Here is a 72,089-nt window from a genome sequence, read left to right on the forward strand (position 1 = left end):
GTTCAAGAACGAGTAATTATAAATATTTAAAACCTATCACGAAATCACGCGATCACTTATGACTTACTAAGCTTAAATAGCTTATTGTGTGTGTTCTTGTTTACCTCTGTTTTATAGATTTTGGATTCAAGTTACGAGCTCGGGGATTGTCAGCAAAGTCTATCACACTATCGACTATTTTCGGTATTTTTATAAGTGAACTTTCGAATCTATGGCATGTATAGGCTGGATTATATTTTGAAATGTTTGATATTGGTTAATGAAATCATGAGCCATGCGAAAATGGCTTAATACTTTGTTATGTTCAGATTTAATGCTTCGTTTTGATGATGGTTATGTTTGGTTGTGACTGTGGTGTTTCGGCCATTATATATTTTCATGTGAATTATGGTTGATTATAATGCTAATGGTTGTATATACATTTGGACTTGGTTTGATCTTATATTGAAAGTGTATCCAAAGTATATAATGTTGTGGAGTTTGTTTATGTGTTTCAGCCATAAGATAAATAATTGTTGTTAAAATATTACATGTTTTGATAAGCTAAAAAATGACTTTGCTATATTATGAATTTGATTATTTGGAGTGGTTTATTGTTGATATAAAATTTGATATATAATTTGTTGTATAAACTTTGCTTAGAACTGGTAAATGATATATATGCATATTCGGCTAATGATAGATACCTTAGATATGTATTCATATGTTATATATGTTGGTAGTTTGGTATTTATGTGACAAGTTGATACATGTATTCGGATGTTATATGGTTAGTTCAACTTAAAAGTAATGGTGGAATTGGTATGACTAAATTGGTTGATTTTGATAATCGAATAGATGAACAAGTGAATAGGTTGTGTATTTGTAATTTGGTCATTATGCTAACATATACATTTTGATATGTTTTGATTTGGTAATTATGTTTTAAAATGGTTAAAATATTGTTTGAATAAATAATGGTTATACATGTTATTAGCTTGAGAATTTAGGTGTGATTATCATGTTTAAATTCGGCTTTTATATCTTATATCATTAGTTAAGTGTTTGTTATGTTTTATATTTATATAAACACAAATTTGTGATGTGTTTAATGTGAAATGCAAATGAATATTGACATATTGGTTCAGTTATGTGAATTTAATAAAATTGTTTATGTTATGTGTATTAATAATTCCAGAATTGTTAAATTAAAGTTACAAATGTAAGCCTTTGATTATGATCTGAGTCATTGTACGAATGAATGAAAGTTGTATCTTTTTTGGTAATGCGTCGTAACCCCATTTCGGTGACGGATACGGGTTAGGCGTGTTACAACATATGTAGCTAATGCTACCTAAATCTCATATTACATAGTTGCTTGCTCTCAAGCTATCAACGGGCCTGCTTACACAAGTTGTCAGTCAAGACGTAACTACATGGTGCTGCTCACATAAGCTGTCAAGGACCAGCACCGGATCACATAATCACATAACACATGGTAACCCTAGTGACATGTCACTTGTATCCTAATCTATTCCGTAGGTTCAAATGAGATTTGTCGAATCATGGTCGATCTCGTTTGTAGAATTAAACTTGTTCACTTAGTCAATCATACGTTCATGAATATTAAAGCATTTAAATGCAATTATATTAAAACTTATTTAACATACGAACTTACCTCGGTTACAAAAACGACAATTAGTTCGATTTAGTCCACAACCTTGTTCTTTCCCCAGTCTAAACTCGAACTTCGTTTTTCTTAATCTATAATATCAAATTTAACTTATTTAATCATCACATTATTCAATTCAGCCCAAAAACATACTATGAAAAAATTACATTTTTTCCCTTAAACTTTTGACATTTTACATTTTAGTCCTTAGGCTCATACAATGAATTTCATTCAATTTCATCACAACCCAAGCCTAGTTGAACCTTACTAGTACTCATAACAACCCAAAATTTTCATTTATTCACACTTTTGTATACATTTATAGACTTTTACAAATAAGTCCCTACTTGATGTTTTTATCGAAAATCACTTTGTAAAAGTTGTTTAACACACAATAAACATGCATAATTTTATCATTAAACATCAAAATACAAGCATATTCAACATGGGTAAAATTTTAGACTTTAATCCTTCTTCAAATTAGTCCTTGGAAAGGGTAGATTAGATTGAAACAACTTCAAAAACATAAAAATCATGAAAAACGGGGCAAGAACGGACTTACTATTGAGCTTGGAAGTGTCCAAAACCCTAGCTATGGACTCCTTGTGTAATTCGGCTATCGGAGGATGAATTGTGAATATGGACATCTTTTTATTAGTTAATTTTGTATTTATTTACCAAATGACTAAAATGCCCTTCACTTAAAACTTTGAAATTTTATCTAAGCATGTCTATTTTTGTCCATATTAAAATATAATGGTCTAATTTCCATTTAAGGACCGCTAATTTAAGAATTCATAGTAATTAGACACCTTTAATATTGCAATTTAGTCCTTCTAGTCAAATTGGACATTCAATCGATAAAATTTCTTAACAAAATTTTCACACAATCATTCAATCATTTAAAGAAATAATAAAATAAATATTTCTACTTCAGATTTGTAGTCCCGAAACCACTATTCTGATTTGACTAAAAAATGAGTTGTTACAACTCTTCCCCTTTAAGGATTTTCGTCCCCAAAAATCTTACAAGAAAAGAGGTTAGGGTACTATTTTGTCATAGCTTTCTTGGGTTCCCACGTAGCCTCTTCGATCCCATGTCTTTGGCACAAGACTTTCACTAGGGTTATGCTTTTATTTCTCAACTATTTAACTTCCCGAGCTAACACTTTAATCGGTTCTTCACCATATGTCATATTAGGTCGAATCTCAACCTCTGTCGGTGAAATTATATGCGAAGGATCTGATCGATAATGACGCAACATCGATACATGAAACACATTATGGATCCTTTCTAATTTTTTTAGTAAAGCTAACCAATATGCCACCGACCCTATTCTTTCAATAATTTCATACGACCTAATGAAACGTGGATTCAACTTGCTTTTGCGACCAAATCTAAGAATTTTCTTCCACGGAGACACTTTCAAAAATACCTTATCACCGATTTGAAATTCAATCCCCTTTCATTTTAGATCTATATACAATTTTTGTCTATCCAAAGCTACTTTCAAACAATAACGAATTGCTTTTAATTTTTCTTCGGTTTCTCTAACCAAATCAACCCTGTGAATCCGTCTCTCACTGAGCTTGGCCCAGTACAACGGAGTTCGACACTTGCGGCCATACAATGCCTCATACGGTGCCATCTTTATACTCAACTGAAAACTATTGTTATAAGCAAATTCGACTAAAGGTAGATATTTTTCCCAGCTACCTTCGAACTCTAGAACACAACAACGAAGCATATCTTCAAGAACCTGAATCGTTCTTTTAGATTGACCATCAGTTTACGGATGAAATGCGGTACTAAAGTCAACTTTGTGCTCAAATCCTCTTGCAAATTTTTCCAAAGTCGAGACTAAACCTCGGATCTCTATCCAAAATAATAGAAATAGGCACCCCGTGCAATCTAACAATCTCAGCAATGTACAATTCAGCTACCTTATCAAGTGAATAGTCGGTATGTACTGGAATAAAATGAGCCGATTTCGTCAATCTATCAACAACGACCCAAACAACATCTTTCTTCTTCGGAGTCAGAGGTAATCTAGTTACGAAATCCATCATAATTCTGTCTCATTTCCACTCGGGAATCATCACAGGCTGAAGTAAGCTCGAAGATACTTAATGTTCGGCCTTTACTTGTTGACAAATCACACATCTCGATATGAATTCAAAAATATCTCGTTTCATACCCGACCACCAATACAATTTCTTCAAATCATTATACATCTACATACTTCCTAGATGAATAGACAGACAACCACTGTGTGCTTCGTGAAGAATTTTTTGAATAAGCATAGTGTCTCTCAGTACACAAATCCTACATTGGAACATCAAACAATCATCGGTCCCAGTCTGATAGTCTAAATCACTAGTAGATTCGCACTGAACTCTTTTAGCTTGAAGTTCCTTGTTACATTTCTAAGCTTCGCAAATTTGCTGAAGAAATACTGGTCTAGCTCTTAACTCAGCCAAAATCGATCCATCATCGGATAAGGTTAACTAGTGTATTCATTGTCCTCATAGCAAACAAAGATTTCCTACTTAAAGTATCGACGACTACATTCGCCATCCCAGGATGATAATCCAATACCAACTCATAGTCTTTCAACAACTCGAGCCATCTCCGTTGTCGTAAATTCAAATCTTTTTGAGTTATCAAACACTTGAAACTCTTTTGATCAGTAAAGATGTGGCACTTCTCACTGAATAAATGGTGTCGCCAAAATTTTAAAGCAAACACAATGGCAACCAATTCCAAGTCATGCATCGGATAATTCCTTTCGTGCAGTTTCAACTGTCTCAAGGCATAAGCTATCACTTTACCCTCTTGCATTAGCACACAACCAAGACCGTGTAATGACACATTGTTGTAAATCACAAACTCTTTTCCCGACTCAGGTTGCAGCAATACCAGTGCCTCAATCAGCGATGCTTTCAACTGTTCAAAACTCTTTTGACATTTCTAGAGCATTCAAACTTAACATCTTTATGTAACAATCTTGTCATAGATGTAGAAATCATCAAGAATCACTTAAAAAAACGTCGATAATAACTAGCCAAACCCAAAAAGCTTCTAACTTCAGATACATTTCTCGGTGTTTTCCAATTAACAACTGCTGAAATCTTACTAGGTCAACCCATATACCTTCTGCTGAAACAATGTGTCCTAAAAATTTGACCTCTCGGAGCCAAAACTCACTTTTGGTAAATTTATAAAACAATTTCTCATCTTTCAAAGTCTGTAGTACAATTCTTAAATGTTCGACATACTCAGACTCATCTCGAGAATAGACCAGGATGTCATCAATAAACATGACTACAAAATTGTCCAAATACAGTTGGAAGATTCGATTCATCAAATCCATAAAAATGGCAGGAGCATTAGTTAATCCAAAAGGCATAACAAGAAATTCATAATGCCCATACCTCATTCTAAACACGGTTTTTGGCACATCTGAGTCTTTAAATCTTAGTTGATAATAGCCGGATCTCAAATCTATCTTCGAGAACATTGTTGCCCCTTTCAACTGGTCAAACAAATTGTCAATCTTTGGTAAAGGATACTTGTTATTTATCATAACCTTGTTAAGTTGACGGTAATCAATACAAAGTCTCATGGATCCATCTTTCTTTTTAACGAATAACATTGGTGCACCTTAGGGAGAAAAACTCGGTCTCACAAAACCCTTATCTGTCAACTCTTGCAATTAAGTTTTCAATTCTTTTAATTTGGTCGGAGCCATTCTATAGGGAGCTATCGATATCGGTGAGGTTCCCGGTATTAAATCAATAGCAAACTCAACCTCTCTGATTGGTGGTAATCCAGACAACTCTTCTGAAAACACATCTAGGTATTCACAAACTACCAGTATAGATTCGATTTTCAATTCAAACTCTTTCATATTTAGCACATGCGCAAGATAAGCTTGACAACCTTTCCTTATATACCTCTAAGTAGACATTGATGAAATCAGCATAGGAAACTCACCTAACTCATTCGATTCTATCCGAAGAATTTCACTGTCTTGACGTTTCAATTCAATAATCTTACGTCTATAATTCACTACGACATCATGTAGATTCAACAAATCCATTCCAAGTATTACATCAAACTCATCAAACAGTAAAAGCATTAAGTTGGCCGGAAAACTGTGACCCGAATCATTAAAGGACAACTCTTGTAAAGTTTATCAACTAGAACATATTTGCCTAAGGGGTTCGAGACTTTAATCACATACTCAGTAGACTCAACAATCAAATTCCTACTAGATACCAAATTCATGCAAATATAAGAATGAGTCGATCCAGGATCAATCAATGAAACTACATTAGTATCATAGATAGAATGTACTAGTGATAACATCAGAGGATGACGCATCTTCGCAAGCGAGAATAGCATAGGTTCTAGCAAGTGCTCTGACCTCTGATCTCCTAGTCAAATCTTTCGTTGCACCTTTGCTACTAGTCCCACTTCCCGCATTTCTCGGGGGTCTCCCTCTAATGGTAGTGTTGCTCAGTCTTAGACTCTGAAAACTATCTTTCTCAGTCATCTCAGGCAATCTCGAATGTAGTGATTTGGGGAGCCACATTTAAAGCAAGCTTGGTTATTCATCCTACATTCACCGAGATGTCTTCTACCATAATGTTGACATTCAGGTCTATTAGACCTAACATTACCAATGCTCGCTATTGAAGTAGTTTGGGCCTTAAAATCCGAATGTTGCTTCCCACGATCCCTATGGGGATACCCAATTGAAACATTAGATCAAGTATACAAATCCCTCGATTTCTTTGACAGGGACTAAAATGACTTATTCAGTGGCCTCTTTCTCGAATCTCTAGTTTCAAATTCAGCTTTTCTTTTTTCTTTGCTTAACTCTTCGGCTTTGCAAGCCTGGTCAACTAGCACAACAAATTCTTTCAGCTCTAAAATCCCAACTAACGATCTAATGTCTTCATTCAATCCATCCTCAAATCTCTTGCACATGATAGCCTCTGTGGAAACACATTCCCGAGCATACTTACTGAGCCTAACAAATTCTCGCTCATATTCAGTTACTATCATACTGCCTTGTTTCAACTCTAGAAACTCCTTTCATTTCTGATCAATGAACCACTGGCTGATGTATTTCTTTCTGAACTTTTCTTGTAAGAAATCTCAAGTAACTCTTTCTTTCGTGTAACACCCCTAACCCAAATACGTCACCGAATTAGGGTTACGAGGCATTATCAGACAAAAGCACATTTCTTATAATTCTTAAGCTCAAATAACATCTCGCCACTCATTCATAAATGTCAAGTCATTATATAAATATATATACCACATATCCAATTAAATAAATCATGAATCATTTATGAACCAAGTAGCCTTAATTCAATTAATCACATAAATCAAATTTAACAATAAAAACCATGCTCTGAAACTCAACCAAGTCATTATCATTTACTTATTCAAATATTTGAATCAAATAAGTAATATCCATATCCTATTTCTTATACTTCTTAAATTCAATGTTCAAAGAATATATCCGTCAAGTCATGGCATTTGAATACCAACTTGAATAGAAACCATTTTTCAATCCATAAATATCAAATGCGCACATATGGACCATTTAATAAATGAAAATTAAACATGCTTTACTACTATAATACATATACTTTATTACTCTAATAGTCGAACCATATATTCAGCATATAAGACATTTGAACTTCTATTTAATAATCAAACATGTCAATTCATAACATTATACATATGCATGTTAAACCAATTTGACCATATCATCACGGCTTAATATTCATTTGCACATATAATCTTAAATAACTTTATATCGTAACTAACTAAACTTTTAACATTGTCATACCATACGCATAACACCTTAAAATCAAAAGCCATTTCTGAATACAAATACCAAAACGTAGCATATTAACCTTATAACCTTTTTGCACGTTTTACCAAATCAAATTTAACCATTTTTTAACATAATTGTCCAGTCATACCATACCTAATTCACAAACTCAATAACATATTTATCCATGTCCTATTCAACCACATATGGACCACATACCAAAGCTGAATTTATTACCACATATATATCACACATTTTTTTAATCAAATATTATATAAGCAATTTGACCATTACTTGTCAAATCACCCAAAATTCGTGACACAAGCATAAATTTAATTTAATTATCATCAGCCGAATATAATAGATCATCAATTGTCATTTCCAAACCAATACATAAACAAATTTTGCATCAAAATATAGATTAATAATAAACCACACTAAATACCCAAATTCACATAGCTTAGCATAGTCATTACATAGTGAATATAAACACATACCAACATTATCAAATAACCGAATCATTAACCACATTACCATCACCCAATCTTTTAAGCTAAATATGCAACCACATAACCTAACATCAAAATAATATATCAATTATAGTTATTCAAATGACCATTACACATACCCAAAATATAATCGCCATTTTACCATATTACTAAGCCAAATTATACCATTTTCCATGCCTCCAAAATGAGCTACTGATAAGCCAATATACATCCTACTTATCATTCCTCATTGTTGAACCATATAACCAACATCAAGACCAAATATAAATACCAACTTGGCATCATGATCAAGCCATTTTCGCATGCCTATACATGCCACATAACCAAATTTCAATCATTTATTTACCAAAACAAATACTGGATAGTGTGATGAGGTCTCCCATGACTTCCAACCCGAGCAAGTCTCTGAAAATCTAAGCATAGAAAAAAATACACAGAGTAAACTTTGATAGCTTAGTAAGCCATAAGCAAATAATTCATCACTAGAACATATATAATTCAACCCAAATAGGCCAAATTTAGTTAATTTCATACAAAAATGCAATCACTTTTCTCATATAATACATAGCACTATCTTAAGAAATTTCACTTATCTTATTTATCCATGAACATATAAACCATGCTTTCAAATTCAAGTAATAACCATTAGATCAATTATATAAATCAAGTTTGCACATATTCATTATGCAACCAACCAAAACATGTCATGCTTCACTTGCCAATTTACATATATACAAACCATACATCATAACACCACTGTCTCGCTATGTATTTCATATCCAATTTTCAAATCAAAACAGTATATCTTAAAACCATGTTTCTTGTTTCATATTTCTCATCTTCGAATCATAAAACCACAAGGTCATATAACGAGCACATATAACACACATTCATTTGTATACATTTCTTTCATTCATGATAATATATTTCACATATCGTCATTAGAAACATATTCACCTTCCATTTCTGAATTTCATATACAATTCACACGTACCAGAATCATATATGGAAAAACACAATTACCATTTCACATTTCTCATATAATTAATTTGATTATAATTCACTTGCTATTAACCACATCTCATTTTCACAGAGATCATAATCATACTCACTTTCATTGCTCAATTTCATATACATTGCAACATACCTAAATCGGTTGCACATTCATATACTAATTTATTTCTTAGAATGCCCGTTGAAACTTTCGGAATTAATAAGGATACTCAAATAGCTTTGGAAACTCATACAATGCCAACATCCCAGACGTGGTCTTACATGTAATATTGATGCCATTGTCCTAGATCCCAGACATGGTCTTACACGTAAATCTAAAATTGATGCCAACGTCCCAGACGTGGTCTTACACGAAATCATATATCGATGCCACTGTCCCAAATAGGGTCTTACATGATATCTCACATCTCGAAAGCTCACATGTTATAACGCCAATATTCTGTACAATTCTTAAAGTTTGATTAGGACTTTTAACTGCATAATTAAATCAACTCATGCTCAAAATAAGTCATCAAATGCTTAATTCCATTTAGCCATATACATATAAATTCAAATTAATTCGGCACATATCATTTACATTTCAATTTAATAACATTTATTTACTTATGAACTTACCTCGTACGGACACGAACGGACTAGACGATTATTCAACAATTTTCTATTTTTCCCCAATCCAAATCGGATTTCCTCTTTTCTTGATCTGATTCAATACAAATGTGGCTTGTTTAATAATTTCATTTAATTTCATCCAAAAATACATAATTTGGGCTTTTTGCATTTTAGCCTCTAACATTTCATATTTTCACAATTTAATCCCTATTTCAAAACAACACAAAATACTCAAAATTTCACTATGCCCATGTTAGGCCGAATTCACCTTGGGTCCTTAGCAGCCCATTAATTTAATTTATTTCACATTTTGACCCCTCAATTTATAAATTTCTCAATTTAGTACTTAATACACATTTTTATCAAAAATGACTTAATTAAACATAATAATCTATCAACAAAGATTTATTTTTCATCATCAAACAACAAATTCATCAAATTATCAACCATGGAAAATCTCAAATTCATCATCAATTCCAAAAATTGAAACATGGGCTAGGTAATAGAGAAACAACGATCTCAAAAATGTAAAAATTATCAAAAACCGACTAAAATCCATACCTTAATTTAGCTTGGAACAAGGCCGAACCTTAAAAACCTTCAAATGTTTTCTTTCATTCTTCCATTTGGCCACAAAAAAGATGAATGATAATGGCCATATTGTTTTACTTTTTTTATTATATATTAATACACCATTTACAAAAATAACCTTTGAAATTTAATTAGAAAGCCATATAATTAATGTCCATTATTTTCTATGCTTTAGTTCAATGGTCAAATTCCATTTTAAGGACTTCATATTTAACTAATCAAAGCATATAGACACTTTAACTTATAGCATGCTACTTTTACATTTTACACAATTAAGTCCTTTTTTTGCAAATTAACCGTTCAAACGGTAAAATTAATTCACGAAATTTTCTCACATATCAAATAATATACTGTAAATACTAAAAATAATATTAAAATAACTTTACGGTCTCGGATTTGTGGTTCTAAAACCACTATTTTGATTAGGGTCTAAACCGGCTATTACATTCCGACACCATGAATACTAGAGTATTCCACCACTGATAGGCTGTGTCCCTCAATAGTGATATCACACATTTCAAGCACTCATCCAGTGTAGAAGAAAGTTCATTAAATACGCTTATAGAGTTCTCAAGCCAACACTCTGCTCTTTTGGGATCATCATCAACATTAGCCCTAAACTCTTCAGCCCCTTGTTTTTGAATCTTATCAACTGAAGGCTTATTCAGTCTTACCAATTCCACACTTTGGGGAGCTACGAGAACCGGTTGAGGGTTAGGTGGGGTAGAGGATGTTGAGCAGCCAAATTTGTTAGAACAAACTTTGCAAACCATTCGTTCATAATTTGGAAGAAGGCTTTCTTAGCCTCTCCTCCCTAGCTCACAGTTACCGGTCTACTTTCGGATGGCACAGTCCCTTGAGTGGGGGCCGGCACATTACTTTCTACATCATCTGCTACATCTTGGTCAGGATCCATTTACTATATAAAATCAACATTTAAATTGTCAAGAGTCGTCACACTATTACAATTTATATATGGCATGTATAGCTAAACTCTTACACAAGCTATGGTAGTCCGAGAATCTACTAAACCATAACTCTAATACCACTAAATGTAACACCCCTTACCCGTATTCAACGCCAAAATAAGATACGAGGCATTACCGAACATACAAAGTGAGCAAACATACAATTTCGGGTCATAAATTTTGCGTCCAAATTAAAACCATTTACATTCAATTATAAAGTCCCTGATACGAGCCTACGAGGCCCAAAACATGCATTGGAAGTAGTTCGGGACAAAACTAAGCACCTAGGAAATTTTTACAAAACATAGAGAATTTTTGCTATGTACAGGTGTCACATGCTCGTGTCGTTTGGGACACGCCTATGTGGGCAGGCCGTGTGGTCACACATGCCCATGTCCCTAACCTGTGTAACTCTCTGACTTGCAAGTTATGAACAAGTTGAGGTCACATGGCCAAGTCACATGTCCGTTTGCTAGGCCGTGTGGATAATTAAATTTTCATAAAATAGGTGCAGATTCTACCCGTGTGGATAAAATAAAAGCTATTTACCAAGCCATTTGTCACTCTCATTTTCATAAACACATACACAATTTCAATGACATAAATCATGGAATGTTTAAGCAACCAAACATTCATAATCAGGGCTAAATCATATTATTTATTACCAACACTTAACATATTTACTATAGCATATTTTACCAAATCAATTCATACCAACCCAAATTCACAAGTGTCAACATGAATACCTTCATCATGCATAATTCTACTTAGATTTCCTAGCACACTAAAGGACCAATCTCACCCATTTCACAACAAATCATTTAACCATAATAAACATATAGCAACCTATTACAAAACACATAGACAAAAAGGCAGTAGCACATATACTTATATAAATGGGCTTACAACCATTTTAACCAAAATAAGCCAATTACATGGCTAAATACCAAATCACCTTAAACAAATATAAGCCAATACATTTGGCCAAATCAAATGACACATATAACAAAATGACCAAGTCCCGATACATGCCATATACCCAAAATGCTAAATTTCATCAATACCCAAAATGATAGTTTTGATAGTGTGAGGCGAATCACTGACAATCCCTAATTCGAGCTAGCTTTGTGACACTATAAAACATGGAAAAATAAACGGAGTAAGCTATATAGCTTAGTAAGTCCGTATGCAAGAAATAAGTAAGTCATATCATACAATCAGCGAACAAGAGATAAAATATGATATGATATAATTTACCATAAGTTTCACAATCATAATTCATCTCTTCACAAACTTACCTTGAATTCATCATTTCTCGAAATTTAATAAACATAAGCTTTATGTACATACTTGTACCATCTCAAAATGAATTTACACATATTCTCATCTTTGACATACTCGTGAACCATTCCGAATAATAATATCGGATACTTGGGAATCTTGCTCACTAAGTGCCACATATGTAGCTAATGCTACCTAAATCTCATATTACATAGTTGCTCGCTCTCGAGCTATCAAAGGGGTTGCCCACACAAGCTGTCAGTCAAGACATAACTACACGGTGTTGCTCACATAAGCTGTCAAGTACCCGCAAAATATGTCGGTATACTCAGCCACCGGTAGGATACAGGACTAGCACCGGATCACATAATCACATAACACATGGTAACCCTAGTGACATGTCACTTTGTATCCTAATAAATTCTTAAGATTCAAACGGGATTTCTTACTTGTCGAATTGTGGTCGATCTCGTTTGTAGAATTAAACTCATTCACTTAGTCAATCATATAGTTCATGCAATATTAAAGCATTTAAATACAATTATATTAAAACTTATTTAACATACGAACTTACCTTGGTTACAAAAATGGCTATTTGTTCGTTTTAGTCCACAACCTTGTTCTTTTTGGTCTAAACTCGAACTTCGTTTTTCTTAATCTATAATATCAAATTTAACTTATTTAATCATCACATTATTCAATCCAGCCCAAAAAATACTATGAAGAAAATTATATTTTTGCCCTTAAACTTTTGACATTTTACATTTTAGTCCCTAAGCTCATAAAATGAATTTCATTCAATTTCATCACAACCCAAGCTAGCCGAACCTTACTAGTACTAATAACAGCCACATTTTTCATTTATTCACACTTTTCTATAAATTTTATAAACTTTTACAAATAAATTCTATTTGATGTTTTTATCGAAAATCACTTTGTAAAAGTCGTTTAACACATAATAAACATTCATATTCTACCATTAAACATTAAAATACACACATATTCAACATGGGTAAAATTTTAAACTTTAATCCTTCTTCAAATTAGTCATTGTAAAGGCTAGATTAGGTTGAGACAACTTCAAAAACATAAAAATCATGAAAAAGGGGCAATAACGACTTACAATCGAGCTTGGAAGTGGCCAAAACCCTAGCTATGGACTCATTCTGAAATTTGGCTATGGGAGGATGAAATTGGGAAGATCGACATCTTTTTATTATTTAATTTCATCTTTATTTACCAAATGACTAAAATGCCCTTCACTTAAAACTTTTAAATTTTATCTAACCATGTCCATTTTTGACAAAAATATAATGGTCTAATTACCATTTAAGGACCCCTAATTTAAGAATTCATAGCAATTAGGCACCTTTAGCATAGAGAACTCAAGTTTTGCACCTATTGCAATTTAGTCCTTCTAGTCAAATTGGACACTATATCGATAAAATTTCTCAATGAAATTTTCACACAATCATTCATTCATATTGTAGACCTTAAAGAAATAATAAAATAAATATTTCTACTTTGAATTTGTAGTCCCAAAATCACTGTTCTAATTTGACCCAAAAACGGGCTGTTACAACTTGTCTGGAAATAATTATACTATAGGAAGCACTTAAATTATACTACAGGAAGACCTTAAAGAGATGGGTGATTAGCTCACTTCAGTAATCCCAATCAACTATCGTCTCAGGTTCCCTGTCAACCAACTAGTTGCTACCCTAGCAGGATATTCTAATCTTTCACTAACATAACGAGTCAGAAAGTACTACTTATCTTCCAACCTCACAGTCCAGATTGGTTTGGGGTAAAGGTGCTCACGAATGGGTAATACTAATTTTGGGTTAATTCCTATCTTTATAACTTCCTGGGGTTGTCAGCCTAGGGTTTGTTTCACGTTCTTCCTTTCCCAAACAATTGATTCATTGAGTAACCCTACAAAATAGTTAAGAGATCATGCTTCCACTCGTTAATCCCCCATAGCAGATTAGTTCCTCATGGCTTTTATAATCAACATGGAATAGATGGAAGAATTAATTATAGGCAATAGATTGAAATAAAGAGTTTAAGAAAAGCCTGATTAATATCGATAATAAGCACAAATCCATAACAGTTGATATTCTTTTTAAATCTGAACTCTTGAAAGAGACAAAGAAGAAATAAACTAAAACTATGAAAACCTAAAGAAAGCAAGAAAACAAAACTTAAACCTAAAGAGAGAATCTAAGCTAATTGAATGTCCTATATTGTGTGCCAAAGGAGCCTATTTATAGCCTTCAGGTAGTCGTCGTCCTTAACCCTAGGTTAGCTGATGTTCTTAAGCTTTAAGTTTAATTGTGCAGACCAAAAAGCCCATGATTTGTGTTTTATTCTTATCACAAAGTCGATGTCGCGACACACCAGGACCTGTGTCATGACATAGCAGCCTTTTTACTCCTCTACAGTTGTCTTCAGGGATATGTCATGACACCCTCAGCCTATGTCGCAACATTGAAGGTAGTTTCTCACTTTCTCTATTATGCTCTCTATGTTGATACATCGGATCTCCCATGTTGTGACATAGCATCTAGTATTGACCAGAAATGCCTTCTAATGGTTTCTTACACACTCACAAAGTACGTTAGCTCTCCCTTAGGCCTCATTCAGCCCTTAAAGTCAATAAAAGACTTAATGTGCACATTTTGTTAAATGTAAATAAAACTAAAGAAACTTAATTAAAACATAATGGAAATACTTGTATTCAAGCTCCTTAAATATGAAAACTAGTTTAATCTGTTACACTGAATCACGACAGATCACTTAGGTTATGTGATGGGTTCACAGGACAAAGCGATAGAGCTTCGCGATATTCGCACTGTAGAGGATTTTCCTAATGTATTTCTAGACGAGCTACCTGATTTACCCCTAGATCATGAAGTAGAGTTTGACATTGTGTTATTCCCAAGTCGTTCTCCAGTGTCTATTACACCTATCATATGGCACCAAAAGAGCTTAAGGGACTAAAGATACAACTACAAGAGTTATGTGATAGAGGTTTCGTTCATCCAAGTGTATCACCTTGGGGATCGCCAATTTTGTTTGTGAAAAAGAAGGATGGTAGCATAAGGATATGTATCAACTATAGGCAGTTGAACAAATTGACCATAAAAAATAAGTACCCACTACCACGGATTAATGATCTGTTCGACCAACTGTGAGGTGCCATAGTATTCTCAAAAATAGACTTGCAGTTAGGATATTAACTACTTAGGGAGAAGGAGTCAGATGTTTTAAAAACAACATTTAGAACAAGGTTTTGGCATTATAAATTCTTGGTCTTGCCCTTAGGTTTAACAAATGCACCTATTGTGTTCGTAAAATTGATGAATTGAGTGTTCCATGAGTATTTAGATTAGTTCTTGGTGGTCTTCATAGGTGATATTTTGGTGTACTCGCGAACTAAAAATGAGCATGATGCTCACCTGTGAACTATGTTACAAATTCTACGAGAAATGCAACTGTTCGCAAAGCTAAGCAAGTGTGAGTTTTAGCTAATTGAGGTAGCAATCCTTGGTTATGCAGTTTTGACAGAAGGAGTTCACATAAATCTAAAAAGATCGAGGCAATTTTGGAGTGGAGATTACCAAACAGTGTTACTGAAGTATGAAGCTTTTGGAGGTTAGCAGGATATTATCTCAGATTTCTTGAAGGGTTCACCACCATTGCGACACTGTTAACAAAGTTGTTGTAGAATGATGTGGAGTGTAACACCCCTAACCCGTATCTGTCACTGAAATAGGGTTACGAGGCATTATCAGATAACACACCTCATTCACATACATTTAAGTATTCATAATCGAAATGCATTAAAAACATTCACAATGTCCCTTATAAGGCTCTACGAGACCATTAAACATGCTTAGAAGAGGTTCAGGACTAAACTAATAATATTTACAAACTTAAGGAAATTTAGAAAATTTTCAAACATTAAAAGGTCACACACCCGTGTGAACAGGCCATGTGCCTCACATGGCTATTAGACACGTTCGTGTCACAGGCCGTGTGAAAACAGGGCATACATATTAACTTGTACCACATGGTCGAAGACACGCCCATGTGCTAGGCCGTGTGAAATCTAAAGGAGGTTTGTGACATCCCTAAAGTGACCCTAGTCGAAAAGTGGTTTCGGGACCGCTAAACCGAGTCACTAAATCATTTGAGTATGATAGTTACTGTCTAAATATGTGAAAATGCATGTGTGAATTTTTAATTCTTTGATTTAGTTAATTTGAATGTGAATTGAAAGAAAAGGGACTCATGTGAAAGGATTCAATTATATGTGGCTAATTTTAAGAGGTTAATAAAGGAATGAAGTAAAATAAATGGAGTTGCATGTCAAATAATCCATTTGACAAGGATAGTGGCCACCATGACAAAATTATGGGCAAGGAAACATGTTTCCAACATGTTATGTTAGTGGGGTATGTAGAAAACAATAGAATAAAAGCTAGTAATAAAGAAAGGGAAAAAAGGAAAATGATGATAGCAAAAAAAGTGTGTGGATGCCTCCCCCATTTGCCGTGAAGTGAACAAAGAAAAAGAAAAAAAAGTGTTCATCTTTGAACATGCTTGGCGAATTGAAGAAGAAAGCAAGAGAAGGTTTGGTCACCCTTGAGCTTGAATTAAGGTAAGTGAGTTCATGTTAGTTCTTGAAAGGTTAGCATACTTTAAGCTAGCTACTAAAATCTCCTACTTAGCCATGTCAAAATCTTGGTTGTGTGGTAATATTGGGTAATCGACCATGGAAGAAATTGAGGAAAAGGATTGTTGTCTTTGTGTTGTAATGAGTATTTGTGGATGGGTGAAGTTTGAGTTAGTTAAGTGTTCATGTAGATGGTTTGGGTGATAGGAAAAAATCGGCTTGTGTGTGTATGGATAGTTGCCGAATGTGTGTATAGTCAAAGAAGAAATCCTTAAAGTGTCCAGTTAATTGATGTTAGGTAAATGGTGTGTGTAAATTATTTAAAATAAAATAATTGTATGAGTATTAAGGATGGTACATGAATTGCCTTAGAAGAAATTTTAGTATAATATGCTTGGATGTTAATAGGTTATTGCTTTAATGACCGGTGTGTCAAGGGATAATGCATGGACTAATTGATTAATATGTGTTAAGGAAGGTGAATAAATGTCTATTTGATAAGCTATATATATATTCATTTGTGAAGGTGAAGGTTAAGTCATAGAGATTTTGGTGATATTCATATTCGGTCATAAGGGTTATATGTGTAACCTGGCTATGTGGGTTACGAGTTAAGGTAAATTGCTTATTTGATATGGGTATTCGCCATAAGCTAGCATGATGGGACTTTAATAAGATAAATTTGTTTGAATTAGCCCAAGAGCTTAGAGGATCAAGTTGGACAAGGGAAAGAAAAGTAATTGAATAGCCGTTGAAGACATTTGACAACATCCGAGGTAAGTCATCAAGCATATATTTGGTATTGATTTAAATGATCATAATATATATGCAATTGTGTTTAATGAATTGATGTGTAAATGGAAATGTATGTGTATGGAATGATGCCATCGTTGAATGTATAAAGGTGGTAAATTGCATAAAGTATTGGTCTCGGCACTAAGTGTGCGGGTATAAATGGACACGGTGACAAGATTGGCACTAAGTGTGCGGGTATAAATGGACACGGTGACAAGATTGGCACTACGTGTGCGGGTTTAAAATTGTACAGCACTAAGTGTGCGAATTTGATTATATAGCACTATGTGTGTGAGCTGATTTTATAGCACTAAGTGTGCGGATTCACGATATGCTCTTGCATTACAATTGGCACTGAGTGTGCGACATTATCGAGTTAATCCCGGACAGCGGATCGGGTAAGTACCTTGAGCTCATGACGAATAGGCAATATGTTCATGCTCGGGGTTGAGCTTGGTAAGCTTTAAATCTATGTGATGATTGCAATTGTGTGATTGTGGTGAAAATGAGTTAGTGTGTGAAAATGCCTCAAATATCTTATCGTGTAGAATATGAAATGTGGATGTATGACTTGGTATGAGATTGAACCGAAAGGTCCGAGGAATTATGGTATAGTTTCGGTATGGATGAGTACCTAGCCTCGCTTATTGTTTCATGTTGTGATAACTTTATTAATGGATGGTGGTTGAATGCTTATGACTTCATCGAGTTATAAACTCACTCGGTGTTTTCTTGTCACCCTTTTAGGTCTCTTGGACTCGTATTGTTTATGTACTCGGAACCGTCGTTGAAGTCATCACACCGGCTGGAAATCTTTTGGTATTGTCTTCGTAGTTGAACTAGGAGAACATTTGGCATGTATAGGCTATTATGTTTTGTTGAATTATGGGTTGTAAACTTTAAGCCATGTGAAAATGGCCTATGTGGTCGTTGAGTGGGATGCTAGAACCTATAGCCACGAGTCTTAGAAACTTTAATTTTGATAAGGTGGCCATAATTTGTGTCATGTATGATGGGTGATTAGTAAGGTCAAGGAAAGATTCATGAAATTGGCATAGTCTACTGCAGTAACTGTTGCAGACAGCAGCAGTGATATGAGATTGAAAAATCACTAAAAATAGTTGAAGTAGAGTTAAATAGTGAATAAATTATTAAATTGAACCTTGATGAATCTATTTTCATATGGACGAAACGAAACGACCATATGAGCAGTATACTGAGAGATATTAAAGTTCTCGTGAGACAGGGCCAGAACGGTTTCTGGATCCCCTGTCTCGACTTTGAAAATTTACTAAAAATTATCCAGAAAGAATTAGAAGTCATGCCTTATATGTGCAGATTCCATTTTGAGTCTAGTTTCATTAGAAACAAACGGAACCAGTATTAAAGTGCTGTACAGAGAGATATTCAAGTGGTAACGCGCGAAGGTCAGTGTAGTCGACCCCTGTAACATGGGTGAATTTTACTAATAAACTGTACAAATTGGCCTGACCAAAAATTCTAGAAATAAATCCATGGATGGATATATGAGTATAGTTTCAGGGAAAATTTACAGAATTGGTTTTCGAGTTCTGGAACTCGAGATATGATTTTTAAGGTAACAATGACGCAGTTAGCTAGCCTTCCTGAAACAAAAATTTCATAATTTCCAAAAGGGAAATAAGGGAAGTAAGCCCGGTAACACCTCGTGGTCGAATCCGGTGACGGTCACGGGTTTGGGGTGTTACATTTAATTGGTATCAGAGCTATGGTTTAGTCGGTTCTAGGACTACCATAGCGCGTGTGAGTCTAGCTATACATGCCAAATTGTTAGTGCTTAATAATGTGATGACTTCTGACGGTTGAAATTTTTGTTTTGATTAGCAATGGAACCCGGGGTAGAGAGACCCTTGGCGGATGACGTTGAAAGTGTAGCGGCTGCTCCCGCGCAAGGGACATCACCCGTTGAGCCTCAGTCATCCGCGAATAATCAAAATGAAGGGCGAAACAAGCCTTCTTCACCATGATGAATGAGTGGGTCGCGAATATGCCCGAACCAATCCTACTGTTCAACCATTCCCGAATTTAAATACTCCACCCCAAGAGCCCGCAATACCTCCGATTCATCGATCCCGTGAGGTGAGTAAACCACCGTGGACTTGATTAGGAAGCGTGGGGCGAGGAGTTCAAGGCCATAGTTACCGATGATGCCGAAAAGGCCGAAGTTCGCTCGATAACACCATTAAAGTGTTAGATGAACTATCATGCACACCGATGAATGTCTTAAGTGTGCTATATCCTTGTTATGTAGACTCAACTTACTATTGGTGGAGGACTTTAATTTCCATAGTCCCAAATGAACGAGTTACTTGGGATTTCTTTCAATCCAATTTTGAAAGAAATACATTAGTCAACAGTTCATCGATCGAAGCGTAAGGAATTCTTGGAACTCAAGCAAGGCCGGATGATCAGATCTGAATACGAACATGAGTTCGTAAGACTTAGTCGGTATGCTCTGGAGTGTGTGGCTGATGAGGTTGCGATGTGCAAAAGATTTGAAGAAGGATTGAATGAAGAGTTAAAGTTACTAGTGGGAATTTTGGAGATAAAGGAGTTCGTGACACTAGTCGAACGAGCTCGCAAGGCGGAAGAACTTGGGAAGGAGAAGAAGAAGGCTGAATTTGAAGCAAGAGATTACCGTAAAAGATTGACGAGTAAAGCTCCGTTCTACTGTAAAGAGGTTCGTGGAGGACACCAAGAAGTCGAGGACGATCGGGAATTTCCATTAGAGCCCGACCATTGACGGACTCGAGCTACTTGGTAGCTAGTGTGGGCAATAATCGTCAAGAGAGACTGAATGCCCCCAATGTGGAAGACGACACCTAAGTGAATGTTGGGGTAAATCATTAATAGGGCCTGTTATGGATGCGGTTCAAGGACCACTTCATTAGAGATTGCACGAAGCTAGATGAGAGGAATAAGACGCAAGGTGCAAGACCTAGTGGAACGACGGCTAGAGGTAGGCCCCAGAATCTCGGAGGTAGGGGTGGTAATCGAGAGGAGCCTCTAATACTACTGTCTCGATCCGAGACCCGTGCTCTCGCTAGAGAATATGCCATCCGTGCACGAGAGGAGGCATCCTCCCCGACGTTATCACTAGTACTTTTACTCTCTTTGATACTAGTGTGATTGCATTGATTGACCCCGCTCTACTCACTCATATGTATGTGAAACCTTAGCATCCAAAGAAGACTCTACCGTTGAGTCTCATCGAGTTCGTAATTCGAGTGTCAAACCCTTTGGGTCAATACGTGCTTTCGTTGATAAAGTGTGCAAGAAATGCCCCTAATAATTCGAGAATCTGCTTTTCCTACCGATCCGATGCTTCTACCATTTAATGAATTTGATGTTATTCTTGGTATGGATTGGTGACCGTACATGATGCGGTGGTGGATCGCAAAAGGAAAACCATTGATTTGAGGAGTGCAAATAATGAGGTAGTCCGAGTCTAGTCTCATCGATTTAAAAGGAGCGCCGCGATAATATCTTCTATGACCGCTCGGAGGTATGTGAAAAAGGGGTGTGAAACATACCTTGCGTATGTGTTTGAAAGTAAAGAGACGGAAAGGAAACTCGAATCGGTACCAGTGGTTTGTGAGTATTCAGATGTTTTTCCCGAGGAGTTACGGGTTGCCACCGGTTCGAGAAGTGGAATTCGCATCGGTTGTACCGGTACTACGCCGATTTCAATAGCCCCGTATCGTATGGCATTAACTAATTAAAGGAATTGAAGGTTCAATTGCAAGAATTGACGGATAGAGGTTTCGCTCGACCGAGTTTTTCTCCATGGGCGCTTTGTATTGTTTGTGAAAAGAAGGACGGAACCATGAGGTTGTGCATCGACTATCGTCAACTCAATAAAGTGACGATAAAGAATAAATATCCATTGCCACGAATTGACGATTTGTTTGATCAATTAAAGGGAGCCTCAGTGTTTTCAAAGATAGATTTGAGGTCGGGGTACTATCAGTTGAGGGTCCGAGAATCGGACATACCCAAAACCGCTTTTAGAATGAGGTACGGTCACTACTGAATTCTTGGTGATGCCGTTTGGCCTTACTAATGCCCTGCGGTATTTATGGATTTAATGAATAGAATTTTCAGGCCATACTTGGATCGGTTCGTAGTTGTATTTATCGATGACATTTTGGTCTATTCGAGAGATGAAACCGAACATGCCGAGCACCGAGGCTAATGTTGCAAATTTTACGAGATAAGCGATTATACGCAAAGTTCAAGAATGTGAATTTTGGTTGAAAGAGGTTAGCTTTTTGGGGCACGTGGTGTCCGTGATCGGTGTCGTGGTGGACCCGAACAAAATTTTGGCCATAGTCAATTGGAAACCTCAAGGAATGTTACCGAGGTTAGGAGCTTTTGGGGCTTGCGGATACTATCGACGATTTGTGAAAGGTTTTCGATGATAGTTGCACCGATGACAAAACTACTTCAAAAGATGTTAAGTTCGAGTGGTGAACATTTGTCAAGAAAGTTTCGATCGACTAAAACCTGCTTAACCGAGGCCCGGTATTAGTACAACCGAGTCCGGTAAAGAGTTTGTCATATCAATGACGCATCCTTGCTTGGGTTAGGTTGTGTGTTGATGTAAGAAGGTCGAGTTGTGGCTTACGCGTCGAGACAACTAAAGCCGCATGAGAGAAACTATCCCACCCATGACCTTGAACTAGCGACCATAGTGTTCGCCTTGAAGATATGGCGGCATTACTTGTTTGGAGAAAGGTGTCACATTTATTCGGACCACAAGAGTCTAAAATATTTGATGACTCGTAGAGATTTAAACTGCGACAAAGACGTTGGCTTGAGTTGTTGAAAGACTATGAACTCATCATTGATTATCACCGGAAAGGCCAACGTGGTGGCCGATGCTTTAAGTCGCAAGGTACTATTTGCTTTGAGAGCGATGGATGCTCATCTATCCGTTTCACCCGATGAGGTGCTAGTAGTCGAATTAGAGACCAAACCGATGGTCAATCCGAACGGATAATTCAAATACTCGAGGATATGTTGAGATGTTGCATCCTTGAGTCTAGTGGTTCATGGGAACGGTAATTACCTTTGATTGAATTCACTTACAACAATAGTTTTCAATCAAGTATTAAGATGGCGCCTCACGAGGCTTTATACGATCGTAAATGCCGTACCCATTATTCGGACTAAACTTAGTGAAAGTAAAGTCTTCGGGGTTGATTTGATTAAGGATGCCGAGCAGAAAGTTCGAGTAATTCATGAAGGTTTGAAAGCTGCTTCAGATCGCCAAAAGTCGTATGCGGATTTGAAAAGAAAAGACATGGAATATCAGGTTGGAGACAAGGTATTTCTCAAAGTCTCACCCTGGAAGAAGGTGCTTAGATTTGGCCGTAAGGGCAAATTGAGTCCGAGATTCATCGGTCCGTATGAAGTATCTGAACGAGTTGGGCCGAGAGCGTATCGATTAATTTTACCCCCTCACTCGAAAAGATTTACAATGTTTTCCATGTCTTGATGCTTCGACGATATAGATCCAACCGTCGCACGTAATCACTCCATCCGAGATTGAGATTCACCTAATTTGAGTTATGAAGAAGAGTGGTTAGCATTCGATGCCAAGTAAAAGAGTTGCTAAATAAGAAAATCCCATTAGTGAAGGTGGTATGGCATAAACACGAATTGAAGAAGCCACTTGGGAACCCGAGAACTCTATGAAAGAGCGATACCCAAACCTATTTACGGTAAGATTTTCGGGACGAAAATTTCTTAAGTGGGGAGAGTTGTGACATCCCTAAAGTGACCCTAGTTGAAAAGCGGTTTGGGACCGCTAAACCGAATCACTAAATCATTTGAGTATGATAGTTCTTGTCTAAATATGTGAAAATGCATGTGTGAATTTTTAATTCTTTGATTTAGTTAATTTGAATGTGAATTGAAAGAAAAGGGACTCATGTGAAAGGATTCAATTATATGTGGCTAATTTTATGAGGTTAATAAAGGAATGAAGTAAAATAAATGGAATTGCATGTCAAATAATCCATTCGACAAGGATAGTGGCCGGCCATGACAAAATTATGGGCAAGGAAACATGTTTCCAACATGTTATGTTAGTGGGGTATGTAGAAAACAATAGAATAAAAGCTAGTAATAAAGAAAGGGAAAAAAAGGAAAATGATGATAGCAAAAAAAGTGTGTGGATGCCTCCCCCATTTGCCGTGAAGTGAACAAAGAAAAAAAAAAAAGTGTTCATCTTTGAACATGCTTACCGAATTGAAGAAGAAAGCAAGAGAAGGTTTGGTCACCCTTGAGCTTGAATTAAGGTAAGTGAGTTCATGTTAGTTCTTGAAAGGTTAGCATAGTTTAAGCTAGCTACTAAAATTTCCTACTTAGCCATGTCAAAATCTTGGTTGTGTGGTAATATTGGGTAATCGGCCATGGAAGAAATTGAGGAAAAGGATTGTTGTCTTTGTGTTGTAATGAGTATTTGTGGATGGGTGAAGTTTGAGTTAGTTAAGTGTTCATGTAGATGGTTTGGGTGATAGGAAAAAAATCGGCTTGTGTGTGTATGGATAGTTGCCGAATGTGTGTATAGTCAAAGAAGAAATCCTTAAAGTGTCTAGTTAATTGATGTTAGGTAAATGGTGTGTGTAAATTATTTAAAATAAAATAATTGTATGAGTATTAAGGATGGTACATGAATTCGCCTTAGAAGAAATTTTAGTATAATATGCTTGGATGTTAATAGGTTATTGCTTTAATGACCGGTGTGTCAAGGGATAATGCATGGACTAATTGATTAATATGTGTTAAGGGAAGGTGAATATATGTCTATTTGATAAGCTATATATATATTCGGCTATGAAGGCTGAAGGTTAAGTCATAGAGATTTTGGTGATATTCATATTCGGTCATAAGGGTTATATGTGTAACTTGGCTATGTGGGTTCTGAGTTAAGGTAAATTGCTTATTTGATATGGGTATTCGCCATAAGCTAGCATGATGGGACTTTAATAAGATAAATTTGTTTGAATTAGCCCAAGAGCTTAGAGGATCAAGTTGGACAAGGGAAAGAAAAGTAATTGAATAGCCGTTGAAGACATTCGACAACATCCGAGGTAAGTCATCAAGCATATATTTGGTATTGATTTAAATGATCATAATATATATGCAATTGTGTTTAATGAATTGATGTGTAAATGGAAATGTATGTGTATGGAATGATGCCATCGTTGAATGTATAAAGGTGGTAAATTGCATAAAGTATTGGTCTCGGCACTAAGTGTGCGGGTATAAATGGACACGGTGACAAGATTGGCACTAAGTGTGCGGGTATAAATCGACACGGTGACAAGATTGGCACTACGTGTGCGGGTTTAAAATTGTACAGCACTAAGTGTGCGAATTTGATTATATAGCACTATGTGTGCGAGCTGATTTTATAGCACTAAGTGTGCGGATTCACTATATGCTCTTGCATTACAATTGGCACCGAGTGTGCGACATTATCGAGTTAATCCGGACAGCGGATCGGGTAAGTACCTTGAGCTCATGACGAATAGGCAATATGTTCATGCTCGGGGTTGAGCTTGGTAAGCTTTAAATCTATGTGATGATTGCAATTGTGTGATTGTGGTGAAAATGAGTTAGTGTGTGAAAATGCCTCAAATATCTTATCGTGTAGAATATGAAATGTGGATGTATGACTTGGTATGAGATTGAACCGAAAGGTCCGAGGAATTATGGTATAGTTTCGGTATGGATGAGTACCTAGCCTCGCTTATTGTTTCATGTTGTGATAACTTTATTAATGGATGGTGGTTGAATGCTTATGACTTACTGAGTTATAAACTCACTCGGTGTTTTCTTGTCACCCCTTTTAGGTCTCTTGGACTCGTATTGTTTATGCGTACTCGGAACCGTCGTTGAAGTCATCACACCGGCTGGAAATCTTTTGGTATTGTCTTCGTAGTTGAACTAGGAGAACATTTGGCATGTATAGGCTATTATGTTTTGTTGAATTATGGGTTGTAAACTTTAAGCCATGTGAAAATGGCCTATGTGGTCGTTGAGTGGGATGCTAGAACCTATAGCCACGAGTCTTAGAAACTTTAATTTTGATAAGGTGGCCATAATTTGTGTCATGTATGATGGATGATTAGTAAGGTCAAGGAAAGATTCATGAAATTGGCATAGTCTACTGCAGTAACTGTTGCGGACAGCAGCAGTGATATGAGATTGAAAAATCACTAAAAATAGTATAAGTAGAGTTAAATAGTGAATAAATTATGAAATTGAACCTTGATGAATCTATTTTCATATGGACGAAACGAAATGACCATATGAGCAGTATACTGAGAGATATTAAAGTTCTCGTGAGACAGGGCCAGAACGGTTTCTGGATCCCCTGTCTCGACTTTGAAAATTTACTATAAATTATCCAGAAAGAATTAGAAGTCATGCCTTATATGTGCAGATTCCATTTTGAGTCTAGTGTCATTAGAAACAAACGGTACCAGTATTAAAGCCCTGTACAGAGAGATATTCAAGTGGTAACGTGTGAAGGTCAGTGTAGTCGACCCCTGTAACATGGGTGACTTTTACTAATAAACTGTACCAATTTGCCCAACAAAAAATTCTAGAAATAAATCCATGGATGGATATATGAGTATAGTTTCAGGGAAAATTTACAGAATTGGTTTTCGAGTTCTGGAACTCGAGATATGATTTTTAAGGTAACAGTGACGCAGTTAGCTAGCCTTCCTGAAACAAAAATTTCATAATTTCCAAAAGGGAAATTAGGGAAGTAAGCCCGGTAACACCTCGTGGTCGAATCCGGTGACAGTCACGGGTTTGGGGTGTTACAAGGTTACTGACTTGGGTTACACGGCCGACCACACGCCCATGTGCCAGCCCATGTGCCACACAGGACCAGTAGACACGCCCGTGTGTCTAGGCCGTGTCAAAACTATTGTGTATACTGACTTTAATTCGAAGGGTACCCCAGGGGACACACGGCCATGTAACATGACCGTGTGTTGCACACGGCTGAGACACACTCCTGTGTCTCTGCCCATGTGGACAAAAATAGGCTATTTGCAAAGCCAAATTTGCCACCCTAACAACAAGCATACATAGCAACCAAATAGCACCATTTCAATACATATTGAATTGACTAAAAACCTACCAATTCATATGTATATTATGCCATCTATTCACAACCATTTCCATTACTCAATTCCACAACCAAAACATACCATTTCACTATACCAAAAATATCAAACATACATAACTACTAAATGCATTTATCCATCAACTTATTACCTATTTCATACTTTAACATATACCATATGGTCATTTCAAATCAAACCACAATATGTTAGTTTCCAAGCATAAGCACATCAATTAACATCTAATCAAAATAACCAACACATAATCACACCAAATAAGCCAACATATAAGGCATTATATACATCATATAATTAACTTATCAAACACATAACTTTCGCCAACTTAAATGGCCAAATTCACACCAACATTTACAAGCCAAATCACATGGCTAAAATTACAACTCAAAACATATCAAAATGAATCTAGCCTATACATGCCATATACCATATATACTAAGATTTCAAAAATACCAACGAGTTGATCGATAGTGCGATGACTTTTCCCGACAATCCTAGAGTCTGAGCTAGCTTTGATGATCTATAAAAATGTGGAAAGAACACACAAAGTAAGCTTTAAAAGCTTTGTAACACCCCGAATTTGGGCCTAGAAGTATTGGGCCTTGAGTGTGGGTCCGTAAGGAGGTGATATATAGGTATTTAATTGTGTAATGAAATGACACAATTAAATGTCCGCTTTGGTGGTTAATGGCCCTGAGAAGTGTTAGAGAAATCTTGGGTTCAAACTTGGGCTTTAGCAAAAAATTTTGGTATTAAGTGAAAAAAAAACCTGGATGCTTGGATGAGGGTTTTGAAATTATTGTGTTAAATAATGACACAAAAAGCCTTGTGGCTTAGTGGCAAGTAGCGTGTGGAGCATTTAAGGAGGCATAGGTTCGAATCCCATGGCAAGCAAAGAGCATTTATTTTGCTAACAGGGGGCGGCAAGAGTTGGTGTTGAATTTAAACTCTAATGTTGGAGGGATCCCACATCGGAAGCTAACATAAGAGTGGTTGTGAAGTCGGCTTTAAATAGAGGAACCATGAAGAGAGTAAATGTACCTTTCTTGGCTGATCCCTTTTCTGTATGGCGTGCTCGTTTGGGTTGGGTGTCGGCTAAGAGTGCTCGGAGTGTGGATTAACTCCAGGTCTCCTATCGGTGTGTATTTCTTACTACTCTAGTCAGTAGGATGGCTACTTGGCCGCGATAATGAAAGGGGTCATGTGGGCCTAATGGGCCCACAGCCCAATTGGATAAGTTATTTGATTGTGTAGTAAATATTGGGCTAGGCTAGGTGAATCTCATATTTGTGGCTAGATTTGGGCTAAAAGGGCCACACGAGCGCAGGGCCCATTTAATGAGAATAGGCTTTAGGCCCATTCGTATTGTTATCCCCTGCTTAGAATACTTTAGTTTACTAAAATTACCGAAATACCCTTAGTTTGTAAAAATACTAAAATACCTCGATTTGTAAATTCATCAAATACCTTCGACTTGTAAAATTACTAAAGTACCCCGATTTACGTAATTACTGTTTTACCCCTAATTTACATAATTATCGTTTTACCCCGATTTACATAATTATCGTTTTACCTCGACTTACGTAATTACCGTTTTACCTCTAATTTACATAATTACCATTTTACCCCGATTTACATAATTATCGCTTTTACCCTCGACTTACGTAATTACCGCTTTTACCCTAATTTACATAATTACCGCTTTTACCCTCGATTTACATAATTATCGCTTTTACCCTCGACTTACGTAATTACCGCTTTTACCCTAATTTACATAATTACCGTTTTACCCTAATTTACATAATTATCGTTTTACCCTCGATTTACGTAATTACCGTTTTACCCTCGATTCATGAATTACTTGTTTTACCCTTGATTTCTTGAATTCTGTTTTACCCTTGATTTATAGAATTCTTGTTTTACCCTTGATTTACGTAATTCTTGTTTTGCCTCGATTTACAAAATTACTAAAATACCCTTGGTTTGTGAAATTACCGAAAAACCCTCAATTTGTAAAATTACCAAAATACCCCTAATTTACAAAGTTACAGAAATACCCTTGACTTTCTAAAAATTATAGAAATACCATTGGTTTACAAAATTACTGAAATACCCTTAGTTTGTAGATTTACCAAAACACCCTTGTAGGATGAAATGACTAAAATATCCCTATTAGGTAAAAAGACCGTAAAGCCCCTGTAGGGTAAAGTGACCGTAATACCCCTGTATGGTAAAATGACGAATATGCCCTTATGTTCCGTATGACTGATGTGCTTAGGATTTACATATATTGATATTGGAATAGTTGAGTTTGAGTGATGTGGTGGTTATCGAGGTGATTGATTATGGAAACGTTTCAACTTCAACCCGTAATGTGTGTACTAACCTCGTAATAGCTTAGATTAATATTTTTTGAAAAGCCAAAGCTTCATATTTTAGTGATTCGGAATTAATATTTAGATCTATTTTCACGCACGTTTAAGTTGGATTCACAACGGATATGGGGTAGGAAGGTATTTGGAACGTTCTTCAATGAGTAGATCTCTTGGTAAGTATTGAACCTTCTTTCCATTTGTATCTTGTGGTTTAAGAAAAGTGAAAACCCTCGTCGACTAAGGCTAAAAGGGTTTTTGGTGTTATTTGGTTTGTTGGTGCTAGTGAGGATTAAAGGCTACCGATCGAGAGTGTGTGAAAAGCTTGGATCATCGGAGTGACTAAATCTAGTCATCAACCCGGCAAAGGTATGAACCCAAGGGCCATTGTGGATGGTGGCGAATGTGTAAGTGATGATAATAGGTAGTTTTCGATTTGGTTTAATATTAACATGGTCTAATCTATAAGTGGTTGATTATAGGAGAAATCGCATAGGAGATCTCGTCAAGGAATATCGCAAATCAGGTGTGTAACGAACCCTTTCATAACTTAAAGCGATAAAATGCCGAAAAGTCAAATGCCAAATTCGGCATTTCGAGGACTTGTGAGCGTTTAACGCTCACTAGTTAGTTAGAATCGATGAGACGGTGATCGAGAACGATGGAAACGGTAAGAATGTGATTTTGGCGTTCTTGGTAAGTTGGGCCTCGAGGGGTCAAGTGGGGCCCATTGGGCTTCGGGCCCATTTGGGTAAAATTGGTAGAAAACGGAAATCTGTTAAATTGCATGATAAGACCGTTAAAACCGTTATGGAATATAGGCTAAGTGGGCCTAGACGACGTAATTGGCTAAGTAGGGCCCATTAGGGTTTTAGGCCCAATAACTCGATTTCGCTAAAATGGGCCGTAATCACTGCTTGCACCCATGGATTGTTAGTAATCGTTAATGAACATGGAAACCCTAATTTTGGTAAAATTACGAGATTACCCTTATAATATGAAAATGACCGCTTTGCCCTAGGTAAAATGACCATTATACCCCTAGGGTTTATGTATGATTTTAATACATGGGATTTTGATAAATATGGTATGTATGATATGCACATGAAATGTATGCTATGCACATGATATGTATGATATGCACATGAGGTAATCATAAATGCATTGGGTTGGGTTTTATATGGATGGAGGAAGTGAAAAGGGCTTATGCCCCGCTTATCAAAAGGGCTTATGCCCCGATTATCAAAAGGGCTTATGCCCCGCTTATCAAAAGGGCTTATGCCCCGATTATAAAAGGGCTTATGCCCCGCTTATTGAAAGGGCTTTTGCCCGATTATTAAAAAGAGGCTAGGCCTCGGTTATATGATAAAGCGCCTATCCGCCAAAGGAGAGTTTGGCGGGGTGGGTCGAGTTAATCCCCACATGGTGTGTTGGTTGGTACGGGTGGAGAGTAGCGGATGGTGGGTTGAGTAGTCTCCCAAATGGGTTGCATTCTTTCATTGAAATTATATGTGACATTGAAATGGGCCTAAGGGCCATACTGCTTTCTGAGAAAGGCTTGCCCAAGAATATGAAATATGAAAAGGCTTCGCCCAAGAATATGAAATATGAAAAGGCTTCGCCCAAGATTATGAAATATGAAATATGAAAAGGGCTACGCCAAATGCATGATTGAGATTGGATTTGGGCTTAGACCCAACAGCCGTTATTGTTTTGGGCTCGAAGGGGCTTGTTGCACATCGAGTTTCCAAACTCACCCCCTTTCCTTAACCTTGCAGTGAACCTTAATATGGGGACTTGGGCGGAGAGGATTCAGAGTGGCCACGGTGATTGTCTTTGGACTTTTAAATAAGTGTTGGTTTTCATTTAATTTCCTTTAATTATTATTTATTTTGGGTTGTAATAAGGCCAATTTTAACTTTCCTTTTATTTCTTTTTGAATTATTTTAATTTTAATAACTTTAAAATTGGTTAATAATTATTCAAATGGGCTAGACTTAGGACGTGTTTTCAAAATGATACTTGTTTTCAAAATATCTCAACACCACGATTAATCGATTTATCGAAGACGTCCACTTAAACAAATTTAAACTCGATATAACAAAGTGTGGCTATGGTTGTGGGCATGTCTAGGATTGGATCCAATTAAAGAGCTTGGTACTTAAGCAGCCTTCATGGCTCACCTCCTCTGTCTCGAATACCTACCTGGTGCCCAGCTTCCATACACTTCGTTAACTCAATAAAATGTATGGTTTTAAAACACTAAAACGGAACGTGGGTTTTCAACTCCAATGTGGCATGTCAGATTTGGCCATAACGTCTGGGCCGGGTTTGGGGTGTTACAAGCTTAGTAAGCCATACACAAATAAATCATCTTATGAGTCAATATCATTACCATCAATTAAGCAAAATATGAATAAGCACAATTAAATACGCATTCACGATCACAAACCTTTCTATTAATCAATTTATACTTCTCAAACATACCAATTCATCAATTACCTTCTCTTCTCAAAGATAATATGAATTTCGTACATACCTGAATCACTTAGCTCATTCACATATTCTTTCTTGACTTAACTTTGCCCGTTGAACCATTTAGAATCTATAAGGATACTCATAAATCACATAATCTCGTACAATGTCATATCTCAGATATGGTTTTACATGTTATCACATATCGATGCCACTATCCAAGACAAGGTCTTACACGAAATCAATTAACGATGCCAATGTCCTAAAAAGGGTCTTACACGTAATCTCAATACAATGCCAATGTCCCATACATGTTCTTACATGTAATCACATCTCGATAACCTAATGTCATGACATTCGTATCCTATACTATTCCTAAGGTTCGAGCGGGGCTTTCGAATGTTGAAACTCTGTCGATTCTTACTTGTAAGTGCTCGTTCAACATTTATAACAATTCAATGGCAAGTAAACACATATAATTCAATTTAAATACATTTATTTGCATATGAACTTACCTCGTAGTCAGAATAGACGAATTGGATCGATTACTCGATAACTTTCGATTTTCCCCGATCTAAATCTGATTTCTTTCTTTCAGGATCAGATCTATACATATTCAAAATTAATCTATTTAATTACCAATTTAAACAAGTTCATCCATAAACACATAATTTAGCCAATTTACACTTTAGCCCTAAACTTTTACATTTCTTACAATTTAGTCCTTATTTCAATAAACACAAAATTACACCAATACAATTCAAACCCATGCCTAACCGAATTTTGTATAACTTCATAGCAGCCCATATGTTCTCTTATTTTACACATTTAACCACACATTTTACATATTTCTCAATTTAGCCCTTAAATGGCAATTTCACTGAAAATCACTTTATAAAACATGATAATCTATCAACAAATACTCATTTTCCATCATCAAACATTCAAGAACTCAAGCATTCATCAATACCAATTTACAAAATCACCAAAAAATTCAAAAATTAGGGTACGGGCTAGCTAGCACTCAAAGCAACGATCACAAAAACATAAAAATCATCAAAAATCGAGCTCAAAACATACCTCAAATGAGAATGCAAAGCGCCGAACCCTAAAATGCTTCAATGTTTGTTTCTTTTCTCCATATTTGGTTGAATATTAGTGAAGATGACAACTATTTTCATTTTTTTTGTTTTATTAATCATTATAGCTAAATTACACAATTAACCTTTATAATATAATATGAAAACCTTATAATATATGCCCATAACCGTCCATCAAATTGTTTAATGGTCAAATAATCACATATGGACCTCATCTTTAATTAATCAAATCAAATAGGCACTTTAAGTTATAGAACACAACTTTTGTTTTTTACGCGATTTAGTCCTATAGTCAAATTAACCACTTAAACGATAAAATTAACACACAAAACTTTCACACATATATTTTCACATGCTATAAACTCCAAAAATAATATTAAATTAATTTTTTGACCTCAGATTTGTGGTTCCAAAATCACTTTTTTGATTTAGCTAAAACTGGGCTGTTACAACTCTTCCCCCTTAGGGATTTTCGTCACCGAAAATATTACCAGCAAATAGGTTTGGATATTGCTTTCTCGTAGCATCCTCGGGTTCCCACGTAGCTTCTTCAATCCCGTGTTGATGCCATAATACTTTCATTAATGCTATTATTTTATTTCTCAGCTCTTTGATCTCACGAGCAAAAATTCAAATCGGTTCTTCACTATACGACAAATCTGACTGAATCTCAACTTCTGTCAGAGAAATAATATGCGAAGGATCGGATTGGTATTGTCGAAGCATTGATATATGAAATACATTATGAATCTTTTCTAACTCAGGTGGCAACAATAATATATAAGCAGCCGACCGACACCCTCGATAATTTTATACAGCCCGATGAATCTCAAACTTTACTTGCCTTTTCTGCCAACTCTAAGTATTTTCTTCCACAGAGATACTTTCAAAACCACTCGATCCCCGATCTGAAGCTCAATATCTTTTTGTTTCAAGTCTGCGTATGATTTCTGATGATTTGGCGCTGCTTTCAAACTATCACGGATCACTTTCACTTTTTCTTCAGTTTTTCTAAACAGATCAACCCCGTAAATCTTATTCTGACTCAGTTCAGACAAGTACAACGGTGTTCTACACTTTCGACCGTATAAATCTTCGTACAATGCCATTTTAATGCTCGATTGAAAAATATTATTATACGCAAATTCAATCAATGGCAAGTATCGTCCCACGTACCTTCAAACTCAAGAATGCAACAACGTAACATATCTTTAAGTATTTGAATAACTCACTCGGACTAACTATCTGTTTGTGGATGAAAAACAGTACTAAAGTGTAGCTTCGTACCTAATGCATCTTGTAGTTTCTTCCAAAATCACGATGTAAACCTTGGATCTCTATCCAAAATAATAAAAATAGGTACTCCATGCAATCTTACAATCTGAGAAATGGACAACTCAGTAAGTTTATCAAGTGAATAATCCTTACACATAGGAATGCAATGAGCTGATTTGTTCAGTCTATCAACAACCACCCATATCGCATCTTTCTTACTCGGAGACAGAGGCAAACCTGATACAAAATCCATCGTGATTCTGTCCCATTTCCACTCGGGAATCATAATCAGCTGAAGTAACCTAGATAGTACTTGATGCTCAGCTTTAACTTGCTGACAGATTAAATATTTCAAAATGAATTCAGAGATATCACGCTTCATACTAGACCACCAGTAAAGTTGTTTCAGGCCATTATACATTTTTGTACTTCCCGGATGAACAGACAAATGACTACTAAGTGCTTCGATCAAAATCATCCAAATCAACTCTGAATTTCTCAGAACAAATATTCGTCCTTTGAATCTTAAACAATCATTAGGATCAACCCGAAACTCTGAATCAGAATTTAAATCAGATTGAGCTCTTTTAGCAAACAATTCATTATCAACTTTCTGAGCTTCGCAAATCTGCTGAATGAATAATGGTCTCGCTTTCAACTCAGCTACAATCGAGTCTTCATCCAAAAAAGCCAACTAAGTATTCATTACACATAGAGAAAACAAAGATTTTTGACTTAAAGCATCAGCAACAATGTTTGCTTTTCCCGGATGGTAGTCAATCACTAACTCATAATCTTTGAGCAATTCTAGCCATCTTCCCTATTGCAAATTCAAATCTTTTTGAGTCATCAAATATTTTAAGCTTTTGTGATCAAAATAAACATCACATTTCTCACTGAACAGAAAAATGGCGCCAAATTTTCAATGCAAACACGATAGCTGCTAATTCCAAATCATGTGTCGGGTAGTTCTTTTCATGCGGCTTTAATTGTCTCGAGGCATAAGCTATGACTTTTCCTTCTTGAATCATAACGCAACCCAGACCATTCAATGATGCATCGCTATAAATTATGAATTCTTTATCCGATTTAGGTTGTACTAACACTGGAGCTTCGGTCAATAAAGCTTTCAAATGATCAAAACCTTTCTGGCACTTGTTCGACCACTCGAACTTAACATCTTTCTGAAGTAATCTCGTCAATGGATTTGCAATCATTGAGAAACCTTTTACAAATTTTCTATAATAACTAACGAGTCCTAGAAAACTTCAGACTTCGGATACATTTCTCGGAGGCTTTGTAACACCCCAAACCCGGCCTGGACGTTATGGCTGAATCTGGCGATGTCACATTGAAGTGTTTTTTTGTAAAGTACGATATTCTAAAACCCCATTCTCAATTTATCCTCTTTGTGTGATCTTTAAAGATGTTCGTATAATTTAAAACACATGTCGTTTGACAAAATGTTAATCACATTAAAATTGTTATTACTTTTTAAAACATTGTTTGTTGCGGAAGCTTTTAAAATATGTTGCATAAACGTGGTGTTATGAAAAACATTTTATCTTTTTGAAAACACACGTCTTATCCTATTGCTAGTAGTTATAATTCAAAAAAATTAAAACCCAAAATTAAAGATTAAAAATTTAAATAGGCCTTATTACATCAAAATACCCAAATTAAATTACTTATTAATTAAAGGTCGAATATAGAGGCATGTGCAGTTGTGCGGCCACCTCCGAGTCCCTCGCAGCACCGATCCTTCTAAGATTAGGGATTACCTATACAGATAAACAGATGGGTGAGTTTATGAAAAGCTCAGTGTGTAATCCCATATAAGCAAACAGTCAGAAAACAAACATAGCTTGGGCCTAAGCCCTTTTTAGTAATAGTGACAATATCAGTCTGAACTTTAGCCCATCTCAATACAGAAACAGTCATGTGTTCGGGCCTTGCCCCATTGCAATAATAATAAATAGTGCAGTAACAGTAATCAGTGCAGTAACAGTATACAAGTCTTACCCATCCAGCCTCTACTACATCTTCGTCCAACCCTACACTCTATGTGGGGATATAACCAACCCACCCATTCCTACACTCTAGAATTAGCACCGGTTCTGGCACTAAACAGTAATATGCAGCTGGGCTGCCAGTAATTTAGGCTCGAAGCCTTTCAATACACTTTCTCTGATCAGTATAAACCCATCCCCATGCAATGCATCATACAATCATGTCTTGTCATATAATAAAATCATACATGTATCCACTACAGTTTAAATAATCATGCTAAAATTCAGTCATACATGCATATATATATATATATATGTATATACACATCACATAGGGCAAAACAGTCCACCACATAAGGAAAAATAGTTATTTTACCACAGAAGGGCAAAACATTCATTTTACCTCATAAGGACAAAATAGTCATTTTACCACATAAGGCAAAATAGTCATTTTAACAATTAGGGGTCCAGGCACACTTATCGACCCAACAGTAGGTCCACAATCATCTCAGTCGACTCGTGCAACCTTAACAGTCAAACAGTGAAAATGGGCCCACGGCCCATATTGTGGGCCCATGCAGGCTCACACGCTCGTGTGGTCCACATAGCCAAGAAATGGCCTTGGCCGTGTGGAATACACAGCCTGGCCCAATATTCCCCACTTGTCCATGTGATTTACCCGTATGGGGCCCACATGCCCGGGGGGCCCACATAGCCCAATTCGACCCAAAATGGCCCAAAAAGGCCTCGGCCCATAAAATCGCTCATGGATGGCCTCAATGTCCATACGTCCTTGTTTAGGCATTCAGACTACCACACGAGTGAGCGCACACCCGTGTGGTGTTGTCGGCACTTATCTCGGCTTTTACCGATTTTCAAATAGAGATAGTGTTTTTACACACCTGATTACAAAAACACGCATGTAGCCCTTGAGCACACCAAACCTTGATCCAATCCACAAACATTCAATTAGTCACAAGGTAAAAAAATTAATACTACTTCTTTCCAAAATAGTTATCCAAAGATCAATTGTAACATACATTGATTCGAACCCCCAAGCCCTTACACACACCTAAACCATTGATCAAGAATGATTTTTCTCTTTCTTCGGTTATTATCTGCAAACCATTTAGAACCCTCATTAACATCTATTCATAACCATAGTTTGATCTCTAAATGAAAATACACACTTACGGAAATCGCAGAATTACAGAGTAGGAATAGTACACAACTTCGGTAGAGAGGGAGAGAGCAAAAAAAGGAATCTGGCATAATGAGGGTAAAAGAAAAAGGGAGGAAATCGATAAATCAAAACCAAAAATCAGTACCAACATCAATGAACAGTCGATAGAGGATTGTGGGAAAGGGGAATCCAAAACAAAATTGAGAACTACTAGTTAAGGTTCGGCTAGATGATCTAGCCAAACATCAATTACACTTCGGCAGTAAAAGAGAGATTGAGAAAAAATGAAAGCAATAAAGTGGAAAGGAAGAAACAGCAGAGAAGAACACATTCACTGAAATTTCCAGAGAAAAAAAAGAAAACCAACTAAAGCCAAATTGCCAAAAGAGATTTCAACTATAGGGGAACAAAAGGGTTTTGCTGTCAGAATTTTAGAAAACTAGGAAGAGGATGCTGGTAAACGCCAAATTATACATATCTATACCCCAAATATTTAGCATATTTATGGATATTTATTACTAGATTTGTGGATTTTGGTAATCTTAATCCGGTTATTTCATGTTTTATACTCAGGAGAGCACCAATAGTCGAAAGGAGCCAAAAATGATCTAAAAAGGGCAAAAATGGACCAAATCGAGAAGAGGACACGGCCTAAGCCTTGCCACACGGGCATCTCACACGCCCGTGGCCTTCGGGGGTGTCGACCAAGGTTTTCACGATTCACACGGCCTGGCCATTGAGCCCACACGGCCGTGTACAACTCAACGGATCGAACACGACCTGGTAATCACGTCACACGGTCATGGCACACGGGCGTGTCCCTTTTTCAAAAAGTTGTGTTTTACACGGAAAAGGATCTTTAGGGAGGAAGAAAGCCAAACCAAAGCCTATATAAACACCCTAAGTGTGACCTAGAAGGAAGCCGCTCTTTCCAGAACTTTTCTGGAATACAGTACCACACGCCAAGAATTACTTAAGGAAAGCCAGACGATCCATCTCAAAAGTCGGAGCTACTCCAAGACTGAAGATCTCTCTCAAAATTCCTTCAGGGGTTTTAGAGTTTTCTTTATGTTTTGTTATTTTCATACTTTTGAGATGTACTCTTATTTTATTATGAACTAAACCCCTTAGATACCTAAGGGGGATAAAACCTATGATGGATGTTGTTATTATTATCTGAACTGTATGATAAATACTTGATTTGTTCTTAATTATGTGTTCTTAATGCTTGAATTAATATTCCGGGTATTAATTCATGATTTGATGTGCTTATGCAGAGGAGGAATAGACCCTGCCTAAGAGTAGATTTGGCATAGTTAAGCGAAGTTGATCGAATGCCTAGAAATAGGGTTACGAGATTTTGCCGGATTAGGGTGAAACCTAATAAGGGGATCCATAGATCGAGTTAATGCAATCCTAGAGTGTTAATTAGAGAAAATTCTTGATTATTCAATCTAGGGCTTAGACGTTATTAGTCTTGAATAGGGATAATAACTTAACTTAGGGATCTCTACGGATCAAATCAAGTGAATAAATCGTCCAGTTCAGAGTCAGATAACAAGTGAAATCTAGGTGGATTCCTCCTTGGGTGTCGTCTTTATCAATTGCTTTTCTTCAAGTCTTTTTCTAAATTTTCTCTTTGCTTTAATTAAATCAGTTAATTAGTTTAAATAATTAGTTTAATAAATAAACTTTTTTTATTCTTAGGATAGATAATAAAAAGATAGTTATTACTAGTACTTTTGGTTCCCTTGGGTACGATATCCCGATCTTGCCATTACTATACTATTGTTCGATAGGTGTGCTTGCCTTTTCATTGTGATAATAGTTAGTCTAGGTTTGATCTTCATTATAAATATTTATTACTTGTTACGAATCACGCGATCAAGTTTTTGGCGCCGTTGCCGGGGAGCTGAAATATTAGGAACACTAAATTTTTATTACTTTAGCCATTTATTTTTCTTGCAATTTTATTCTATTTTATTATTTATTAATTTATTTTTTCTCTCTCTTGGCAGGTTTTTATAGTTTATGGCTAGAAGAAACCCGTCAGGACTATTACTCTTTGAAGAAGAAATTGATCGCAGAATTCGCCAAAATCAAAGAGAAATAAGACGTAGTTTACGATACACAGAGAACGAGCAAAAAGACGATACTCAAACCCCAACCGAAGAGATGGACGAAAATCTAGGCGATCAGCTGCCTCCTGCAATTGCAGCTAATCAAAATCCTGTTCCACGTACTATGTATGATTATGCTAAACCTTCTTTAACAGGAACTGAGTCTAGTATAGTTAGACCTACTATTGCTGTGAATAATTTCGAACTAAAGCCTAACACAATTCAGATGATACAGCAGCTTGTTCAGTTTAATGGTTTGCAGGATGAGGATCCCAACATGCACTTGGCGAATTTTCTTGAATTTTGCGATAATTCAAAATCAATGGCATTTCTGATGATGCCATTCGTCTTCGGTTATTTCCCTTTTCACTGAGAAACAAAGCTAAACAGTGGTTGAACTCGTTACCACGAGGGTCTATCACTACTTGGGAACAAATGACCGAGAAATTTTTACTAAAATATTTTCTGCCGGCTAAAATGGCTAAATTACATAATGATATCTCTTCTTTTGTGCAGATGGATTTAGAAACACTTTACGATGCATGGGAGAGATACAAGGACTTACTGAGAAGGTGCCCTCACCATGGGTTACCACTTTGGCTGCAAGTTCAAACGTTTTACAATGGTGTGAATCCCTCGACAAGACAAATGATTGACGCAGCTGCCGACGAAACCATCAACAATAAAACACCAGAAGATGCCTATGAATTTATAGAGGAGATGTCACTGAATAACTATCAGTGGCAAGTTATAAGGACAAAGCCAATGAAAATAGCCGGCGTCTATAACATCGATTTAGTCACCATACTCTTTAATCTGGTAGAACTTCTCAATAAAAAGATTGATAGTTTTCTTGGTTCTATGTAGGTACATCCAGTAATATGTTGTGACTCAAGCAGAGGAGGTGTACATACAGAATACCAATCCTTCAATCCTACAACTGAAGAGGAACAAGTCAACTATATGGGTAATAATAACTTTAAATCTCAAAATAACCCATATAGTAATACTTATAATGTAGGTTGGAGGAACCACCCAAGTTTTTCCTGGGGAGGTCAAGGAAATCCAAAACCACAAAATCCTCAGGTTTTCAATAGCCACCTTATCAACAAGAGAAGAAACCGAACCTTGAAGAGATGCTTTCCAAATTCATCTCGGTGTCAGAAACCTGTTTCCAAAATACCTAGACAACACTGAAGAATCACCAAGCATCGATCCAAGGATTAGAAACTCAGATAGGCCAGCTGCCCAAACTAATCTCTGAACGACCACAAGGTAGCCTACCAAGTAATACTGAACCTAATCCGAGGGAACACCTCAATACAATTAGCACTCAAAATAAGGATGGACTCATTGCACCTGAGCCAGAAATACAGCAAAACAAATGATGAACAAAGGACGAGAAGAGGTAAACAATAATGATCCCAGACAGGTAAGTACGAATCATGAACCTTGAGTGCCATATCCTAAAGCGATGACGAAAGACAGAACAGAAGAACAATTCGTTAAGTTTGTCAAACTCTTAAAGAAATTACATATTAACTTACCCTTTATTGAAGTTCTTTCGCAGATGCCCAACTCAGCAAAATTCTTAAAGGAACTTCTAAGCAATAAAAGAAAATTAGACGCTACATCGCATGTGGAACTCAATGCAGTCTGCTCAGCTATTCTAAAGAATGAGCTACCTAACAAATTGAAAGATACTGGGAGTTTTACAATTTCGTGTTTAATTGGTAGTCTATCTGTGAATAATGCTTTAGCTGATCTAGGGGCAAGTATAAATGTTATTCCACATAAAATGTTTAAATGACTAGGTCTCAATAAACCCAAACAGACTAGGATGAGCATACAATTGGCTGACAAAATAGTTAGATTTCCTAAGGGAATAATTAAAGACGTTCTAGTTAAAATTGATAAATTTATTTACCCAGTAGACTTCGTTGTCTTAGATATGGATGAGGATATTGAGGTACCTTTAATTTTAGGACGACCATTTTTAGCAACTCCTAGAACCATTATTAATGTAGGGACAGGAGAGCTAACACTTCGTTCAGATGATGACGCAGTAACACTCTAAGCACGCGACTCAGTCAAAACCTCTAAGACTCAAGATAATGCTATAAAAACTGTCGATGTTAAAACTAATATTCAATCGTCCTTACAGGAACTTCCTCAAACAAAGACAATAGAGACAGTGCGCTACTATCATGAAGAGAACAATAACGTCCATGAAGAACAAAGACTACGAATAGAGGAGCTAGATGAATGGTGAGAACACATGATAAACCAAAACTACGCAAAAACAAGCCCGATACCTCTCCTAATCAACTTTAGGTCGGTGTAGTCTTACTAGATGTCGTTGATCCAAACATTGTCACTACCACATCAAATGAGGAAATCCCTCTTACGGCACTTAGTATTTTTCTATTCAGTACAGTGGAGGTGAGTCATCCCAAGTTCGACACTTTTAAGGTAAACAACACCCGTTTGAAACCTTATTTTAAATTTGACAACAGGAATGAGGAGTATGAACTCCTCAAACCACCATGAGAAATCAACGGAGAGGTAAGTCGAGGTTAGACTATAAATAAGTGCTTCTCAGGAGGCAACCTGAGCACTAACATATTTTGATTTCTTTTTATTTTCTAACACTTTGGATCCTTAACTTAATCTTTGAATTGCATAGTTTTTCAGCACACACGGCCAGGCACACGGGCATGCTTAAAGCCGTGGCCAAATAGGGGAAGAAACACGGCCGTGCGATACAACCGTGTTGAATTAGGACATGATTTCCCCAAAAACACAAGGTACGATAAATCCCCACGGCCATGTGACATGGCCGTGGGCGAACTTGATAGGAACACACGGGCGTGCTAGGGACAAGGCTCGATTCTGTTTCTTTGACACCGGCGTCCAACACGTCCGTGCCATTCAGCCATGTACAACAATACACGGGCGTGCTACCATAACACACGGGCGTGGGAGAAGCAAACAAAGCTAGGCACGGCCGTGCGACATGGCCGTGTGCCACAGACGCCCAAGACACACGGGCATGGGGCAGTAACCGGGTACGACCTAAATTGAAAATTTTGAAAAACACGGGCTTACACTCATAGCACACGGGCATGGCCCAAGGCCGTGTGCCCCTCCCCTATATATACAAACCACTGTTCATCTTCTTCCCCCTTTCAAAACCCTAGCCGAAAACTCCTCCTCCCTACTCCCTAATCCTTATGCAAGCCACCATTTCCAAGATTCTCATTTCCCCAACCCTCAAACCACCTTGAAATCCATTCCCCTTGCATTAATCCTTATTTTCCCTCTCTATACCCTCTATTCTTCCCACCACACGGCTTCCTCTCCGCGTCATACGCTCATGCTCGCCACCACACGCCCGTGCGTTGCCATACAACAGCCCTTGGTTCTCTTTCTCAACTTTATTTTTCCAATGTGTATTGCTACATTAGTATTATACATGCTTTACATAGATATTGTACTATTTTGCTTTAGACAAGTTAGGAATTTGACTTAGAATTTTCTATATTTGAATTATTTAAGCCACTAAATAGCATATACTAGTTTTAGGGCCTCTTGCTTAACTACTAATGTATCGTGGATTAACTACTAATGTATCGTCGATTCTATCACTGCTCATATATTTTCAGGTACATTATGTCATCATTAAGAGGAAAGAAGGTCGCGGTCCCATCCTCCAAGAGACGTAGGGGACCGGGTTTTTCCTCGGTGCGTGCTATAGCCAAAGTTCGGCACCCGTTCCTTGACTTTCCACAAGCTTCGTAGGAGGAGCTATTTCAAATATTACGCGCATGACCCATCACCACAGGTCGCTGCATCGACTGGGCTGCCATTGAGCAAGTCCAGCTCGCTGATGCCATTCGTGCCCTCCTATCCACAGATGCATGGGAACAGTTCTTCACTATTATCGAGCCTACTTATTTAGAGCTAACTTTAGAATTATGCTATACTTTTCATTTATAGGTGGTGATGATGAACAATGACGACCCAGGCACCATTCACTTCCGATTAGGTGGTCTAGTTCGTGCGATGAGTGTCCCAGAGTTTGGAGTTGCTCTGGGACTTTACACTGATGAGTTTATGGAGGAGGAGGACATGAATGCACTACCACGCAATATCCACATTTCCCCCTCCTTATGCTGGAAGGCTTTGGCACCACTCTCTTCCAACTATGACCCCAGCCGCTCGAAGGCCTCAGCTCCCCCCTTCCCTACGATATTTCTATGCCATATTGCCACACACCTTGACCTGGAGGAGAGAGAGACCAGCGTCGTCACCACCCACGACGCCTACTATTTATGGTGCATGGCGAATGCACACGTGACTGACTTGGCCTACTTCATTGCTTTCGCCATTCACCATCAGAATGAGCGGCATAAGAAGGTAGTGATCTCCTCGGCCACTACGTGACGCTCCTTGCCAGGCACTTTTTCCTCCTCAACACCGCAGCCCAGTCATCAGCGCTTACCCTAATAGGTCAGATGTCCCCACAGGGCATTACAACTATGTTACACATGAGGATGATCGAGCGCCGACGTGGGACTGATCCTCCTCAGTACCGTCTCTCGCATGCCATTGACAAGGAGGATTTTGAGGACATCCCTGATGATGTTCCCCCATAGCATGAGGAGCCTTCTACCGCGCCACCTAAGGAACAACCAACTCATGCGACTGCTTCATTGGCGCACCTTTCCGGCTGACTCGTCCATTTTGAGCAGTATTGCACTACACAGTTCGAGATGATCCACGAGCGAGATCAGCGATGGGACCGACAGATGGACGATATCCAGGCCATGATGCAGCAGCTATGCCAGCACTTCCACAACGCTACTCAAGCACCACCACCTAAGGGCCCCACGGATGAAGATCATTGAATCCTCCTACTTTTTTATTATTTACTCTTATTTTTTATTTTATTTTTATTTTTATTTTTATTTTCATTTCAATTTTATTATTTTATTTTGAAAGACATATCTATATTAGTAAATTTTACTTTTCCATTTTCTGGTATTTCTAACAAGTAATTCCACTACGCTCTCTTCCACACCAACTCTTAATAAGCTCTTCATGATTCTATAGACTTTCAAGCAAAGCTACTAGGAATATTTTACAAAATGAGGAAACAAAAGGGAAACAATACCTTACGAGTGCCATGTTCAACAACCCAATTTCTTCATCTAGCCAAGAACAATGGCAGCCATCACTTTCCCCGAACACTCTATCCTTAGAATCAATGTAACACCCCGTACCCGAGACCGTTTCCGGAGTCGAACACGAGGTGTTAACGGACTTAATTCATTAATTAAACAGCTCATACAATTCATTTTAAAAATTTCTAAACAAGCTGGCTAACTACATCACAGTCGCTTTAAAAATCATATCTCGAGTTACGAAACTTGAAATCCAATTCCATAAATTTTTCCTGAAACTAGACTCATATATATATCTACTAATTTTTTCTAGAATTTTGGTTGGGCCAATTAGTACAGTTTATTAGTTAAAGTCTCCCTATTTCAGGGTTCAACTACTCTGACCTCAGTGTATTACGAATCAGATATCTCCCTGTACAGAGCTTCAATGACTATGCCGTTTATCTCTAATAAAACTAGACTCAATAAGGAATCTTTACATATAAAGAATGACTTCTAATTATCTTTGTAAAATTTATGGTGAATTTCCAAATTCAGAACAGGGGATCCAGAAATCGCTCTGGCCCTGTTTCACAAAAATTTAAACATCTCATAAAATATAGCTCATATACCTGTTTCGCTTATTCCATATGAAAATAGACTCATCAAGCTTCGATTCCATAACTTATTAATTATTTAATTCCATTTCTACTATTTTAGTGATTTTCAAACTCACATCACTGCTGCTGTCTGAATCTATTTTATGGTAAATTTTACCTATTTCATGGTTTCCATGGATTAGCTAGCAATTTTACATACATAATACCAAATATGATCATGATTAGCCATTCCAATGGCTAATCATTACCAAGCATTTCTATTTCCATACCACTCAATAACCATATCATAAGACCATATATACAAAATGATTATAATGCTATACATGCCATACTCAAAATATACAAGCCATTATGCCAAGATGGTATACGGATAGTGTGGCGTGCCTCCGACCGCTTCCGATTTCGAGCTGGCTTGTCAACACTACAAGGAATGAAAAGGAGGAGTAAGCATAAATGCTTAGTAAGCTCACATGCAAATAGCAAGTAACATAACCATATAAGCAAACATAAAACATCATTTGCATAATCATCACCAAGACATTCATATCACCTTTTCATTTATCATCTTACCATATTGTTGTTATATCGAGTTTTCAACCCAAGGGTTAAGTACATACCTGTTCAAAGTATCCATTTCACAACACTTACCAATACGTCCCTTTCATCTTAAGTATTCCTCCATTTGAGTAGAACTTTACCCGTTGAACACATCGGAATATAATTCGGATACATGGATAACTTGCACATAAGTGCCATATATGTAGCCAAGCTACCATGTAACCCGCCCATAAGTGAACTCGGACTCAACTCAACGAGCTCGGCGTTCGCATCCATAAGTGAACTCGGACTCAACTCAACGAGTTCGGATGCCTAGTTACATCTCACGAACTCGGACTCAACTCAACGAGTTGGACGCTCGCATCCATAAGTGAACTCGGACTCAATTCAACGAGTTCGGATGCCCAAATATCCCAATGACATGTCACTTGTATCCTAATCCATTCCTAAGGTTCAACGGGACCTTTTTCCCAATCATGTGTCTCAACCATCTTCTACGGAATGCCGATATCTGGATACTCGGTAGTATTTCACATTTTCCAAGTATATCACATAATTTGACATATTATCAAACAATTATCACAAGTATAATATTTCATAATAATTATCATATTATTTAAAAACATTAAAACATTTAAAATAATAACTATGTTACCAACATTTACATATGAACTTACCTCGTATGCGAAAATGGCTATTTTTACCATTTAGTCCACAACTTGGTATTTTCCCCATTTTAGCCCAATTTCAGTTTTCCTTGCTCTATCATTTAAAATATAGTCTAATTAGGACTCAAATTAATCAAATTGACCCAAAATCATATTTTGGAAAAATTACAATTTGCCCTAAACTTTTGCATATTTACACTTTTGCCCCAAAGCTCGTAAATTAAAATTCAGCCTATTTTCTTATGTTTTATGACATGCTGATCATTTTTCCCTTCTATGGCAACATCAAATTCTCACTCTAACATGTACTTATGACTATTAGGTATTTTTACCGATTAAGCCCTTTTGCTCGTTTTCACTTAAAACCGAGTAGCACAAGTTGTCTAACATAATTTAAAACCTCATATTCTATCATAAAACACCAAAATACACAAATTTCACCTATGGGTATTTTTCCAAATATAAACCCTAGGTTAAATTATTGCTAGCATAAGCTAAATCGAGCTACCGGGACTCCAAAAACGTAAAAATCATTAAAACGAGGCTAGAACGGACTTACAATCGAGCTTGGAAGCTTGAAAAACCCTAGCCATGGTTTCTCCTTGCTATATTCGGCCATGGGGTTGAAGATGAGCAAAATTGGCTTTAATTTTGTATTTTAATTCATTTTACCCCTAAATGACCAAAATGCCCTTACTACTAAACTTTCCAAAAATTCCATCCATGTCCAATTTTGTCCATAGACTTAGAAATTGGTAAAATTACTCTTTAAGGACCTCTAATTAATAATCTAATTCAATTTTATGCAAAATACTTCTAGAACACAAGTTTTGCAATTTATTCAATTTAGTCCCAAATTTCAAATTAAGCACTTTATGCATAAAATTTCTTCACGAAATTTTCACACAATCATGCAATCATATCATAGACCTTAAAATAATCATAAAATAATTATTTCTATCTCGGATTTTGTGGTCACGAAACCACTACTCCGACTAGGCCCAAAATCGGGATATTACAACTCTCCCCCTTCGTGGATTTTCGTCCCAGAAAATCTTACCGTAAAAGTGGTCTTCACTTTTAATCTCATATTTGGTGGCGAAGAACTTGCACTTAGACTGCACCTCCAATACATCTCTTCAATTTCTCATATGATCTAAAAGCTTACGTCTCAACTCTCAACTGTTCTTAAATTTTCAACCCTTCTCAATTTCCCATGATATCATGACATAAAACCCGGATCTCAACTTGATTTAATGGAGACCTAATTCCAAGAAATCCGACAATCAAAGAGACACGAAATTCCATGAATCGATGAGTAGGAATTCATTCAATCTGAGATGTGATTTATAGATCTCGCCAAACATTTAACAATAGGATACATCACATTTTCCTCTTTCCGCCATAGAAATAATTCGATATGGCCTCAAGAATAATCCTTCTCATTTCCATCCCAATATCAACATTGACAAGGATAATTTTGATAGATCCCAATGCTCGGCTTTAACCCTTTAACAACTCCGATTTTATGTAACATCGGATGCTCTAAACTATCACATTACCTCATTGTCTTGAAACACATCACAATTCATACAACAATACATTCTTGAAAGTCGGAAGTTTTTGCTCAATGTAGACTAGTCTAGTTCAGACGCCTTGTTACCAATATTCTCATCTATCCGAACTCTGTCAACATGTAATAAACTTTTAGCTTTCACAAGATGGAAACCTTATCATTCAGTAGTGACTTAAACTAATATTCAACTCTTTCTAATAAATATACACTTCTCGTTCAAACTATTTACTCTTTGATCCGTACAAAATGAAATTCTATTATCAAACTTGGGAAAAATAATCCGACATAATTGTCACATGAAATCTTTCAAATAAATAATTTACCATACCGATGAAACTCGCGCTTTTATCACCTATGCCTTTCTCGATGTCAAATCCTTACACATAAATTAGAAAAAATCCCAATACTAAAATCACCACATTACCAAGATCAAATTAGAAGTATAGTCATATTTGACATGATTATCACGAATGAAGAACGACTTGAACATGAGTCATAATTGACAAATTATGGAACAAAGATAACAAGAAAACCGAATAAAGAAATCCAAGATAGAGAAACCCGAATAAAGAAATCCGAATAAAGAAATCCAGGATAAAGAAACCCAAGATACGATACTATGCCGAGAATCGAAAACCAAATTCATAGAGAAAATACAGAATACCGATAATTCTTCAAAGAAAGAAAGTCCAAAAGAAAACATTATTTAATCCCATGAAATCAAATATAACAAGATCAATATATCTTCCCATACATATATATCGATGAAGCATCAAGTAGAAGAAAGCAGAATCATAATATCATATGAATTCTCTCATCAATTCTTATCGATTTAAATGAAATAGAATACCGATGAAATAGAGCAATATAAATTATAAACCAATCAGGACTACCAATGCTTTCATCCAACACCAAATTAGAAGACATTCCCATATAACAAGAATTTCTTCAAGATCAATAGCCATAGAAATATTTTCGAGAATGGGTGAACACATAGAACATCTCAAAAGAGATCGCTAAATCTGTCAGGTCATAGCTGTCACACTCGGATAATTCACATTTGAAATATCATTTCCCCAACTAGTTCTGCCGTCACAAATTTCATATTAAATCATTCACTAAAGAATGTCGGTTCGAATAAATTTCGATTTACACTTTTCTCGACCTTGCACTTGAGTAATTCGATTTACCAAAGAGAATTCCTTCTCTAACCGGGACAAGGCATAATTCCAATAATCTTTATATCAATCGATACTTTCGGCTCGACTTTACTTATCAACTCATTTTCAATCTCGGATCATACTTATAATTATTCTATCATTGAACTCTTTGGGTTCTCAACCAAAACTTATTCAATACAAATCTCATGAAATTCCATTATAAGTACCACTTTGGTAAGGGGAGGGTTGTAGGACCTCGACTCGACTTTCTTATACATACACATATGACACAACTTCCATCATCATAGTAACATCATCAAAATCATGTCATTCATTCATGTTGGCTTACACCAATTTTCCTATTGTCCCATTTAGACAATATACTTATGCATACATTCTATGTTTTCTAGATGACTTTACTTATCCATTCATTTAATTAAATTAATTCATGCTCATGACATTATATAAGGCCAAACAAACATAAATATTTGCATCACAATCACAACTTTCATTTCGTGCATCATCATGTACATATCATTACAATCATACAATTCGGTCCAACAATTTAACATAGATAAGTTCATTTCATTATAATCCTTGATCTCATAAAAAATTGTATATCATTAACATTCATCAACATTCAACGTCCAATCAAGACAAGGACATTTTCATTCGTATCATAATATTATGACCTTTATTCATACCTCTACTACTTTCTATTTATTCCGTTCATCTTATCAAGTAAGCCACATACACTACATCGTATGAGCATTAAGCAAATATGAATATTTATCACAACATGAACTTTCATCTCACATATTATCACATATGTATCATAAACCTTTATTCATACTTTTCTAAGCCGAGACTTATCATAATCATAACTTTACTCAAATACCTTCACATAACCGTGAACATGGTCTCAGACATTTCGGTTGGAGAGTACCCTGTCTAAATAAGACGGTACTCATACGCGTCGGAAGACATCACACTATCACAGATCAGTGGCATGTATAGCTAAACTTTTACACATGCTAGGTTAGTCCAAGAACCGACTAAACCTGCTCTGATACCACTAAATGTAACACCCGCACAGAGACCATTTCCGAGTCGAACACGAGGTGTTAACGGACTTAATTCATTAATTAAACAGCTCATACAATTCATTTTAAAATTTCTAAACAAGCTGGCTAACTACATCACAGTCACTTTAAAATCATATCTCGAGTTACGAAACTCAAATCCAATTCCGTAAATTTTCCTGAAACTAGACTCATATATATATCTACTAATTTTTTCTAGAATTTTGGTTGGGCCAATTAGTACAGTTTATTAGTTAAAGTCTCCCTATTTCAGGGTTCAACTACTCTGACCTCAGTGTATTACGAATCAGATATCTCCTGTACAGAGCTTCAATGACTATGCCGTTTATCTCTAATAAAACTAGACTCAATAAGGAATCTTTACATATAAAGAATGACTTCTAATTATCTTTGTAAAATTTATGGTGAATTTCCAAATTCAGAACAGGGATCCAGAAATCGCTCTGGCCCTGTTTCACAAAAATTTAAACATCTCATAAAATATAGCTCATATACCTGTTTCGCTTATTCCATATGAAAATAGACTCATCAAGCTTCGATTCCATAACTTATTAATTATTTAATTCCATTTCTACTATTTTTAGTGATTTTTCAAACTCACGTCACTGCTGCTGTCTGAATCTATTTTATGGTAAATTTTACCTATTTCATGGTTTCCATGGATTAGCTAGCAATTTGACATACATAATACCAAATATGATCATGATTAGCCATTCCAATGGCTAATCATTACCAACATTTCTATTTCCATACCACTCAATAACCATATCATAAGACCATATATACAAAATGATTATAATGCTATACATGCCATACTCAAAATATACAAGCCATTATGCCAAGATGGTATACGGATAGTGTGGCGTGCCTCCGACCGCTTCCGATTTCGAGCTGGCTTGTCAACACTACAAGGAATGAAAAGGAGGAGTAAGCATAAATGCTTAGTAAGCTCACATGCAAATAGCAAGTAACATAACCATATAAGCAAACATAAAACATCATTTGCATAATCATCACCAAGACATTCATATCACCTTTTCATTTATCATCTTACCATATTGTTGTTATATCGAAGTTTTCAACCCGAGGGTTAAGTACATACCTGTTCAAAGTATCCATTTCACAACACTTACCAATACGTCCCTTTCATCTTAAGTATTCCTCCATTTGAGTAGAACTTTACCCGTTGAACACATCGAATATAATTGGATACATGGATAACTTGCACATAAGTGCCACATATGTAGCCAAGCTACCATGTAACCCGCCCATAAGTGAACTCGGACTCAACTCAACGAGCTCGGCGTTCGCATCCATAAGTGAACTCGGACTCAACTCAACGAGTTCGGATGCCTAGTTACATCTCACGAACTCGGACTCAACTCAACGAGTTGGACGCTCGCATCCATAAGTGAACTCGGACTCAACTCAACGAGTTCGGATGCCCAAATATCCCAAAGTGACATGTCACTTGTATCCTAATCCATTCCTAAGGTTCAACGGACCTTTTCCCAATCATGTGTCTCAACCATCTTCTACGGAATGCCGAAATCGATACTCGGTAGTATTTCACATTTTCCAAGTATATCACATAATTTGACAAATTATCAAACAATTATCACAAGTATAATATTTCATAATAATTATCATATTATTTAAAAACATTAAAACATTTAAAATAATAACTATGTTACCAACATTTACATATGAACTTACCTCGTATGCGAAAATGGCTATTTTACCATTTCGTCCACAACTTGGTATTTTCCCCATTTTAGCCAATTTCAGTTTTCCTTGCTCTATCATTTAAAATATAGTCTAATTAGGACTCAAATTATTCAAATTGACCCAAAATCATATTTTGGAAAAATTACAATTTTGCCCCTAAACTTTTGCATATTTACACTTTTGCCCCAAAGCTCGTAAATTAAAATTCAGCCTATTTTCTTATGTTTTATGACATGCTGATCATTTTTCCTTCTATGGCAACATCAAATTCTCACTCTAACATGTACTTATGACTATTAGGTATTTTTACCAATTAAGCCCTTTTGCTCGTTTTCACTTAAAACCGAGTAGCACAAGTTGTCTAACATAATTTAAAACCTCATATTCTATCATAAAACACCAAAATACACAAATTTCACCTATGGGTATTTTTCCAAATATAAACCCTAGGTTAAATTATTGCTAGCATAAGCTAAATCGAGCTAGGGACTCTAAAACGTAAAAATCATTAAAAGCGAGGCTAGAACGGACTTACAATCGAGCTTGGAAGCTTGAAAACCCTAGCCATGGTTTCTCCTTGCTATATTCGGCCATGGGGTTGAAGATGAGCAAAATTGGCTTTAATTTTGTATTTTAATTCATTTTACCCCTAAATGACCAAAATGCCCTTACTACTAAACTTTCCAAAATTCCATCCATGTCCAATTTTGTCCATAGACTTAGAAATTGGTAAAATTACTCTTTAAGGACCTCTAATTAATAATCTAATTCAATTTTATGCAAAAACTTCTAGAACACAAGTTTTGCAATTTATTCAATTTAGTCCCAAATTTCAAATTAAGCACTTTATGCATAAAATTTCTTCACGAAATTTTCACACAATCATGCAATCATATCATAGACCTTAAAATAATCATAAAATAATTATTTCTATCTCGGATTTTGTGGTCACGAAACCACTACTCCGACTAGGCCCAAAATCAGGATATTACAATCAAGCTCCACATCCATATAACAGGGAGTTTCACCTCCCTTCCTCTTATGATTTTCTTTATTTTGAATAATATATCTTTGTGCATTGAGGGCAATGTACATCTTAAGTGTGGGGGGTGAACATGAAACCTAACTTTTTGCATTATTCTCAAATCCCTGAAGTTGGTCTTGTGCTTAAGTGATCTTTTCATAATCTTGATCGAATAAATTCTGATTGATCTGTAATTATTGTTGGTATGTCATGAATTAGACCATGGGAATTATGCATGATTATTTGATTATAGGACATTAGAGAATCGAGCATGATAAGTTGATATTTTGAGAACTAAAATTTTTAGATTATTTTCCTAAATTGTGGTATTATCTTGAAATCTTAAGTATACAGGAATGACATCAAAAACCCAAATTTTTGGTGAGATTTTTGAGCCTTTTGAGCATATAACTTTCTTTCTTACTCACTTCTTTTATGGTTTAAGTGTGTCAACATTGAACTGTTATTCTAGAACTTGCTTCGATTATACATATCGAGATCACACGTATGATTTGATAAACTGAGATGATAAAAGCACTTAGGATTTAACCCATTTACTCCATAAAAAGCCTTCCCACATAATTAAACCCTTAGTGAACCCCTTTTAAGCCTACTAATCCTTTTCTTTGATTAACCCTCATCATTAACCCATTAACCCATTATTGTTGAAATCCTCTTACTTAGTTTGACCCTTTTTATCGAGATTGATTTTAATACTGTTACCTCACTATGTTCACCATTTTTTATTACTGAATCATGAAATCTGATTTCCATTTTGTATTGACTTGATTTGTTCTGAAAAAAAAACCCTCAATATTATTATTGTAATTCTCAGCAAGCTAAAGTTGTCATGAACTCATGTAAAATAGTTCTAAATATTTGTTGGTGGTTCAGTTATTAAGTTTTTAATAGTGGGGTAATATATTGAAATTACCTCGATTCTAACCCTTTTCTCTTCAGCTTGTATCCATACCTGTAACCTAAACCCCGTTACAACTATGCAAAGACCTTTTGATTAGTGTATCATATCATTTACAAGTGGTGGAGATTTGATTTTCATGCAAGCCTATGGTAATAACTTTTCATGTTAGACAATCGAGTGCTTAACCTTGAACCTTAAACACTTTGAGTGATTTGAGTGAATCTTTAGTGAGGATGTCATCTCTTGTATATTTAGGGCTAAAGTTAATTACTTAGAGGAAGGAGATTACCTATGATTCTATTATCAAAATATTCGATTTAGATTGTTTGAGGCTTTTAATGCCGCTATAGTTGAATTCTCACTGTATGATTTTCTATGGAATAACTTGTAACATTATCAGAAATGATTGTGTGATTGAGAGGAATGAATTCTAACAGTAAATGAGAATTTTGCTTGAGGATAAGAAAATGCTTAAGTGTAGGGGTATTTGATAAACGCCAAATTATACATATCTATACCCCAAATACTTAGCATATTTATGGATGTTTATTACTAGATTTGTGGATTTTGGTGCTCTTAATTCGGTTATTTCATGTTTTGTACTCAGGAGAGCACCAAGAGTCGAAAGGATCCAAAAATGAGCTAAAAAGGGACAAAAATGGACCAAATCGAGAAGATGACACGGCCTAAGCCTTGCCACACGGGCATCTCACACGCCCGTGGCCTTCGGGGGTATCGACCAAGGTTTTCACGATTCATACTGCGTGGCCATTGAGCCCACACGACCGTGTGCAATTCATAGGATCGAACACGGCCTGGTAATCTGTGACAGCCCAAAATTGACCCTAGTCGGGATGTGGTTTCGGGACCACAAAATCGAGGCATAAAAATAATTTAAAATTTATTTTGATGCCTATGATATGTGTTAATTTTTGTGTGGCATTTTTGATGATTCGATTTAGTGTTATAAAGGTGAATTTCACTAGAAAGGACCTAGTAGTAAACTTTGAAAGTATGATGGGGAAATGTGTGATGACTAGTTAATCATGCATGCAAAAATAAGGGATTTGCATGTCAAATTTCCCCAAAAGGAAGCTTAGTGGCCGGCCATGACAAGGGTTATGGGCAAAGAAAACATATTGAAACATGTTTTGTTAATGGATGATGAGGAAATGATTTAATAATTAAGTTGTGGGAAGAGAAGAAAAAAAAATGTGTGTGAGTGTGGCATTCCCCCATTGCCGTGTATGTGAAAGAAAAACAAGAAAAAATTTGTTCATCCTTGTTCTTTCCTTCTTGGCCGAAAATACTAAGGGAGAAGATAGGAGTTTTGCTTCATGCTTGGCTTGGAAGAGAACTAGAAGGAGATTTGGTCATACTTGCATCAAGATTAAGGTATGTTTGAGGTTGTGTCATGAGATTCATGCTTGTTTTGGTTGCTAACTTGATGTGCATGTTAGCCATGGTTCAAATCCTTGTTATGCCATGAAAATGGTGTTTGGCCAAGGTTGATATTGTGTTAAAGCCATTGCATGCTAAATGTGAAGCTTGTTGATGATGCATGTAATGAAGGATTGACTACTCTTGAAATTTCTTTTTAGTATTCTTGAGTAGGACATTGAGTTCTTTGTTTAACCATGACCGAAGTTGAAAGGGGTATGAATGTGATGTATTCGGCCATGATGCATTCATGAGCATGATTTATGCTTGTTACTTGATTGGTAAAAATTTGTGTTTTAGATGGTTGTGAACACCTTGAGAATTGACCTTGCACCTATATGTGTGTATATGTTTGCACATGATGTTTTGGTTATGAAGTAAGTGATAAATATGTTTGTTTAAAGAAGAAAATGTTGAAGAATGGTTGTGAAATTGCAAGTACATTCGGCCTAGTACTCATATGATGTGAAAATCTTGGAATTTATTGTTGATTGGTGCAAGTATGACTAAGTATAATCGGCCATATGAGTGCTTGATGCTATATTATAAGTATTGAGCTACAATATGTAAAGCATTAGCTAGTAAAATGTGTGCCATTCATGTGTGGTGTTAAACATGTAATTGGCCTCAACATCAACATGCATAATCGGCCATGAATGAGTGCCTAAGAGGTTGTGTTGTTCGGCCATGAGTAAGCATGTTGAAGGCTTTGTGTGTTGAGTCGATTCATGAATTCCGTACTTATGTGACTTTAATGTCTAGTGAATATATGTGGGCTAAGTGCCTTGAGTTCTTCTTTTCGATACTCAAATGATTGAATCAAATTATTTGTTAAATTAAGCTCAAGAGCAAAGGGGGACCAAATCCGATAAAGGGAAGGAAAAAGTAGTCGAATAGCCATCGAATCGTTCGACAACATCCGAGGTAAGTTTTGATATCGAAACTTAGATTTTGATTCGATTGAATGAAGTAATAAGCAATCGAAATTGTGCCCTTGTATATGGCCATTGAGCGAAATGATATTTTGATTAAGTAAAATGTGCATAAAAGTTTGTTATGAAATTGAAACAAAGATGTGAATGAATGTACGAATTGTGATATCGGGCTAAGCCCAAGGCAATTGTGCGATTGTGATATCTGGGCTAAGCTCAAGGCAATTGTGCGAGCTATGATATCGGGCTAAGCCGAAGGCAATTGTGCGAGTTATGATATCCGGTTAAGTCCCGAAGGCGTTTGTGGGAGTTACCATAACGGGCTATATCCGGAGGTGTTTTGGATGAGTAGCTATATCCGGATAAACTCCGAAGGTATGTGATTTGAAATTTATAAGCTGCTGGAAAATTTTCAGTTAATGCACTTGTGAAATTCCCAACAACAAGGTATGTTTTGTGTGTGCTTTGCACACTATGAGTAAGTCGTATGAATATTCGCTCTAATGATAAATGAGCAATCGGCATTAACTAGGCCGTTATTTGTGTATGAATATAAGAGTTGGGATTGTGAAGTAAGCATGTCTTTGAGAAATTGTGCATATGAATTATTGTTTAGCTACTTGAATGCTATGCTTTGGTTGTGTGTATATTATGGCTCAAAACTTACTAAGCATAAATTGCTTACTCCGTTTCTTTGTTTCTCTGTTTATAGATTTTGCTCGTTAGCGATCGGATTCGGGATCATAGAAGTTGAAGTCAACCACACTATCAAAGCCCTTTTGGTACTCCTTTAGTTGAGTTTTGGATATGGCATGTATAGGACTACCTCGGTTGTTTTAAGTACTTGTGATGTATATGTGTACGGCCATGCGAAAATGGTTCGTAATAGTGGAGTATGGAATTAGACCATTTGTGGTTTGTAATTATATTTGGTTTCATGATGTGATTATGGTTTGGAATGAGAGAGTTGGTCACATGATCAGCCATTGGAATGGCTAAATATGATCATATGTGGACCTAAGTATGACTAGACTATAGTTGGTTCATGGGAACTACAATATAGGTAAAGCCTACCTTAAAAACAGATGCTGCCAGCTGCAGTGACGTGGATGTGGAAAATCACCAAAATTTTTAGGAATGGTTTTAAATAGTGAATAAATTATGTGATCGAACCTTGACGAGTCTATTTTCATATGAAAGTAACGAAACGATCATATGAACAGTATACCGAGAGATATTAAAGTTCTCGTGAGACAGGGCCAGAACGGTTTCTGGGTCCCCTGTCGCGACTTTGAAAATTTACCATAAATTATCCAGAATTAATTAGAAGTCATGCCTTATATGTGCAGATTCCTTTTTGAGTCTAGTTTCATTAGAAACAAACGGCATCAGTATTGAAACCCTGTACAGAGAGATATTCAAGTTGTAACGCGCGAAGGTCAGTGTAGTCGACCCCTGTAACATGGGTGACTTTAACTAATAAACTGTACCAATTGTCCCGACCAAAAATTCTAGAAATAAATCCATGGATGGATATATGAGTCTAAATTCAGGGAAAATTTACGGAATCAGTTTCCGAGTTGTGAAACTCGAGATATGCTTTTAAGGCGACAGCGATGCAGTTTTCAGCTTGCCGGGAATGTCAAATTGGTCGGTGCCATAAGTGGTTTTGGCTTGTTAACCCTCGTGTTCGACACGCGCAGCGGTCTCGGGTTCGGGGTGTTACAATTTTATTGGTATCAGAGCTACGGTTTAGTCGATCCTAGGACTACCGTGATATGTTTGGGGTCTAGCTATACATGCCATTAAGTGATAAATTGATAGTGTGGTGATTTCTGACAATCTGAATTTGTGTTTGTTTATAGCAATGGATCCCGATCCCAACCGAGCAATAGCTGATGATGTAGAGAGTGCGGCGCCTGCTCCCGCGCAAGGGACAGCGCCGGCGGACTCTCAACTTATGGCTAGCAATCCGAATGATGAGGCTAGGCAAGCCTTTTATAGTGTGATGAATGATTGGTTCAACCAATACATTCGAACTAACACGGCTGTTCCACAACCTCCATTCCCGACTAATGCAACCCCCGCACCTACAATACCTCCGGTAACTGACCAAATAAGGTCAAGTAAGCCCCCAGTCGACAGGATTCGAAAACATGGGGCCACTGAATTTAAAGCTACGGATAATGACGATGCCGAGCAAGCTGAATTTTGGTTGGACAACACTATCCGGGTGCTCGATGAGCTATCATGTACACCCGATGAATGGTTAAAGTGTACTATCTCCTTGCTACGCGATTCCGCCTACTATTGGTGGAGTACTCTGACTTCTGTGGTGTCTAGAGAGCAAGTAACTTGGGAGTTCTTCCAAACTGAATTCCGAAAGAAGTATATCAGTCAGAGATTTATGGACCAAAAACGGAAGGAATTCCTTGATCTTAAGCAAGGTTCCATGTCGATTACATCGACTCTGAACGAAAATTTGTGAGGCTTAGCCAGATGCTGCAGCGAATGCATTTCTTGAAGTCTGTGATGTAAACGCTGAAGATGGACTGAACGATGATATAAGCTGTATGTTGGCATTTTGGAAACCGAGAGTTTGTGGCTCTTGTTGAGCGGCGTGCAAAGCCGAGGAGCTCAAGATGGAGAAAAGAAAAGTGAAGTGGGAGCAAGGAGTTTCAGTAAGAGGTCTTGGGAAGCCCTTCCCACAGTCATCAAAGAAATTTAGAGATGGCTTAGGCTGGTCTAGAGACATTTCGGCCTTTTCTAGACGAGACGCGATCGACCCCCTATGGGCACGCTGAGTCACTTCGATCGCCGGTGTTGGCAATGATCGTCGAGACGAGCGGAGTGCCAATATTGTGGCAAGTGGCATTCTAGGAGTTGTAGATTCCGTGACCGCTCTGTTACAAGTGCGGATCATCGATCATTTCATTAAGGATTGCCGAGTTTATCTGAACAAAGTAAATCAAAGTGGGAACCGGGTGCTACCACAACTCGAGGTAGGCCACCTAGAAATATGGGCAATGCTAGTGGCGGTCGAGAGGATCTAGAGATGCTACCATCGGATCCGAGGCTCGTGCTCTGCTAAGACTTATGCCATACGCGCGTGAGGATGCTTCCTCGCCAGATGTTATTACTGGTACTCTTACTCTCCTTTACACTAATGTGATTGCTTTGATTGACCTGGTCCTACTCATTCTTATATATCTGAAACCTTAGCATCCAAAGAAGACTTTGCCCATTGAGTCTCTTGAGTTTGTAATTCGGAGTTAAACCCCTTGGGTCATTACGTGCTTGTCAACAAATGTGTAAGAAAAGTCCCCTAGTATTTGAGGTTCTTGTTTTCCGGCGGACTTGATGCTTTTGCCATTCGATGAATTCGATGTTATTCTTGGTTTGGATTGGTTGACCATGCACGATGCGGTTGTAAATTGCAAAAGCAAGACTATTGATCTGAGGTGCGCAAATAACGAGATAATTCGGGATGAGTCTACGGACTTAAAGGGGTTGCCAGCTGTAATATCAGCAATGTTGGCCCAGAAATACGTAAGAAAGGGATGCGAAGCATACCTTGCGTATGTTCTAGATGACAAGGAGTTAGAAAAGAAACCCAAATCGTGTCGTTGGTTTGTGAATACCGGATGTTTTCCACGAAGAATTGCGGGTTTACCACTGTTCGGAAATAGAGTTTGGCATTGAATTGGTACCGGTACCACTCCAATTTTGATAGCTCCGTATCGTATGGCACCAACGGAATTAAAGGAGTTGAAAGCTCGGTTGCAAGAATTGGTGAATAGAGGTTTTGCTGCTTGAGTTTTTCACCTTGGGGTGCACCGGTGTTGTTTGTGAAAAGAAGGGTGGAACCATAAGGTTGTGCATCGACTATCGTCGACAATAAAGCGACAATAAAGAACAAATATCCATTACCGTGTAGCGATGATTTGTTCGATCAAGCGAAGAACCTCGGTGTTCTCGAAAATGGATTTGATGAATCGGATCTTTGGACCATATTTGGATCGGTTCGTAGTCGTGTTCATTGATGACATCTTGGTCTATTCAAGAAATGAGGCCGAATATCTTTGAACACACGAGGTTAGTCTGCGAATCTTATGGGATAAGCAATTATATGCTAAGTTCAGCAAGTGTGAGTTACGGTTAAGAGATGTTAGCTTCTTGGGACATGTGGTATCTGCAGACGGTATTCGAGTTGACCGAACAAAATTTCAGCCATACTTAATAGGAAGCCTCAGAAATATTACCGAGGTTCGAGCTTTTGGGGCTTCTTGGTTATTACCGACGATTTGTAAAAGGTTTCTCAACGATAGCCACGCCAATGACGAAGCTACTCCAAAAGGATGTTAAGTTGAATGGACGGAGAAATGTCGAAAAGTTTCGATCAACTGAAAACTTATTTGATGAAGCCCCAATTCTAGTGCAACCCGAATCGGCAAAGAGTTTGTCATCTATAGTGATGCCTCCCTACTTGGGTTAGGTTGCGTATTGATGCAAGAAGGTCGAGTTGTGGCCTATCGTCGAGGCAATTAAAGCCACATGAGAAAATTATCCGACCCATGGTCTCGAATTGGTCGCCATCGTATTCGCCTTAAAGATATGGCGACATTACTTATTTGGTGAGAAGTGCCATGTGTATTCGGATCATAAAAGTCTCAAATATTTGATGACTCAAAGAGACTTAAATCTGCGATAAAGACGTTGGCTCGAGCTGTTAAAGGATTATGAGTGGTCTTTGACTATCACCGGGAAAGGCGAATGTGGTTGCGGATGCCTTGAGTCGTAAATCATTATTAGCTTTACGAGCGATGAGCGTGCACTTGTCCGTTCGATCCGACAATGTGTTAGTAGCTGAATTGAAAGCCAAACCATTATTGATCGTCAAATTCGTGAAGCTCGAAAGTCGACGATGAGTGGTTGCAAAAGCGAAATGAGTGTGTTCCAACAAGGAATCGGAGTTTCAAATCGGCGATGACGATTGTTTGAGGTTGAGAAATCGTCTGTGTGTTCCAAAGAATTGAACATATTTCGATAATTCTGAAAGAAGCCCATTGTAGCCGAATGGCAATCCACCGGGAGTACGGAAATGTACAATGATTTGAAACGTCGGTTTGGTGGCATGGTATGAAATGAGACATCTCCGACGTCGTTTCGAGGTGTTTAATATGTCAACAAGTGAAAGCGGAACATCAAGTGCCTTCAGATTACTTGATAGATCACGATACCCGAGTGGAAATGGGATCGAGTCACAATGGACTTTGTATCCGAACCGCCATTGTCGTGAGTAAGAAAGATGCGATTTGGGTCGTTGTAGATAGATTGACTAAGTCGGCTCACTTTGTCCCGTGACGCACGGATTTTTCAATGGACAAACTAGCCGAATTGTGCGTTCTCGGATTGTGAGATTACACGGGTGCCTATTTCCATCGTGTCGGATAGAGATCCGAGATTTACCTCACGATTTTGGAAGAAGTTGCGAGAGGCTCTGCAGTGCAGTTGCATTTCAGCACCGCCTTTCACCCCCAAACCGATGGTCAATCCGGCGGATGATTCGGATACTTGAGGATATGTTAAGATGTTGCATCCTCGAGTTCGATGGTTCATGGGAACGGTATTTGCCTTTGATTGAATTCGCTTACAAAAATAGTTTTCAATCAAGTATTAAGATGGCACTTTACGAGGCCTTATGCAGGCGTAAATGCCGTACACCATTGTGTTGGACGGAGCTCGGTGAAAGCAAAATTTTCGGTGGACTTGATTAAAGATCTTTGAGCAGAAAGTGATAGTGATCCGTGAAAATCTGAAGATAGCCTCCGATCGTCGAAGTAAGTCGACGCGGATCTGAGCGTAAAGACATCGAGCATCGGTGGGAGATAAAGTGTTTCTCAAGGTTTCGCCTTGGAAAAGATACTCGATTCGGTAGTAAGGGCAAGTTGAGCCCGAGGTTCATTGGGCCATATGAGATATCCGAGTGAGTCGGTCCGATTGCATATCGTTTGATTTTGCCCCGAACTTGAAAAGATTCACGATGTCTTTCATGTTTCGATGCTTGACGCTATAGATCTGATCCGTCGCACGTAATTAGTCCATCAGAGGTTGAAACTCAATCCGATGTGAGTTATGAAGAAGAACCGATTCGTATCCTAGCTCGTGAAGTGAAGGAGTTGCGAAACAAAAGGGTTCCGTTAGTAAAAGTGTTATGGCTCAAACACGGGATGGAAGAAGCTACTTGGGAACCCAAGAGCCCTATGAAAGAGCGTTACCCAAACCTATTTACGGTAAGATTTTGGGACGAAAATTTCTTAAGTGGGGAGAGTTGTGACAGCCCAAAATTGACCCTAGTCGGGATGTGGTTTGGGACCACAAAATCGAGGCATAAAAATAATTTAAAATTTATTTTGATGCCTATGATATGTGTTAATTTGTGTGTGGCATTTTGATGATTCGATTTAGTGTTATAAAGGTGAATTTCACTAGAAAGGACCTAATAGTAAACTTTGAAAGTATGATGGGGAAATGTGTGATGACTAGTTAATCATGCATGCAAAAATAAGGGATTTGCATGTCAAATTTCCCCAAAAGAAGCTTAGTGGCCGGCCATGACAAGGGTTATGGGCAAAGAAAACATGTTGAAACATGTTTTGTTAATGGATGATGAGGAAATGATTTAATAATTAAGTTGTGGGAAGAGAAGAGAAAAAAATGTGTGTGAGTGTGGCATTTCCCCCCATTGCCGTGTATGTGAAAGAAAAACAAGAAAAAATTTGTTCATCCTTGTTCTTTCCTTCTTGGCCGAAAATACTAAGGAGAAGATAGGAGTTTTGCTTCATGCTTGGCTTGGAAGAGAACTAGAAGGAGATTTGGTCATACTTGCATCAAGATTAAGGTATGTTTGAGGTTGTGTCATGAGATTCATGCTTGTTTTGGTTGCTAACTTGATGTGCATGTTAGCCATGGTTCAAATCCTTGTTATGCCATGAAAATGGTGTTTGGCCAAGGTTGATATTGTGTTAAAGCCATTGCATGCTAAATGTGAAGCTTGTTGATGATGCATGTAATGAAGGATTGACTACTCTTGAAATTTCTTTTAGTATTCTTGAGTAGGACATTGAGTTCTTTGTTTAACCATGACCGAAGTTGAAAGGGGTATGAATGTGATGTATTCGGCCATGATGCATTCATGAGCATGATTTATGCTTGTTACTTGATTGGTAAAATTTGTGTTTTAGATGGTTGTGAACACCTTGAGAATTGACCTTGCACCTATATGTGTGTATATGTTTGCACATGATGTTTTGGTTATGAAGTAAGTGATAAATATGTTTGTTTAAAGAAGAAAATGTTGAAGAATGGTTGTGAAATTGCAAGTACATTCGGCCTAGTACTCATATGATGTGAAAATCTTGGAATTTATTGTTGATTGGTGCAAGTATGACTAAGTATAATCGGCCATATGAGTGCTTGATGCTATATTATAAGTATTGAGCTACAATATGTAAAGCATTAGCTAGTAAAATGTGTGCCATTCATGTGTGGTGTTAAACATGTAATTGGCCTCAACATCAACATGCATAATCGGCCATGAATGAGTGCCTAAGAGGTTGTGTTGTTCGCCATGAGTAAGCATGTTGAAGGCTTTGTGTGTTGAGTCGATTCATGAATTCGTACTTATGTGACTTTAATGTCTAGTGAATATATGTGGGCTAAGTGCCTTGAGTTCTTCTTTTCGATACTCAAATGATTGAATCAAATTATTTGTTAAATTAAGCTCAAGAGCAAAGGGGACCAAATCCGATAAAGAGAAGGAAAAAGTAGTCGAATAGCCATCGAATCGTTCGACAACATCCGAGGTAAGTTTTCGAGTATCGAAACTTAGATTTTGATTCGATTGAATGAAGTAATAAGCAATCGAAATTGTGCCCTTGTATATGGCCATTGAGCCGAAATGATATTTTGATTAAGTAAAATGTGCATAAAAGTTTGTTATGAAATTGAAACAAAGATGTGAATGAATGTGCGAATTGTGATATCGGGCTAAGCTCAAGGCAATTGTGCGATTGTGATATCCGGGCTAAGCTCAAGGCAATGTGCGAGCTATGATATCCGGGCTAAGCCCAAGGCAATTGTGCGAGTTGTGATATCCGGGTTAAGTCCCAAAGGCGTTTGTGCGGGTTACCATAACCGGGCTATGTCCCGAAGGTGTTTTGAGCAGTAGCTATATCCGGATAAACTCGAAGGTATGTGATTTGAAATTTATAAGCTGCTGGAAAATTTTCAGTTAATGCACTTGTGAAATTCCCAACAACAAGGTATGTTTTGTGTGTGCTTTGCACACTATGAGTAAGTGCGTATGAATATTCGCTCTAATGATAAATGAGCTATCGGCATTAACTAGGCCGTTATTTGTGTATGAATATAAGAGTTGGGATTGTGAAGTAATCATGTCTTTGAGAAATTGTGCATATGAATTATTGTTTAGCTACTTGAATGCTATGCTTTGGTTGTGTGTATATTATGGCTCGAAACTTACTAAGCATAAATTGCTTACTCCGTTTCTTTGTTTCTCTGTTTATAGATTTTGCTCGTTAGCGATCGGATTCGGGATCATAGAAGTTGAAGTCAACCACACTATCAAAGCCCTTTTTGGTACTCCTTTAGTTGAGTTTTGGATATGGCATGTATAGGACTACCCTCGGTTGTTTTAAGTACTTGTGATGTATATGTGTACGGCCATGCGAAAATGGTTCGTAATAGTGGAGTATGGAATTAGACCATTTGTGGTTTGTAATTATATTTGGTTTCATGATGTGATTATGGTTTGGAATGAGAGAGTTGGTCACATGATCAGCCATTGGAATGGCTAAATATGATCATATGTGGACCTAAGTATGACTAGACTATAGTTGGTTCATGGGAACTACAATATAGGTAAAGCCTACCTTAAAAACAGATGCTGCCAGCTGCAGTGACGTGGATGTGGAAAATCACCAAAATTTGTAGGAACAGTGTTAAATAGTGAATAAATTATGTGATCTAACCTTGAGGAGTCTATTTTCATATGAAAGTAACGAAACGATCATATGAACAGTATACCGAGAGATATTAAAGTTCTCGTGAGACAGGGCCAGAACGGTTTCTGGGTCCCCTGTTGCAACTTTGAAAATTTACCATAAATTATCCAGATTGAATTAGAAGTCATGCCTTATATGTGAAGATTCCTTTTTGAGTCTAGTTTCATTAGAAAGAAACGGAATCAGTATTGAAACCCTGTACAGAGAGATATTCAAGTTGTAACGCACAAAGGGCAGTGCAGTCGACCCCTGTAACATGGGTGATTTTAACTAATAAACTGTACCAATTGGCCCGACCAAAAATTCTAGAAATAAATCCATGGATGGATATATGAGTCTAAATTCAGGGAAAATTTACGGAATCAGTTTCTGAGTTGTGAAACTCGAGATATGCTTTTAAGGCGACAGCGATGCAGTTTTCAGCTGCACAGGAATGTCAAATTGGTCGGTGCCATAAGTGGTTTTGGCTTGTTAACCCCTCGTGTCCGACACCGGAAACGGTCTCGGGTTCGGGGTGTTACATAATCATGTCACACGGTCGTGGCACATGGGCATGTCCCTTTTTCAAAGAGTTGTATTTTACACGGAAAAGGATATTTAGGGAGGAAGAAAGCCAAACCAAAGCCTATATAAACACCCTAAGTGTGACCTAGAAGGAGGCTGCTCTTTACAGAACTTTTCTGGAATACAGTACCACACGCCGGGAATTACTTGAAGAAAGCCAGACGATCCATCTCAAAAGCCGGAGCTACTCCAAGATTGAAGAACTCTCTCAGAATTCCTTCAGGGGTTTTAGAGTTTTCTTTATGTTTTGTTATTTTCATACTTTTGAGATGTACTCTTATTTTATTATGAACTAAACCCCTTAGTTACCTAAGAGGGATAAAACCTATGATGGATGTTGTTATTATTATTTGAACTGTATGATAAATACTTGATTTGTTCTTAATTATGTGTTCTTAATGCTTGAGTTAATATTTCGGGTATTAATTCATGATTTGATGTGCTTATGCAGAGGAGGAATAGACCCTGCCTAGGAGCAGATTTGGCATAGTTAAGCAGAGTTGATCGAACGCCTAGAAATAGGGTTACGAGATTTTTCCAGATTAGGGTGAAACCTAATAAGGGGATCCATAGATCGAGTTAATGCAACCCTAGAGTGTTAATTAGAGAAAAGTCTCGGTTATTCAATCTAGGGATTAGACGTTATTAGTCTTGAATAGGGATAATAACTTAACTTAGGGATCTCTACGGATCATGTCAAGTGAATAAATCGTCCGGTTCAGAGTCAGATAACAAGTGAAATCTAGGTGGATTCCTCCTTAGGTGTCGTCTTTATCAATTGCTTTTCTTAAAGTCTTTTTCCAAATTTTCTCTTTGCTTTAATTAAATTAGTTAATTAGTTTAAATAATTAGTTTGATAAATAAACCCTTTTATTCTTAGGCTAGATAATAAAAAGATAGTTATTACTAGTACTTTTGGTTCCCTTGGGTACGATATCCTTGTCTTTCCATTACTATACTATTGTTCGATAGGTGCGCTTGCCTTTTCGTCATGATAATAGTTAGTCTAGGTTTGATCTTCATTATAAATATTTATTACTTGTTACGAATCACATGATCAAATGCCGAAATTTTTAGAAGGCAGAATTCAAGTCCGGCTTAAACACATCCCAATCCTTCTTACTCTCCACCAAATCAGCACAACTCTCCTACTAAACTCAAATCCCTTCTCTTTCTCCCCAAAACGTGATAACATCCCGTATCCCACAATTTTCTCCTAAAATCCCTCCATCAATATCTCCTCAATCACCAATTCAAGCTCCACCCAACTCAACAGAGTTTCGGTCAATCTCAACTACTCACATGGCAAGAGCAGCAAAATAAAACACTCCACTGCCTTCCCCAAGATTCGAACCTCTGCCCTCTAGAATAGGTAACACGCCACTTACCCCCTAGACCAGCAAGCTCTTTATGACATGCTTCACCCATTTTTATTTAAAAGCCTACTGCCTAGAGACAGTGTTTATTCCTTCAAAAACAAAACTTTTGCAGAAGCCAAGGCTTGAACCCAAGACTTCTCACACACTTCCTAGAACACTTAACCATTGAAACAGATGCACAGTTGTGTCACTTGCACAACTAAACATTTATGTGCAGCCTCTTACCTATTCCCATGCTCAAGACCTAATACTTCTAGGCCCAAAATTCGGGGCATTACAGGCTTCCAATCTAATATTGCCAAAATCTTGCTCGCATCCACTCGAGTACCCGATGCTGACACAACATGCCCCAGAAAACTGACTTTGCGTAACCAAAATTCACATTTACTGAACTTTGGAAATAGTTGCTTATCTCGTAAAGTCTGTAACACTACTCTCAGATGTTCAGCATGTTCGGATTCATCACGAGAATAAATCAAGATGTCATCTATAAATAAAACCACAAATTGATTCAAATACGGTCTGAAGATCCAATTAATTAAATCCATAAAAACAGCAGGTCCATTTGTTAATCCGAAAGGCATAACTAAAAACTCATAATGTCTGTACCTCGTTCGAAAAGTAGTTTTCGGCACATTAGAGTCTTTAACTCGTAACTAATAGCAACCTGATCTCAAATCTATCTTTGAAAATACTGTAGCCCCTTTCAACTGATCAAACAAATCGTCTATTTGTAGCAAAGGGTATTTATTCTTGATAGTCGCTTTATTGAGCTGTCAATAGTCGATGCACATTCTCATAGTTCTGTCTTTCTTTTTCACAAGCAAAACCAGTGCACCCCAGGGAAAATAACTCGATTGTGCAAAACCTTTATCAGTCAACTCTTGCAACTGAGCTTTCAACTCTTTTAATTCGGTCGGTGCCATTCTATATGGAGCTATCGATATTGGAGTGGTTCCTGGTACTAACTCATTACCAAACTCAACCTCTCGGATTGGTGGTAAACATGGTAACTCTTCAGGAAACACATCTAGGTAGTCATACACAACTGGCACTGATTCGATCTTCTTTTCAGTCACTTTCGTATCAAGTACCTAAGAAAAGTAAGCTTCACAACCCTTTGTCACATATTTCTAATCTAACATCGAAGAAATCACTGTCGGTAAACCATTCAAATCATTAGACTCAATCTAAATTATCTTATCATTCTGACATCTCAGATCAATCGTCTTTTGTTTACAGTTCACTATCACATCATGCAATGTTAACAAATCCATACCCAGAATTATATCAAATTCATCGAATGGCAACAACATCAAATCGGCCAGAAAACATGAATCTCGAATCATCAATGGACAGTTTTTGCATACTTTATCAACCAATACACATCTACCTAAGGGGTTCGATACTCTAATCACAAATTCAGTAGACTTTACAGGCAAAGTGTTACTGGATACTAAGTTCATACATATATGAATGAGTAGATCCTGAATCTATTAATGCAATTATAGTAGTATCATAATGAGTGAAAGTACTAGTAATACCATCTGGAGACGAAGCTTCTTCGTGAGCGCGAATAGCATAAGCTCTGGTAGGTGCGCAGGCTTCAGATCTTATAGCTATGTCTTTAGTCATTCTTTGGCTGCCACTCACATTACCCGTGTTTCTGGGTGGTCTACCTCTAGCTGTAGTGTTACTCAGCCTCGCATTTCGCACTATATCCTGCTCGACCAACTCAGGACATTCACGAATGAAATGATCTAATGATCTACATTAGAAATAAGCTCGATTATTCAATCTACAATTTCCAGGATGTTATTTAGCACATGCATTCAGGTTGATTTGGTCTAACATTTCCAACACTAGCTATTGAAGTAGCTTTTGAACTCACAGGTGGCCTCTCTCGGTCTCGTCTAGAATAGCCCCCAGTAGCCTTTGAAAGGTTAAAATGATCTCAAAATCTTTTTGATCCTGACTGATATGACTTACTCGATGATCTTTTCCGTATCTCTCTAACTTCTGAGTTGACTTTTCTTTTATCTTTCCTGAGTTCTTCAACTTTACACGCTCGTTCAATGAGCACGACAAACTCTTTTATTTCCAAAATCCTGACTAATAAGCGGATATATTTATTCAAACCATCTTCAAATCTTTTGCACATAATTGCTTCAGTTAAAACACATTCTAGTACATATTAACTTAATCTCACAAATTCTCGTTGATATTCCGTAACACTGTTTCAACTCAAGAAACTCTTTGTATTTCTGATCTATGAATCTCTGACTGATGTACTTCTTTCTAAACTCAGTCTGAAAGAACTCCCAAGTGACTCGTTCTTTCGGAACCACTGATATCAATGTTTTCCACCAATGGTATGACGTATCTCTCAAAACTGAAATAGCATATTTAAGACATTCATCAGAAGTACATGACATTTCATCAAACACTTATATCGTATTCTCAAGCCAAAACTTAGATCTCTCAGCATCATCATTAGTAGTAGCACAATACACATCAACCCCATATTTTCTAATTTTATCAACCAGAGGCTTACTCAATTGAATCAGATTCACAACTTGTGGCATGATAGGAACTTGTGGAGGATTATGCGGGGGTGAAGGTTATGGAGCAGCTGGATTAGTTCTAATATACTAAGTTAACCACTCATTCATCATCTGAAAGAAGCCTTGCTTAGCCTCTCCCTCGTGGATACTCGTAATCGGCCTAGAATCAGCCGGCACTGCCACTTAATCAGGAGTAGGCACATTGCTTTCCACATCATCAGCTATGGCTCGATCAGGATCCATTTACTATACGATAAACACATTTTAACTGTCATATAATGCCCCAAAAATCCTGAAATTTTGAACTTTCTTTTTTTTTTTCAGTTTCGATAAAAATTGTGTTTAACATTCCTAGTCAAGTGTTAATTATGTGATAGTAGGTCTTGGTTAAGGTTTGAGTATGAACTTAGGGGTGAAGGAAATTATGGTTTAATTATTAAAAGAACCATGTTGGCAAGTAGGTTGGCTTTTAAATAAATGAAGGAAGAATTGGACACAAGAAAGCCTTGTGGTGGAGTGGCAAGTGACGTCACATACAAGGCGAAGAGGTAAGGGGTTCGAATCCCTCCTTGCTCAAAGGAAGGATTTATTTTTGCTTAAGGGATGAACAGTGGTAGCATTGAATGTGAACTCTGTAGCAAGTGATAAGAGGAGAAATTTGAGGAGAGGATTAAGGGGTTATTAGGGAGAAAAATTAGGAGATAAGGAGTGTAAAAAGGTGGAGCCGAATTGGGGATTAGGGGATAGGAAATTCAACTAGAGGCTATATATATATATGCCGAATGTGAGGTTTCCAAGCTAATGCCGAATTCTTCCTCACCTTGTTTCCAGAAACCACCTTCTTTCTCCAAAGATCTAAAAGCCGAAAATCCCTTGTTCTTCATTCTTTGTGCCGATTCTCTATTTTTCCCTACTTAAAGTTTTATTTTTTGATTCACCTCTAGTTTTAAACGATTTCTACTTCTCTTTGTCCCGAATAACCTTTTTCACCATACAAGTTTCAAAAGCCGAATATCCTCTGTGCCGCCACTACCTTTTCCACTCAGTCAATTCTAGTGTAAGTGCTTTGTTCTCTCAATTAGTTTTAGTAGTATTGATTACTCCTTCCCTCACTTATTTTAAATGGTTTTGGTAGGACTAGTATCGAATCCCAGTCTTTTGGATCCTTACCGATTTGCTCCTTAGGTGTGAGATCTTGGTAAGTGTTCTTCACTTTGGTAAGGGTTGGCTGAATAGGTTTTAATGGGAATAGGGTGACATATGTTGGATACAAGTCACCCATTATGTTTTTAACGATAAAGGTTAATGCAGATCTGGGTAGCATTCGTGATTAGTGATCAAGGAAAAGCTAATAAGACTTGGTGTTTCAGGTGAGGTTAAGGTAAGACTTTGACTTTTGGTAAAGTATTCAATAAGTATATGTGAGTAATCATTGAGTGATATCGATTGTAGGTTCGTGGTAAGGGGGATCGGAGCATGCTTGATTATCAGGTGTGTACATACACTACACACACACAGTAGATTGGCAAAAGCTAAAATGTCGAAAAGCCAAAAGTTTGGCTACGATAGTCTTACGAGTGCGCGAACACTCGTAAGAGGGAAACCGATAGGTTATCGGAGGCCCCATGGGTGATTCCATGAACTTGGGTCGTGTTTTGGCCAATCGGGCTAGGATTGGCTAAGTGGGCCCGATGGGTTGTTGGGCCCATAATAGGCGAAATTGGTAACTTGATGTTAAGTGATGGAAATCATATGAAAGCATGTATATGAATGTGATTTGGGCCTAATGGGCCATACGAATATGATTTGGGCATAATGGGCCATACGAATGTGATTTAGGCCTAATGGGCCATACGAATGTGATTTGGGCCTAATGGGCCATACGATTGTGATTTGGGCCTAA

General features: G+C 37.1%; 1 non-coding gene across 1 annotated transcript; it reads right to left on the bottom strand.

The window, feature by feature from the left end:
- Positions 1-40,181: 40,181 nt before the first annotated feature.
- On the bottom strand, positions 40,182-40,287 carry LOC128292207 (small nucleolar RNA R71). The gene has a single exon (XR_008282192.1). It is a non-coding gene; the product is annotated as a small nucleolar RNA R71 (small nucleolar RNA).
- Between the last annotated feature and the right edge of the window lie 31,802 nt (positions 40,288-72,089).

The sequence above is a fragment of the Gossypium arboreum genome, chromosome 4 (assembly GCF_025698485.1).
Source record: "Gossypium arboreum isolate Shixiya-1 chromosome 4, ASM2569848v2, whole genome shotgun sequence".
NCBI lineage: Eukaryota > Viridiplantae > Streptophyta > Magnoliopsida > Malvales > Malvaceae > Gossypium > Gossypium arboreum.